Here is a 51,990-nt window from a genome sequence, read left to right on the forward strand (position 1 = left end):
GGAGGTGGATCTAAGCTTAGAAAAGACCCAGTAAGAAAGGCAAGTTGGTGATGGGTTTGACATGGGATAAAGGCCAGTCAGTCAACCATCAGTCAACAACCATTTTTAAAACCCTTAGCATGTGCCAAGAACTGGGCTAAGAGCTGGGGATAGGAAACAAAAGAAAAAGAGTCCCTGTCTTCAGGGAGCTCACATTCAGTGGGGCAGACTACATGCAAACAACTCTGCACCTTCCTGAGACAAACACAATAAACTGGGGTTAGTCTGAGGAGAAAGGCACTGCTGTGGCATTAAGGACTGAGAAAGGCTTCTTGGTAAAGGTGAAATTTTAGCTGCAACTTAAGGAAGCCAGGGATTCTAGAAGGAGGAGATGAGGAGGAAGGCATTCCAGGGAGGGGGGATAGCAATGAAAACAATGCCCAGTGAGAGCTGCTGAGTGGGGGGATGACGCGATGCCTCTGCCCTGGGGTCACAACAATGTGGTTTACCATGATGTAGGTTTGGGAGAAAACGGATGCTGCCTCCAAGTTACCTCCTGCTGGCTGTCTACAGCACTGGGGCTGCCTTTGTCCTGTCACTCCCAGTTTACTGCTGTCTTTGCTTCCTGCTTGGGTTTTTGATATCAGGAGGCACACTTGGCAGTGGGCCTCTAGATCAGACTTCTTTGTGAGGCTTCTTCAACATTTGCACATGTTCTTTGAGATCTCACCTGTATCCGTAATTTTTCCTGTGCTGGGGTTTCCTTTCAGTCATGGAATGGACCACTAGCCAGCACTGGCCCCTAGTAACAATCATATAATCTCTGTGTAAGTCTGGGGCATCAGTTTCTGGGTGTTCTGTCCTGTTGCATCCAGGAATGGCACAAACTGCAGCTGGTAGTGTCTGCTCCCTGCTTTGCCTTCTTACTGCCCTCTTGGTAAGTGCCTCCTAAAGCTTATGTTCCCTCTCTGCATGGGCTGCAGATGGAGAGCGAAGAATCCCAACCTTCTTTATATAAAAAGCAAATTTCAGGATGTTTCAAATCTCATAAGAGCATGGGAATGTTTCCTATCAGCGGCTTGGGTGTCAGTCAAGAGTAAAAACCCATGTGTGAATGGGATAGAGTTAAAGCCCGATATCTTCATCGAATTCTTGAGGTTAAAAGAAGTAAAGAAAATAACATGAAAGTTGTTAGTGGTGAACTGACTTTTCCCAAACTACCAAAAACAATATCCTAAGACACAAGGGTAAGTTAGAAATATCATTAAATTTTGAGGTAGAAGTCAAGAGTTCAAATCCTGTCTTTGCCTCTTCTTGAGTACCTGACCTTGGACATAACACACATCTACCCTGTATTCCAGTTGCTTCCTCTGAAAAATGAATGGGTTAGACTAAGTGACCTTTAGCATCCCTTCTGGCTCTAGGATCAGCTTGGTGGCACAGTGGATAGAGTACCTGACTTTCATGTTCATGAGTTCTAATCTGGCTTCAGTCACTTATTAGCTGTGTGACCTTGGGAAAGTCATTTGACTCTATTTGCCACAGTTTCCTCATCTGTAAAATTAGCTGAAGGAGGAAATGGCAAAGCACCTTTGCCAAGTAAACCTCAAATAGGGTCAGAAAGAGTCCAACACAACTGAACAACAATAATATCTTACTGAAGGAGAAAAAGGGATCTATAGTATAACAGAAGACTGTCAGATGTTTCTGATGGACAGACTAAAGCTGTGGAGAAGTGTACTTATATATAGGCATTTATGTAAATATATTTTTATCTTTATGTGTTTTCTCCCCATTAGAATGTGAGCTCCCTGATAGTGCCCACTGTTTTCATTTTTCCCCTGTATCACCACCATTAGCACAGGGCCTGGCACATATAAGCATATCACAAATATTTATTTATTGAAGATAAATATTTAGAGAATCACATCCAAAAAAGCCTCTCCACCATCTTTCTTTCTTCCTCAGCTTTGATAGAAAAACAGTCTCTTCAATTAATTTCAAACCGTCCCGCTTAATAATCTTCCTCTCATCTCACTCCTAATCCAATGACCTTTATAATGCTTCTTCCTAAAATAACAGTTGTTTCTCCTCATCTGATTTCTATCTTCTCCATAGTTTATTTCACAGATGCTCATAGGTCACAAATGAACTGATATATGCTCTCCCTGACTCCATAGGGAGAAATATCTCTTAAGATTACAATGCAGCTGTTACTCATTTCACCTTCTCTGCTGCTAAAGAGAGTTTGAGTTTCTACAGTCTGTGTAGGAGAGTCTTTTGAAGTGGCCTCCTATAAGGCTGCCTATAAATAGCACAGGAAGGCTTCCTCTCTGGCAACATCTTGGCATGATGTTGGCACCCGTGCATGATGCAGGCAGCCAACCAGTTATCCCTCACTTCCACTGCATAACTTTTCTAGTGGTACCTTTTGGATTAACCTTTCCATCTTTATCCACCCCCTCCCGAATTTCTCCATAGCCCTCTGGGGGACCCACAATTCAATTCTTAAGATATTGTGGCAGTCCATATTCTGTATCACATCATGTGAAAAATAGCAGATTTGGGGGCCTGGTTCAAGGAGGACTTGTATTTAGGCAGAGTTTTGAAAATCCATTCCATGTCTATTTTTGTGGCTAGTGGAAAATATATACATGGACAGAACACTGGCAGGAGGCAATGGTGAGGGGAGAGAAGATGTGGGCTTTTTAATGAATAGAGACAGTAACAAAAGGTAAAGTAGATTAGACAGAGTACCGGTGGGGAGGGGGTCTAGAAGGCTGAGATCGGCTGTCCCGGCAGGGACAGGCGGCGCTGATGGTGGTGGCCAGGTTTTGGGGAGCTGATGTCCACAATTTGAGGCCTCTCGCAACCATTGGACGGGCTGGGTGGGGGCAGAAACCACAGGTCAAGGCCTTGACCCCGCCTTTCTGGCCAGGGCCGAGCTGGGCCCTCCGCTTGTCCGTGGAGACCCTGGCTGGGCACAACAAGTAGTCCAAAGTCAGGCATGTTAAGAGCCTCAAGGACATGGCCTGGAACCAGGTTTTCACAAAGTTCTCAAGGCTCATCCATTTTGTTGTCAAAGAAGGAGGCTCCAACCCCAAATTAAACAGCAATCTGGCCAAACTCCTGAAATTGTGTTGAAGCAAGAACATGCCAAAGTCAACTATTGAGGCAGCACTGAAAAGTGAGAAGAACAAGGACATCTACCTTCTGTATGAAGGACAAGGCCCTGGTGGCTCTTCTCTACTCGTTGAGGTACCTCCTGACAGTGGTGCCAGGTGCCATGCAACCATCAAGCACATCCTGAACAAAAATGGGGGAGTGATGACTGATGGGGCCAGGAACTCCTTTGACAAAAAGGGAGTTGTCATGGTTGGCACAGAAGACAAAGAGAAGAGGACTGTGAACCAAGAGTGAGCCCTAGAGTTGGCATTTGAGGCTGGAGCTAAAGATGTACAGGAATCTGAGAATGATGATGAGAAAAATATGCTTAAATTTATATGTGATATCCCTTCACTGCATGAAGTGAGCACAAAACTGGACTCCTTGGGCTTGTGTTCTGTGTATCGTGTCCTAGAATTCATCCCTAACATGAAGGTGAAGCTGTCAGATGGGGACATGGAGGCAGACACCCATCTAATTGAAGCGCTTAATGGCTACAAGGATGTGATTCAAGTCTATGACAACATTGAGTAACAGGGTATGTCTGTAGAGAGACAACCCGGTGCCTCACTGTTCAGATAGCAATCCATATCAGTAGTATGAATTTCCATAATCTACCTTTGGGACCTGAGAGGAACAGGATGCCTTGACAGTAGGTCATCAGTGTATTACGGCAAGGTCAGTGACAGTGGAGATTCATACCACAGCCAACTTGCTGAGTAGTCATTGCCTGCCTCGGTGCTCCATGAGGAAAGAAGGCCCTTGGAATCTTCATATGAGTGGCATGCAGTGCCATATTGAGGAAAGCTGAGATGCTGTCTGATCCCTGTTGACTGACTGAACCTAGATGTCTAATTAAGCTGGTGCCTGCCTGAATCACTCTGAACGGCTGGAATAGAAGCTGCTTTTTGATTAGTAATAAAAATGGTTTATATTGGTAGGTAAAAGAAAAGTGATTAGACACTTCAGGGGATGAAGCAGGGTAAGGAGGGCTACAACTTTCAGGAGAACGTGGAATTCAGATCTTGTTTCCGTTTTCATTTTTCTTTTTCTTAAATAAGTCTGACTGATGCCTTTGTTTATTAAAATTATTTCCTCCTCCCTAAACCATAATTGTACCATCCCTTTTGAAAATCAGTCAATCAATCAATCAGCTTCCATTTTAGGTGCTAGGCACTCTGCTAGACTTGGAACACAAGTACAAAAATTAACACAACCTGCCGTCAAGCAGCTAACCCCATCAGAGGAGACACCATTTATACACACACACACAAACACACACACACACACACACACACAGAGATGTGTATATGTGTGTGTATTTATGTAAAATGTAATCCTGTTTCTGACCAAACGGTGGTCCTCCCTCTGACCAAACCTGTCTGTGTGATGCTGGCCAAGTGAAACAGTAAGGCCAGAAATACAACATCAACTATAATCTTGAATATGCCTATGTAGTTCTGTATCTCAAAGTACGAGAGATTCCCCATAAGGAAGGTTAAAGAAGTATGTAACATTTATTCAGATACCAGAAAATCATATCCCATAACCAAATGTTCAGCTCTCACAGCCAGTCAGCTCACTTTATCATAACAGCAAGGAACTTAAAACGCCATATCACAGCCTGGAAACCTCTCTGACCCCCTTGCAGGTGTCTTCCCTAAAACAACATCATGGTACAGCTAAGTCAGCCTGTTCAGCTCTAACTATAACAAGGGCAGCCATTAGCAGCCCCCAGCAGCCATAACATCATCCTTTGTTTCTCTCTCAGCATTGTCTGTGACGTAACTTTCTTTTCCTGTCAGGAAGCTCATCCCACCACATGTGTCTTAGTCTTCCTGTGACATAATTAGGTTACACGGCCTATTAACGGGTGGGAAAGATCTTCAAATCTAACTGTTCCTATTTGTACCCCAAGACCTTTCTTATTCATGGGCAATCAGAATTCTGGGATAACTGGTCTCAACATAACTTTAGACAACAATATAACAGGGATAACACAAAATAAGTACGTAAAAGGGTGTCATCATTCCCCCCTCTAATGAATGGGGCTCAGAATCTTGGGTTAATGGGCATAGGTCTCATCCTCCAAAGCTTCTTCGTGCTTAAACTGGATATAGAGCTGTCTCTCTCCGAAGAGATTAAGAGTCCTATTCCAGAGGTCAGTTCTTTAACAAGCTGGCATCTGGAACTCAGTTGATGCCAGGTCCAGGGATGACACATCACAGTCATGGACAGGTCCAGAGGTGACATCTGAACACATCAGAGGGTAACATCTGGCTTAGGCAATCAGACATCTGCAGGTGGATGGTACTAAGACTGCAGGAAACAAAGCTTACGAAAAAATTTAATTGACAAAAGCCAAAAAGAAACAAAGAGACTATCATAGCCTCCTTCACAAGAGAATACATGAGTCAAGGGTACAATGTCATAACTATTTTCTCCTGGGTAAACTATTTTTACAGTGTTGTCTTTACCATGTGCTATAATTTCTGCAGCCTTTGGAACCTTGTCCGGCTTCCATTTTACCCAGACTTTAGCTCCCAATTTCATTCTATCAGTAGAACCAAATCCCTCCTTTCCTCTGATAGTTATTCTGGAAGGAGGGTCAGTTTTCACAAGAGGTATTGTTTCACAAAGAATAATAATCAATTGAAATGTTCTATCATTTCTACACAACTGCCTAGGTTCTTCACCTAAATTCTGGAGTGTCACAGTAATTTCTCCTTGATAACTAGAATCTATCACTCCAGCCAACACATGTATTCCCTGAGCTGCTAATCCAGGTTTAGGTAATATCCACCCAAAATGATTCTTAGGGATTCTCAGACATATCCGAGTAGTGATTTTTCTTATCTCTTTTCTGTCCAACCAAAAGTTCTCTAAACAATATAAATCATATCCTGCTGAACGAGGTATTCCTGGATACTGTTGTGGGACATCTTCTCTCACAGTCCAATACTCAATATTTTGGATCTTTGCTGTTTTCTTATACGCAGATTCGGGATCATCATTCTGGCCAGAGGTGTACTTCCGCCTAATGGTTTATTATTCAAATTACGTAAAGCAGTGAACAAATTATCCTTCCAATGTTGATATGAATTATTAGAATTTAACTTTCTTAACTGTTCTTTCAACAATCTGTTCGTTCTTTCTGTCAATCCAGATGCTTGTGGATAATATGGAATATGATATATCCACACTATATTGTTCAATGCACAGTATCTCTTCGTCTCATTACCTTTGAAATGTGATGCATTGCTACTTTGAATCTGCATTGGGGTTCCATAATATAGACTTATAATATCTAGAGTTTTACAGGTGTTTTCCTGGGTTGCATTCTTATAAGAACAAGCCACTAGTACACTTGAATATGTGTCAACACAAGTACATATAAATGTGCCTCCTTTATCTTGGGGTAGTGGTCCAATATAATCTATCTGTCAAATCTGGGCTGGAGCTTTTCCCCTTGCTATTTCTCCAGTTACTACCCAAGGGAAAGTTCGTTCATTTTCCAATGGACATATATGACATTCATCTGTTACTTGTTTTAACAATGAATAAGAGATACTAATACTTCGATCTTGTGCCCACTGGTGTGTGGCCTGGACCCCTAAATGTCCAGTCATTTGCTGAACCCATTTTTCTAGCACTGGATCATCGGTTGGTGTCAGTGTAGGGACCATATGTTCATTAGCAATCTTTGCTAGTCGATCAGCATGTGCATTGTACTCACAGTCTGGCGTAGTGAGGGGCATGTGAGCATCTACATGAAAAACTGACAAATTAGTAACCAAAGACATATATCTTCCCATAGTTCTTTGCCTGAAACTTGTTTACCATGAATTTCCCAATTTTAATTTTTCCACGTTGGCATCCATATAGCTAACCCATTAGCTACTGCCCATGAATCAGTGAATATATGACACTGTCCTCCTTTCTCTGTTTTAATAGCTTTGTGTACTGGTATAAGTTCAGCATTTTGACTACTTCCACCTACCCCAGTGCTTTCCAAAGTTCTCGTAGTACATGGGTTATAGGCTACTGATTTCCAGTGTCTTCTGTGCCCCAAATATTTTGCTGTCCCATAAGTAAACTGTGCATGTTTCTTCTGTTCTTCAGTCAGTCCATCATATTTCTGTATCCTTCCTATTATGGCAACAGTATCTGGAACAGCAGCATACAAGGATGGAGTCACTTTATTCAGATGTCTATAGTCCACTGTCATTCTCCACTTTCCATCTGACTTTAATACTGGCCGTATAGGACTGTTCCACTGAGTGGTTGAAGGGACTAACACTCCTGGTTCAACATATTGCTTTATAGTATTGGCAATTTCATCTTGGCCACCTGGCACACAATACTGCATCAAAGTAATTACTTTAGAAGTTTCAGGTAAAGTGATTGGGTCCATCTTTACTTTTCCCAGTAAAACTGTATTCATTCCTATCTTCCTTATTGCAAATTGATATCTCCTCTCAGGAAAATTCAGAGATATTCCTTTCAACATATCTATTCCAATGATGTATTCAGGAATAGGTACAATAACCACAGTATATTCTTTATTAGCCAATTGTCCAGTTTTCATCATCAGTTTCACTTGTTTGGCTGATATTTCAGCCCCTTGTAGTCCTGTGATGGTAATTGGAGATTCATGCTTAAATTTGTCAGGGTTTCTATAAATCAAGCTGGCCTCTGCCCCAGTGTCTATCAATGCCCTAGTTACAGTATTTGATCCATTCTTCCAATATATAATCAGATTAATATAGGGTCTGTAATCATGTCTGTGTGTTTCTTTAATCTGAGCTGGGGCTCGGCCTATTCCCTAGTCTCCTTGAAGTAGTGACTCACTCGGATAGAAGAGTTCAAGATCTGTAGGATTTGTAGGGGCAGTTCTTACTTGTCTATTCCATTTCTATTAAGCCCCTTATCGCAGTAAATTTTGTATAACTCATTAGATGGAATACCATCTACTTTTCTAAAATCTACCCCTGCTTTCAACAGAGTATTAAACATCTCTTTCCTTGTCACTCTATTTGTTGGATATTGAATCTGTTGCCCATGTGTCCTTCTTTCCCGAGGAAATGTATCATCTTTTCCCCTGTCTCCTAAGTCACTTAACTGTGAAATCTTATCCAGCACCTCTGAAAGAGGGTTCCCTACTTCTGCAATTAGCAGAGTCAGAATGACATACTTGTAAGTGGTGGGGGGCAGGGGTTGGCATCTTAATGATCAAATTCGTATGAGATCCTCCCAAGGGAGTTTCACAATAAACTTTGGCATTCCCCAACAAAATAGCAATCTTCATCACCTCCGCCTTTAACTTTCTAGTATAGCCATTAATTCAATACCAGGGTCTATTTGGAGTCAGCCACATAGTATCAGCAGGATATTCCTCTTTATAGCCTGTCGCGGCCAAAGCCAACAAATTCGTTGCTTGATTAGTTCTTTGTGAAAGGTTATCCCTAAAAGCTTGCTGTACAAAAGAGTTCTGACTAATCCTTATGAATCACATACAATCCACAGAATCTACAGACACTCATACGGCCCCTTCATCATTGATTCTCACCATCTAAGATATTAACGATTCTCCCATTCTCTGGGTAAAACTACCCAAGACATCTGTGATTTCCTGCTGGATAAAATCCTCTAGCACCAGCCTAAAGTGAGTAGCATCACTTTCTATTTCCTGCTTCCTCTGCTCTATGGGGCACACTTTTCTTTGAGAAGGGTGGTATTGATAGTATCTTACTGTCTGTATGAGAAGTAGCTTGCAACAAAGTATATCTTCCTACCGGAGGTTTTGACATTGTATCCTTCTGTCTCGATTTTCTGCCCCTATTACCGTGGTAACCAGACGGCCTGCTAGGCTCGACCTCAGCTGAACTGAGGTGCACTCTTGAGCTCCTTGGGTCCCTCTGCCTTCCCGCTGAATGTATAACAAGGCTGTCAGCTTCCTACTGTTCTGCCCCTGATTTTCTCCATCTTGCTGTGGTATAGGCAGAGTATTTTCAGATGTTTCAGCAACTGTCTGAGCCTGAACTCTCTCTCCTAATAATCTGTTTCTGTGTTCACACACAATACAATAGATTGTGAATAAAATCCAGCCTCATCTAAAGATGGTTCTTAGGATCCCTGTTCCTGGCTGTACAGTAACTTCTCTGAGGCATCACTCCAGATCTTTGGGTCCTCCACTGTGTAGCTTCTGCTTCCAGTCCTCACAGAGACCAGCACCCTTAGACCATTCCTTTGCAAGGGAGAAATAATTTACATCCTCCCATCCTGGGACAACGATTTCTTCTTCTGAAGCCCTTCTACCTCTAAACAGAGATCTTATAACTTGTGATCCAATGCTCCTAGTTGACAAATGAAACTGTAAGGCAATAATAACAATACAGATGATAATTTTCTAAATACCTATGTAGTTCTGTATTGCAAAGTATATGAGACTCTACACATAGAAAGCAGAAGAAGGAAACCATTTATTCAGACACCAGAAAATCGTATCCCATAACCAAATGTTCAGCTCCCACAGCCAGTCAGCTCACTTTATCATAACAGCAAGCAACTTAAAACACCATATCACAGCCTGGAAACCTCTCTGACACCCTGCTGGCGTCTTCCCTAAAACCAAATCACAGTACAGCTAAGTCAGCCTGTTCAGCTCTAACAATAACGAGGGCAGCCACCAGCAGCCCCCAGAAGCCATAACATCTTTCTTTCTCTCTCTCAGCATTTTCTGTGATGTAACTTCCTTTTCCTGTCAGGAAGCTCCTCCCATCACATGTGTCTCAGGCTTCCTGTGATGTAATCAGGTCACATGGCCTATGAATGGGTGGGAGATGTCTTCAAATATAATTGCTATTACACCAAGTCACTATTAGGCAACCCACCAAGACACAATCGCAGTAGTAGAGGGTTTTTGTCACCTGGGAGTTCCGTCTCACAGTGAAATCCTAGGTCCAGTCCTGATCTCTAATTAATTACATAATTACATAAGAGGCTTAATTACATAAGAGGAGCATTTCTGGAGTTAGAAGATCTGCATTGGATTCTACCTCTGGGTCTCTAGAAGGCTGCCCACCTTCAAGCACCTCTACTTCACCTCCCCACTCTCTGTGTCAAGTGGGCTCCTGATTGTGCTGGACAGCGACTCCCATATTCGTGGGGAACAATACCTCAGCCAGCACTTCGAGTGTGATGAGACCAAGAGAAGTTATTGAAGAAATGCTTCACCTTGTATGTTGGGAACCTCTCTTTTATACGACTGAGGAACAGGTTTATGAACTCTTTGGCAAAAGTGGTGCCATAAAGGAAATCATCATGAATAAAGTGAAGGAAACAGCATGTCGATTATGGTTTATTGAATACTCTTGTAGAGCAAATTTCACAACTCCCGTGCAATACTTATTGGAGCTCACTGGGAGAATAGAATCATCTGCACAGACAGGGATTCAGGTTCCTAAGAGGCCAGACAGAACAGACAGGGAAGATCCAGGGTCACATACAAGATGAGGAATTGAAAAGATTATGATGCCAGAGAGGGGGCTATGGGGAAATGGGCAGTATTAATGATTGATGAAAACACATCATTTGAATAAGAAAGTTTTGGTTGGCTGAAAGAATCCTCAAAGAACATCACCGATGTCCTAAAAATAGTTTACTTATAACAGGCTCTCATTTATTTCTCTGCCTTATGGTTTGCAAAGCACTACATACATATTACTTCATTTGCTCCTCAGAACATCCCTTTGAGATAGATGATATATATTATCCTATTTAACAGAGGAGGAAACTGAGGCAGACTTCCCCAGGGTCACACAAGAAGTACTTGAGGCTGAATTTGAACTCCAGAATTCCTGGCTCCAGGTCTAGCAGTCTACCCACTGTGCCACTCAGTTGGCAATCTTCCTCTAGGTCTCTTCACCCTTCCTAAATATTGTGCAGCACTTGGGCAGCCCAGTTGTTTTTTCCTCACTCTCCCTACATGCAAGGTCCAAACATCATCATCCTGAATATACCTTTTATGCTACTTCACTAGTTTTTAAAATTTTACTTTTGGCACCGCTTTCCAAAAAGAATTTCTTTTACTTTCTTTATTATCCAGCTTCTCTTTCTGTTTACTCTAGACCCTCACTCTCTGCTTCATAACCCTCCTAATTATATGGTTTCTCTTTTTATCTGTATCCTTCTTGAAACTGAAGCCTCTAAAGGATCCATTCTTATGGCTCTTCACTCTAGGTGTTTTCTGCCTTGTAGGACTTACCCCATAGATTCCCTCTTTCCATTGTGCCTGCTTCCTAGAACAATGACAGTCATTGCAGGTGTCAGAGAGTACCTTGCCCCATGGTAGGGCTAATTCCCCACTACTGTTGGACATGCTTTTCCTTCATGTGGTCATGCTCTCCGAAGCCTCCAGCTTCCACTTGCCACCAGTAATTCTAACTCTGCCCCACTCCCATGTAGACTCTTCAAGCACCGTACCCCCAGGATTCATACAGTGTAAGATCCCCATTTCCCTTTCTGCCTATGTCTCTTCCCCCACATTAGCATTCAGGAGTGGAACCCTGCCAGCCTCCAAAGTAAAGCCTTCTTTTTGCCCTCCTTCCCACCTCAATCTTTCCCTCCAACTCTGCACCTATTTCCCTGTAGGCTCTCTTCTTCCTGAGACCAGAGAGGTCACCTTCTCATAACTAGCCCTTGATTAGATCCCAGTGCCTCTCACATTATTCTCTATTCCCCTGCTCCCCTCTCTCCCTGCTGTGTACCTTTAAAACATTATTTAAATGTTAGCTGCTATGATGGTGATGATGATCATGACTATTATTATTGTTTCCCTAATCAACTACTCTAGTGATCCTACCAAGAAGGTAAAGGAGTTTAGCTGGGCATGACTTATTCTTTTTAAAATGTCGTTTTAAAAATATTTTTATTATAAACTTGATTACCACCAACAAAAAATTTGAAGCAAGTATATGAAATGAGATCAAAATCTGAAATAGTGCTGTCAATATTTAACAAATTAGAACCCAGCAAATGAACAAAAATAACTGGGGAATATGTTTGCCCTGTGTCCCCGTCCAAGCCCAGATCAAGGTCTTCTCCCTTTGGCTTTGTTTGCCATTTCTATATGTAGTTGTGGTCAATGTAGTGACTCTTCTGATTCTGCTGATCTTGCTTTGCGTCCCTTCTTGTAAATCTTTCTAAGTTTCCTTGGATTCTTCATATTTACCCTTTTAATAGCATCATAATATTCTATTACATTAGTAGAATGGAATTTATTCTACCGTTGTCCAATTGATCATGCGAGGTTTTTCTCTACTTTTTTGTGATCGCTATTAAAGCAGCTGTGAGGATATTTCTGTAGATAGGTCTTCTTTTTCCATCTTATTACATTTTTCAAAATGTAGTCATAGGGCACAATCAATTTTGAGATTCATTTCTCTCCAAAAAACTTTCTAGAAGTCTACAATCCCACTAACAACTTTTTGGAATTTTCATTTACCCACACTCCTATAAACCTGGAACCATATTTTTCCTTACTTTTTTTTTACCATGCCAATGAGCATAAGTTGAAATCATGACTGTCTTGCTTGGCATTGTCAAATGAAACCATATGATCACTCTTTGTGATCACTGTTTCCCTTTCTAAGCATTTACAAACCTTCCTTTTAAAGATATTTTCTTGGATTTTACCAGGCATTGACATTACCCTCACCAGTTTATTGCTTGCAAATTTCTTTCTTTATCTTTTTTTGAAAACTGAAACATTATAGGTATTTTTTCAACTCTTGAAACACATTCTTCATGGCATTATAAAGTTTCCTGACAGCAGCTCAGCATTGACATATGGTGACATCTGCTTTTAGTATATTGCAGTGTGGTTCACCTGGGTCGGGTGTGTTGATGCAATTTGGAAAGTGAGGTGCTGGCTAGCCACGGCTTCATACATCTTCATTTTCTATCTCCTATTAATATGTTTAACTTCTTCCCAATCAAAGATTATCCTCATTAGAAGAAAAGACAGAAAGAAAATAGGTTGATGAGGCCAGCCTTCCTGCTGTTGACCTTTTTGGGGTCCTTAAAATTCATCCCCAGCATCAACTCACCCTGTGGATTAGCAGTCCAAGCACTATTCTTGTAGCTCTGTGTCCCTTTGTCTTCATCTTTTTTCCCAAGTTCATTTCCCTTGCTTTGTTTCTGGTCAATGAGTTTCCTGCACAGATTCAATGGACTCTAGGCAGCACACTACTTTTCTTTTTTATTGTCCCAATTTTGAGAGAGAGGGTTGGAGGAGGGAGAATAGAGTCTGCAAACTATAGGCCAGTGAAGTTGACTCCAATTCCTGCACTTGGGCACAAAGAAAGCAGCTTTACTGGTAGAAGATATAGCAGGCATGAATGGAGAGCAGTTGACTTGGACAAAGATCTGGGGGTTTTAGTGAACGAAAAGCCCTACATGAGTGAGGAGTGGGATGAGGAAGCCAAATAAGTGAATATAATTTTGGGCTACATGAGAGGTTTGTAGCTCCCATGAATAAAGAGGTGATAGTCCTGTCCTTGGCAGTAGCCAGAACCCATCTGGAGTCCTGTGTTTAGTACTGAGCATCTGGGTTCAAGAAAGGTAGCAATAAGTTAGAAAAGATTTAGAAGAGAGCATGCAGGACCTTCAAGGGCCTTCAGTCCACAACACATGACTATCAGTGGAAGCAACTGACCATGTTTACTCTGAAGAAGTGAAGATTCAGGGGAGAAGGGCTAGCTGGGTATAAACATCTGAAGCAGAAGCCTGTACAGAAAGAATTAGTCTTGATCTGCTTGGTTCAAAGGAGAGAACCAGAAAGAGTAGAAGCAATCAAGAGACAAATTTGGGCTCAATGTCAGGAAAAGCTTCCTCCAGATGGGAGCTGCCTCAGGGCTGGTGACTCCCCCTGCGGGGAAGTCTTCAGGCAGAGGTTCCATGATGACTTAGCTCTAAGGGGATTTCTTTCACAGACTGAGATTCTCTTACAGCTCTCACATTCAGGGATTCAGGGACATGAACATTTTATCATCACATCCACACCCAGAATGCTCTCCTTCCTTCTCTCTGCTTCCTGGGTTCCCAGCTTCCTTCAAGTCCCAGCTAAAATCTTTCATCATACCACATGTGTTCCTTACACACTATTATACTCCGAGGTTGTGTCCTATTCCCTCTGGTGCTGTGTGCAGCCATGGGAGAGTGTGTCCCAGCTTTATGGTTGGTGTGAGGAATAGTTCAGTCTGTGGAGCCCAGGATACACAATGCACAGGCTTTGGCTAGGTCTGCACTCATAGGGCATAAGGCTGGAATTGGACTAGACCTCATAGACTTTTTTATGAATGAGGAAACTTAGGGTAACCCCATAGTGGCTTGTCTAAGGCAACATACTGGAAGAGAAACCATGACTACATTCAGGTCCCTTTTTCCTTCTCCCCAAGGAATAGAGGCCCTAGGAAATGCTTTCTTCCTCTGTCCAGTGTTCTGAAGCCTTCTAAAGTGAGATTCTGGGCTCTGGAGAATAGCTCTTCAGGTGTCCCAAAGGTCCCAAAGACCTTTTCCCAAGTTGAAATCAGGGATGTGAGAGCAGAGAACACAAAACAGGTTTTTGAAGCATAGTCAGAGGATGACATTAACCAGGAGAATTGCCACTAGGTATTTGGACTAATAAATCTGCTTTAGGTGACTGGGAGTCACATATCAGGTTGCACTGGAAGAGAAGGAAAAAATACAATGGAGCATGATATTAAGAGGTGGGAATGGTTATAGGAAGGTGTATGGGTATGGCCTTGACTGAGAGAGATCAGGAACCATCCCAGCTCAATGTCTTGACCATCCCTTCTCCTCTCCAAACACCTGGAGCTGATGCTTGAACCTCTTAACTCAGTGACAATGACAGAAGTGAAGACACTTCGGTTATAAATCTAACAGTCAATACAGTCATTCATATCTCACCCACTGAAATTTAGCACTCAGCCATTTGGCTCTAAGGGCTCCCACTGTGGGTATGGAAACCCACTTGATTTTTCTGTTTCTTGGGTTGGAGAAGCTGAGGAGCATTCCAGGCTGAAGTTTCCTGGGCCCTAAAAGAAGACAGTGTCATTGTCAAGAATTTCCATCTCACTGCCTGGGAGCAGTGCAGTTTTCTAAGGGGTAGTTGCTAATGATCAACAGTCACAGTGAGCAGTTGACTTCTCCTTAGGTCACCAGCAAGACTAAAAAATCCTGCAAATGCCACAAGGTCAAGTGGTCTCAAGTGGAGACTCGGCAGAAGCCTTGGCAAAGATGGGATCTGCTTGAAACCTTACAAGATCCTGCTTGATTGGGAGAGCTCACTTAGGCTGTCTAAAAACCTGCTCAGTGAACTGATCTGAGCCCAGAGGCTTCCTGCCACATGCACCTGCTCTCCAGTTAATTAGAGGGCACTGGCTTTTGAGGTCTTAAGCCAACTCAAGGAAAGAAACGTTCTTGGACCCAAAGGCACACACCTTCCTGATTCTTCTGGGCTGACAACAAGATTCTGCTTGGTTTCCTCAGTTAAATATAATAAAGATTAAGAGATATGGTGCAGAGGTTAACACTGAACTTCGAATTAAAGAGGGTTAAAAGATGACTATTTCTAACGCAGGGGAATGTGTTTTGTAAAATATTGACTTTTGATGACTCAGCATCTGCTTCCATACTTGCACAGATTAGCTCAAGGTCTTTAGGGACAAGAGGGAGGAAAACTAAGGCTAGCCAGATACTCTAGAGCTGAGCCAAGCCCTGAGTTCAAATGTGACACTGTCTTTGCGAGTCACTGCACCACTGTCCGTCTGAAATGGTAACAATTTCACTCACCTGTGATGGAAGTACTACAGGTATCATTGTCCTTGTTTTGTTTTCCTTTCTGAGGGGGGAAGGCAGGGCAATTTGGGGTTAGGTGACCTGCCCAAGGTCACAGAGCTAGTAAGTGTGTCAAGTGTCTGAGGCTGGGTTTGAACTCAGGTCCTCCTGACTCCAGTGCTGGTGCTCTACCACTGCACCACCTAGCTGCCCCTATTGTCCCTGCTTACAGATGAAGAGACTGAGGCTCAGAGGGGTGAGGCGATAATGGCAATGGAGAAGACATTAATGTCTTCATGGAGCATGTGCCAAAATATAACAGAGAATTTCCCAGCATTCATCGAGACAAATGACCCTGATGCCCTTAAGGTGAAATCCATGGAGCCATGAATGGTGCCCAAGTAGGGGCCAAAAGTACCAAGGCTTGGAGGAGGAAAGGAAGAAGATAAACATACAGGCTTGGTCTCGTCATGAGTGCCCGCTGGAGAGGTAGTGCCTCTTGAAGGAATTCTGCAATGCACAGGGAGAGATCTTAGCCCAGGACCAAAGGTTCTCACTGAGTATGCAGGCATAAATCTGTAGCTCCCAAGTGCCCAGAGATGGATTTTTCCCATCAGGATTGAGCCAGAGGACACAATTAGCTCAAAGAAAAAATACTGACTTGAACAGCATATCTAGATTTAATGTAACATTTTCTCCCTCCTACACCCAATATAATCAGGGTACATCCTCTTGCAGTCATATGCACCACCCATGAACAAAAGAACAAGTACAGAGATCAGGCAAGAGGGACCCACAAGAGGGGCCACACCTGCCGGCAACTGACATCTCTGAAGCTGTGCCATCCCTGGATCCATTCTGAGATGTCTAGGAATTGTTCTCTCTGGGCAGCATGTGTCAGGGAGGGCTGTCACTCTGCTGGGCTCACTGGGCCTCCTCTCTGAAGACTCCATTGCTGTGCTTGCTGGGTGATGGTCTCTGTAGCCTCCAGCTTCTGTAGAGCGGAAATATTTGGCCAGAGCTTCACTAGAAAACTAAAGACCAATGTCCCTAATGAATATCATCCCAAAAATGTTAAATAAAATTGTAACAAGGAGAGCACAGCAATATATCACAAAGGTCATACACTACGACCAGGTGAGAGTCATACCAGGAATGCAGAGCTGGTTCTATATTAGGAAAAGTATCAGTGAAAATAACCACATCCACACCAAAATGAACCGAAATCATGGGATTATCTCAAGAGATGCAGAAAAAGCTTTCGACAAAATGCAATACCCATTGCAATTTTTTAAAAAGTGGTAGAAAAATAAGAATGAATGGAGCTTTCCTTAAATGTGTAGTACCCCTTATATGTCTATATCTCAAAGAGATCATAAAAATGGGAAAAGGACCTACATGTACAAAAATATTTATAGCAGCTCTTTTTGTGGGTGCAAAGAACTAGAAAGAGATGGGAAGTCCATCAACTGCTGAATAGCTGAACAAGTTGTGGTATAAGATTCTGATGGACTACTATGCATTATAAGAAATGACAAGCAAGAGGTTTTAAAAAAACAAACCTGGACTTACATGAACTGATGCTGACTGAAGTGAGCAGAACCAGGAGAACACTGAACACAGTAATAGCAATATTCTGTGATGCTTACCTGTTAACGACTCAGTTATTCTCAGCAATACAATGATCAAAGACTCGGGGCGAAAAATGCTATCCACCTCGAAAGAAAGAACTGTTGGAGTCTGGATGTATATTAAAGCATACTATTTTCCACTTGCTTTATGTTGTGTGTGTGGTTTTGTTTTTGTTTTCTGGTATGTGATTTCTTTAACAGCATGAGCATTATTTAAATATGTGTTCATGATTGCACAGATATTACCTAAATCAAAATGCTTGGTATTTGAGGGAAGGGGGAGATTAAAGAGGGAAGGAGAGAATTTGGAACTCAAATTAAAAGAAAGTTTAAAAATGTTACATGTAATTGGAAAAAAGACTATTCAAAACTGAAGTAAAATATGGGGATGAGAGATCCCTGACCACGGTGGAGGTAAAATCTCCCTTCATTCCATTGCTTTGTCTCTTTTAATTATTTTCTATTAATCCTACATGTAGCTTCTTTGTTCATACTTGTCTCATTATCATCTCTCTCATTAGATTGTGAGCTCTTTGAGGGCAGGGACTTTCTTTTGCCTTTTTTCTATCTTGAGTGCTTAGCACCATACTACGTATTTGAAAATGTTTATTGACTAACTGAAAATTAAGGAAGAATTATAAGAATACATTTTACAAGTCTATCGAAATAGTTTTAAATTAAAAAGAATGTGGAAGGAAGAAGTGGGCAAGGACCATAACCAAGTTGGACACCATAATAAATAGCTGAAGGTAAGAAGACTAGCAGGTGAGACCCTCATTAACTTCACAGCAGACAAAATGCAAGGAAGGAGCCAGTAGCAAAATCCATGGCTTCAAAGGTATATACAAAGTTTCTAAAGTTGAGAAGTGCAGGCCAGTTGGTCATTGAAACAAGAGGACCTAATGATGTCAAAGAAGCCAAGGAGGAGGCATTAAGCTAACTGTAGATTCGGGCACTCCTTTCAGAGGTGCAGCCAAGTTCATTGACTGAAGGAGAAGTCCCAGAGTCAGTGAGTTCAAGTGATCCCAGGCAGAAACCATTGACCCTAAGGGGATCTTGAAGGGGAAGACCCAGGCTGAGGGAAGTCCCAAGGAAAGGAGAGCTCTTTCCACAACTACCCCTCAAGATGCCTGTCTACCCACAGACACCATAATATGGCAGAAATCATAGAATATAGAAAACAGTTCAATTAAACTGACAAAATGATCAGGACTAATACCCTAAGCAACATTCTGACCCCAAAGTTCCCCTGCCCCCTATATCTCTATAGAAAGCATGGAATTGCAATCTAGTTGTCTGGGATCAAGGTTGGCCTTTGAATTTCCCCTGTGTTTGGGATCTCAGAGGTGAAACTCCAAACACAGCCTAGCCTGCCCAGCTTCATTCCCACCACATTGCTTCTCATTTTCCCTTGGAGCTGAACCCCCATGAATTAGCAAGTGCTTCCTGTGGCACAATCTTCCTGGCTCTCAAATGCCTCAGCCATGTCAAAGCTACCCACCTTCAATCTCAAGTTGATTTGTAACCAATGCATCTGTAAAATTATCTTTATCCTCCTTAACCAAGAAAACAGAAGCTGCTCTGTCTCTGATTTACAGTGGAAACACTTCTCTTTCCTGGAAGTATCTGGAGCCCTTTTTGTAGGTCTCTCTATCATTACCTTGGACTCCATGTGCAGTTTGGAGATCCTTTGGGCACAAGTGCCCCCCTAGAATGTGCATTTAAGCATGCAAGCTTGGTGCTGATGTATCCTTCCAGCTAGATAGTAAACTTAGTAAACTTTGTGCCAGTTTTTCTTCATGAATGGTCTGAAGGACTTTGGTATCCTCAATTGCACATAGATCTGAGAAAACCGCCTACCTACATTGCTCCATCAAAGTAAGGATGAAGCTTCTGGGGGAGGGTGCTCACTGTTCTAAAAAAATAAATCATGTGTTTTGTTGCAGTTGAATGACTGGTTTCTTCACTCAGTAGCTCTCAGAAGAAATTCTCTTCTTGGGGCCAGCATTCCAGTCCTGATGGCCTTTGAGGATCTCCTCTCTGAAATTGGAGATAAGAGAAGATTCCAGATCTTTAAGGTCGTTTCTTTGGCTATTCCTCAAATATTTATAGGTACCCATTTTCTGATAGAGAACTTCACTGCCTTTGTCCCTGAGCATCGGTGCTGGGTTCAGTTGCTTGACAATACTTCAGCTTCTCTCAATATCAGTGGGAACCTTAATTTTAGTTCCCTTCTAAAGCTTTCCATCCCCATGGATTCTAATGGGAAACTAGAGAGGTGTCGCCGATTCTTCTGGCCACAGGGGCAGCCTTTGGGTCCAAATGTCATAGGACAAAACCTTAGCCAGCTGGAGATTGAGCCATGTGTGGATGGCTGGGTTTATGACCAAAGCATCTTCACTTCTTCCATTGTGACTGAGGTAAGAGGTTCTTTCTGCTACCCATTTCCAATCCCAGGAAGATTTAATTCTCCTTTTGAAAAGGTACCACTGATTTGGAACTTGTTTGCTTTGGTGAAAGGCAGAATTAGATTTCTCTCCTCTGCCAGTCCACAGCTCCCATTGTGGTAAAAAAATCAGTGAAAGACCTATTGATTAGGACCTGCTGTGAAATACAAATCAACAATGCAGAGAGTGTTATTCTGCCGATTTTCTTTATTCTAAAGTACAGCCAGAATCAGTCAGGATAACATAAGATTTAGCAGCTTCTACATTGAAGGATCATAGGGAATGGAATATGATATTCTGGAGGGCAAAGAGACAGGAATGCAACCAAGAGTCACCCATCCAGCAAAACTGAGCATAATCTTTCTGGTTGAAAAATGGATATTTAATGAAATAGAGGATTTTCAAGCATTCTTAATTAAAACACCATGGCTTAATAGAAAACCTTACTTTCAAATAGAAGACTCAAAAGAAGCATGGAAAGGTAAACAGAAAAGGGACATCATGAGGCTCAATCAGGGGAAGATGGGAAGATGATATTTATAACTCATAAGAACTTTCTCATTGTTAGGGCAGTTAGAAGGAGTGCATATATAGACAGAGGGCACAGGTGTGAGTTGAGTGTGATGGGCTGATGTATAAATAAATAAAATTAAGGGGTGAGAAAGGAGAATGCACTGGGACAAAGGGAAAGGGAAAGATAGAATGGGGTAACCTATCTCACATAAAAGAGGCAAGAAAGAACTTTTACAGTGGAGGGGAAGAAGGAGGTGGAAAAGAACCTTTGCACCTTACGCAATTGGCTCAAAGAAGGAATAACACCACTCTGGCATAAGGAAATTAGCTTACCCTATGGGAAAGTAGGAGGGAATGTGATGAAAGAAAGGGGATGGGACTGACAAAAGGGAGTCCATATTGAAGTAGGCAATACTCAGAGGTACATTTTGTTGGCTAAATGCTGATTCATTAACTTGGGGTTTACTGGCTAGATTTCTTTCTCAAAGACCAAGCCTTAAACCCAATTCACTCTGAAGCTCATAGATTGGACAACAATAGGTCCCTGCCCTCCTAGCACAGAGTGAATGCAAATAGTAAATGGTAACTGTTTCCCTTTTAGCTAGCGACCCTGAGCATCTTTCCCTCTCAGTTCGATTTTTTTTTTGATTAAAGGGGCCATCCCTTGACTCACTTCTTAAAGAGGCCTAATCAGTGAATGGGCATTACCTCACTCAGAGTGAAAACCTGGAAAGGCCTGAGCCCCAAAGAGTCAGGGTCTCCCCTTAGATCCTGGGCCATCTGCAGTCGTCCTGATGAATATCGGACCACTGGACCCAAATGGCTCTGGAGGAGAAAGTGAGGCTGGTGACCTTGCACAGCCTTCTGTCACTAAAATCCAAGTCAACTGCAAGTTATGTCATCATTCTCTGACGTCATGGTACAAATACAATCAGATGTAAGACACTTTTGAAGAGGGATGGGATGAAAGCAATCGAATAAGCAGAAGGTGAATAGGAGAGGGGGAAATACAGCTAGCAAACATAACTGTGAAAAAAATATTGAAGCAAGTTTCTCTGATAAAGGCCTCCTTTCTCAAATATATAGAGAAGTGAGTCAAATTTAGAAAAATAAGAGACATCCCCAAATTGATAAAGATGTGAACAGTCTGTTTTCAGGTGAAGTAATAAAAGTTATGTATAGTAATATGAAAAAAATGCTCTAAATCCCTATTGATGAAAGACGTACAAATTAAAACAATTCTGTGGTACCACCTCACACTTATTAGATTGGCTAATATGACAGAAAAAGAAAATGACAAATGTTGGAAGGGATGTGGAAAAATGGAGACACTACTGATGGAGTTGCGAACTAATTCAAACATTAAGAAGCACAATTTGCATCTATGCCAAAGGTCTAGAAGACTATGCCTACTCTTTGATGAAGCAATACCACTGCTACTTCTGTAGTACAAAAGGATAAAAAATGAAGGAAAAGTCCCGAGATGCACAAAAATATTTATAGCAGCCCCTTTCTGGTGGCAAAGAATTGGAAATTGAAGGGATATAAATAAAGAACATTTTTTGAAATTTAAAGCACAGGCTCATTCGAATGGGCAAAAAAATCTGAGAGCCCCAGAGTTTGGGCAATCTTAGATGGAATATGAAATATGTTACCTTATGGGCACGATGGAATTTTATGGAAAGCAGGAGGGGTGGTTCAGGGTGTACACATTACAAGGGGAAAGATAAGGATGTCTCCCATGACCTATAACATTACGTTGTGGTGGGAGCCTTGGCAAGTTTCCTCTGTGAGGCTTCTTCAACATTTGCACATGTTATTTGAGATCTCACGTGGGTCTGAAATTAATCCTTTGCTGGGCTTTCCTTTCAGTTATAGATGCATCAGGAAGGTCAGGGTCAAAGCGAGTTTGAAATTGATGTCCCAAGCATGACTGTATGATGTATGATGTATAATTGGATGATTGCATGATGGAGACAGTGGCCTCTTCCTATCATAGTGGGGCAAGAAGCCTGAGCCAGAGTCTCTTTCCCATCATAGTCTTTCTCTTACCACATTGGCAGCAAGAGTCCTGAGGCCAAATTCTCTTGCCTCACTTTAAGATCTGATTTTCTCATCTTCTCTTTCAGTGGGACCTGGTGTGTGATTCCTGGAAACTGAAGTCCTTCTCTCAATCAATATTCCTTGCTGGGATTCTGGTGGGATATCTCCTATTGGGCTATGTGTCAGACAGGTCAGTTTCACCTGGACACAGATGTTTCTGAAACCCAGGGAGCTGAGGGCCATGGAGCTAAAAGTTAGAAGATGAAATTAAAGATCCTTTAGTCCAACCCAGTCATTTCAAAAAGGAGGAAGGCAAGGCAAAGGGAAGTAGAGAGACTTTCCTAAGGTCATGTGCCAAGAGCCAAAGCAGAATGTGAACATTTTTTAAACACTTAGCAGTGCCAGGAACTGCACTAAGAGCTGGGGATAGGGAACAAAACAAAAAGGGTTCCTGCCTTCAGGGAGCTCACATTCAGTGGGGGAGTCAACATGCAAGCAACTCTGCACATTCATGGGAAAAACACAATAAACTTCCTCTCAGGACGCAGGCTCTGCCCTGGCATTAAGGACTGAGGAAGGCTTCTCGCTAAGGTGAAATTTTTGCTGAAAATTAAGGAAGCCAGAGAGGGTAGAAGGAGGAGATGAGAGGGAAGGCATTCCAGGGAGGGGGGACAGCAATGAAAACAGTGCCTAGTGAGAGCTGCTGGGTGGGGGGATGACATTATGCCTCTGCCCTGGGGTCACACCCATGTGGTTTCCCATGATGTAGGTTTGGGAGAAAACGGATGCTGCCTCCAGCTTACCTCATGGTGGCTGTCTTCAGCACTGGTGCTGGTTTTGCCCCGACATTCCCAGTTTACTGTTGTCTTCGCTTCCTGCTTGGGTTTTCAATATCAGGAATCTTCATTTTCGGTTTTACCCTTGGTACGTCTTCTCTGTGGGGCTTCTTCAACATTTGTACATGTTCTTTGAGATCTCACCTGTGTCTGAAATTAATCCTGTGCTGGGGATTGCTTTCAGTTATGGAATGGACCACCAGCAAGCACCGGCCCCCGGTAACAGTCATGTCAACTCTGTCCATCAGTCTGGGGCATCAGTTTCTTGGGATTCTGTCCTATGGCATCCAGGAATGGCGCAAACTCCAGCTGGTAGTGTCTGCTCCCTCCTTTGCCTTCTTCCTGACCTCTTGGTAAGTACCCTCGGGTTTCTTTTTGTCTCTCTGAGAAGCTGCAAATAGAGGGTGAAGAATCCAAAGCTTCTTTATATTGAAAGCTCATTTCAGGATGTTTCAAATATTGTAAGAGAATAGGAATGTTTCCCATCAGGGCCTTGGGTGCCAGTCAGGAGTTAAAACCCATGCTTGGATGAGAGAGACCTGAATCTAGATATCTTCATCAAATTATCTCAAGGTTATAAGAAGTAAAGAAAATAAAATGTAAGTTATTAGTGATGACAACACTTTCCCCAAGGTACCATGAACAGTATCCCAAGACACAGGAGGTGAGATAGAAAAATCCTTAAATTTCAAATCAGAAGTCATATCTTCAAATCCCGACTTTGTCTCTTATTAGATGAGTACCCATGGACAAATCACTTACCCTCCCCATACTGCAGTTTTTTCCTCTGTGAAATGAATGGGTCAGATTACGTGACCTTTAGGGTGCCTTCTAGTTCAGACTGGGGGTGGGGAGGATGAGGCCTAGCTGGTACAGTGGATACAGTACAAACTTGGAGTCAGGAAGACTCTTCTTCATGAGTTCAAGTTTGACCTCAGACACTTGTTAGCTGTGTTACCCTGGGCAAGTCACATAACACTCTTTGCTTCAGTTCTTCATCTGTAAAAATGAGCTGAAGGAGAAAATGGCAAACTGCTCCAGTGTTTTTGCCAAGAAAATTCCAAATGACATCATGAAGAGTTGGAAATTACTGAAATGACTGAACAACAAACATACCCTACTGGAGGAAAAAAATTAATTTAGAATAGAATAGAAAATTCTCAAGGATTTCTGATGAAACTACTAAAGCTGAGTAGAAATATATTTATATTTATATATTGACAATTATGTAAATATATTCTTATCTTTATGTGTTGATTCCCCATTAGAATGGGAGCTCCTTGAGGGTGCACAGTGTTTTTGCTTTTTCCCTGTATCAACACCTTTAGCACAGGGCCTGGCACATAGTAACTATATTACAAATACTTAGTGATTTATTAAAGATAAAGGTTTAAGGAATTACACCCCAAAAAGCCTCTCCACCATCTTTCTCTCTTCTTCAGCTTTAATGGAAAAACAGTCTCTTCAATTGCTCTCAAACCCTCCCACTCAATAGTCTTTCTGTAGATTCACTCCCCATCCAATTACCTCTACAATGATGCTTTATAAAGTAATATTTGAACCAGGTTCAACAACAAAGTAGTTTCTCCTCATCTGATTTCTGTCTTCTCCATAGTTTATTTCACAGATGCTCATAGATCAAAACTGAACTCACATATGATCTCCCAGACTCCATAGGGAGAAACATCTCCTAGGATGACAATTGCCCCTGTTACTACATATTACATTCTCTGCAGCTAAAGAGAGTTTCAGTTTCTACAGTCTATGTAGGAGATGCTTTTGAAATGGCCTCCCATGAATCCTATAAACAGCTCAGGAGGACTTCCTCTCTGGCGACAACTTGGCGTGATGTTGGTTCCCATGCATGATGCAGGCATCCGACAGGTTATCCCTCACTTATGCTACATAACTTTTCTCGTGATACTTTTTGGACCAACTCTTCAGTCTGGGCCCACCATCAATTTCTCTATAGCTTTCTGAGGGACTCACAACTTTGATTCTTAAAATGTTATGCCAGTCCATACTCTGTATAACACCATGTGCAGAATAACAATATTTAATTTGTTAGGTCTTGGATTCAAAGAGTGTGTTTACGCAGACTTTTGAAAATCAATTCCACTCTACTCTGGAAACTATTGAGAAACACATATTCATGGGGCCAACAATGGTGGCAGGAAGCAGAATTCTGGCTTTTAATGTATGGAGACAGGAACAAAGGGTAAGGTAGATCAAACACGTGAGGGGATGAAGGAGTGTGAGGAGAGCTAGGACTCTCAGGGGAATGTGCAATAAAGATCTTGTCCCCACTTTTTAAAAATAAGTTTGATTAACGCATTTTCTTTTTAATATCATTAATCACTTCCTCCTTTCCAACCCAGAATTGGACCATCCCTTGTAAAAAAACAATCCAATCAAAAATTTCTATTCTTTTCACATTAAACTGCTTTAATGGTCTCAAAATTCTGCATCACATTTTTGGTTTTTTCCATTTAAAAATTACTGATTTTAAAAACTAATAACTCAAACCACCATGACATTAATTGTCCACAAAAATATTCCTTTCCTCCTGAAGCTCTTACATTACCCTGCAATCATTAGCCAGCCTTTTACTATTAAACCAAAATTTCCATTTGAGACAAACAGTTCTGAGTCCCTTCTTCACCACTGATCAAGACTAGGGCGGGAGGTGTTGTACAGAATATCCCTTTAGCCTTCTGGAAAGGTTTTGTGAACTTGCCAGCTCTGACAGCCTCTTTGTCAACTGCCTTGATCACACCAACTGCAACAGTCTGCCTCATATCAGGAACAGCAAAATGACCCAGAGGAGGATAATCAGAGAAGCTCTCTGGGCTTGCCTGGACCAATGTCACTGGATTTCAAGGCCATCTTCCAGCTTCTTACCAGAAGGGCCATGAATCAATGTGAGCAGTGTGACAATCAAGAACGGGTGCATGTGGTTCAGGATAATGACCTGTGCAGTGAATCGAGCCATTTCCATAAGTGGGTCATTCTCACTATTACCAGCCACATTACCATGGCAGACATCATGGACAGACACATTGTTGACATAGAAACCAACATTATCCCCAAGCAGAGCCTCATTTAAACTTTATGGTGCATTCCAACAGCCTTTACTTCAGTTGTAGTATCAGCTGGGACAAACGATGTTTTAGAACAGCAATGTCCACTCAGCCAACAGGTACAGCACCAATACCACCAATTTTGTAGACATCTTGGAGGGGTAGCCCCCAGGGCTGGTCAGTTGGCCAAGTTGGTGACAGGAGGCAAACCAAAGCTTCAAGCAGTAGAGTTCCATTAGCCTTGCCATCCTTACAAGTGACTTTCCGTCCATTGAACCAAGGCAGATTAGAGCTTTGCTACAGCATGTTGTCACCACTTCAACCTGAAATGGGTACAAAGTCTACTGTGTCAGGGTTATGGACAATTTTCTTAATGTAAGTACTGATTTCCTTGACAATTTCCTCATATATCTTCCAGTTGTAGGGGGGCTTGGACAGAATCCATTTTGTTGACACCAACCATCAGGTGTTTCACACCAGTGTGTAGGCCAGAAGGCATGCTAAAGAGTCTGTCCATTCTTTGAGATACCAGCTTCAAATTCACCAACACCAGCATCAACAACCAGGAAAGCAGAGTCAGCCTGAGATGTGCCTGCACTCATGTTCTTGATAAAGTCTCTGTGTCCTGGAGCATCAGCAATGGTCCCATAGTACTTACTGGTCTCAGATTTCCACAGAGAAATATCAATAATGATACCATGGTCATGGTCAGCCCTCAGCTCATCTAAAAGCCAGGCATGTTTGAAGGAGCCCTTTCCCATCTCAGCAGGCTCCTTCTCACACTTCTCAATGGTTCTCTTATCAATTTTAGTAAATTTGTAGATGAGGTAGCCAGTAGTGTTGGACTTTCCAGAGTCTATGTGTCCAATGATGACAATGTTAATGTGAGTCTTTTCCTTGACCATTTCTGTGGGGGTTTAGTGATGGTTATTACATTACCTGTTTTCTGGTGGCAAACCCATTCTGAAAAAAGCCATGAGGTTCTATTTTAGGTGCTAGTAACTCTAGTAGGCTGAAAATACCAATGCAAAACTAACAGGCCCTGCACTCAAGGAGCCAAAACTATCAGGAAATAAAAGGTACATAAATAAATATACATAAAGTACATATGAAAGGTGATCCTGTCTTTAATCAAAAAGGGCCCTCTCTCTAATAAGACTTGTCAGTGTGACCAATGCACTAGACAACCCACCATGACAAAATTGCAATGGTAAAGAGATTTTCACTTCCTGATATCATAGATTGAGTACTTATCTCTATCTTTCACAGACATAATTACAGAAAAGAGGCATTTTTGGAGTCAGAAGTTTTGAGTTAGTACCTTAACTGTGTGCCCATATAAGGCCACCCACCTCCAGGTACCCTGGCTTCTCTTGCCCACTGTCATGGCCAAGTGGGCTCCTGAGTGTGCTGGACAGTGACTCCTACATGCAGCTAGGCCAATGCCTCATCCAACATTTCTGAGTAATGAGATCAAGAGAAGTTATTGAAGAAATGGTGCACCTTGTATGTTGGGACCATCTCCTTTCACACAACTGAGGAAAAGATTTATGAATTCTTTGGCAAGAGTGGTGACAGAAAGGAACTCATCATGAGAGTGAAGAGAGCATGTGGATACTGGTTTGTTGACTTCTACTGCAGAGCAGTAGTCAAACATTCCTTGAAATACTTTAGTGGAACTTACCGGGAGAATGGAATCATCTGCACAGATGGGGATACAGATTCCAAAGGGGGCAGACAGGACAGATAGGGAAGATCCAGGGCCAGGGCCAAGAAGAGGATCAGAAAACTATGATGCCAGGAGAGGAGGCTATGGGGAAATGGGTGGAATCAATGAGTAATGAAAAGCCATCATTTAAACAAGAAAACTTGGGCTGGTTGACAGATCCTGCAAAGAGCAGCCCTGAAGTTCTAAACACAATTTACTTTTAATGAGCTCTTCTATATTTCTCTGCCTCTGTAAAAGAATCAAGCCTGAAACTTTGACTTGGTTTTCCACTCTGAAAATCATTCAATGTCAGGCCTAAGGCAGTGACTTTGGTCCTAGTGTTGGAGCTTTTAGATCTTGTCTCCTTGTCAGGAGGACTTCCTGTCACATGAAGAACAGTTAATAATGAAGCAGACCTGTTCATAGGTATTAATGCAATAAAACACAGCTATTCTTGCAGCAAGATTGGGAAAGTCTTATTGTATGATTGTGTTATTGTTTATAACTTCACAAATTGGGGTGAGCATTTAAAAACCATCCTAATGAAATTTGTATGAAATTAATTTTTCTAGGATCAATAATCTACAAATTTGAATCCTTTTGTTTCTAAGTGTTTTTACTCTATCTCATCTCCAAGGAGACTTCTAACTCACCAGGATATAAAAGTTTCTTAAAGAATTCTTAAAATGGTTCTGCCTCAGCACTAATGATCTCATGATTCAAAGGAGAGTCCTTTACTTTGATGCTCTTGATGGATGGCCTAGAATGAAATTTGTATTTACAATGTAAAGGGGGATTATTAACCACTTCCTTAATCTTTCTAATAAAGACCATGGAGATGAAATGTTAAATTTAGGAGGTATTTGTTTTAACCTTGAAATTGTGACAAAGTGATGTGAGACTTGCCATCCTTATTTATTTTTTTTCTTTTAGTAGAGTAATAAGAGAATGGAGAGGGTTTAGGAGAAAGCCTGAAAATCAAGGGAACAAAACACTTGTAATAGAAAAGGTGAGAGATAGCTTCACTTAGAATTGATGGAAATACCTGACTCCCTCCGGCAGTGATTCAGGACATCCCCAAATGACATATTTCCCCTATGTGCTTTTGCATGGCTGATAAAAGAATGGAATTCTTGCTGAATTATGCCCATAGGACAGAGGAGGAGATTTTCTCCCACTTACATCTTCAAGGAATGAAAGGGTGATTGAAATGCTGTCTATTCTGTTGACAATTTTAGAAGTTTTACCAGGTAGGTCCATTTGATCATCTATTGGGATGGCATAATTGAGCCAAAATCAAAAACCTGTCCTAATTTAAAGTAAAAAATCAAGAAAGGTTCTAGATGATCAGTAACTCTGACCGTCCTGTCATAGGTGTGTGCCATAACTGGGGATGAAAGCTTTTACATGTGAACTTTCTTTTGCAGGTGAAAGAATGTAAAGTAATTAGTTGTAGAATTTTTAAAAAGAACCCTGCTGTACTATATGCAAGAAGTGTGCTTTTGATGGAGAATTAACTATATGTGTCCTGTACTACTTAATTAGGTGGTTGCCCGAGTCTGCTAGATGGCTGATTGTCCACAACAAATATGATGATGCCTTAAAGGCGCTGAGGAAAGTTGCAAAAATCAATGGAGTAAAGGATGATTTCCTGACTGTAGAGGTGAGAGGGGAAGCAGGAGTCAGGGCTGGGTGTGGGGAATAGGGGCCTTTCAAATGAAGCCCAGTAGCCAGTGGCCTACCAGAGGAAAGTCCCATCTCTGATGATGCTCCTCCAAGTCTCAGAGGACAAGGATAAGGGACTGGGGAGGACACTTTAATCCACACTAGACAAATACAATGATTGGTGATAAAGGGTCACTTGAGAATAAAGTAAACTTGATTCTTTGAATACATCAAATTTGGGGGCTTCCTAGTTGTGTGCGAGTGAGAAACTAGAGTTGGGGAAATGGTACCTGAAATATGGGAAGGTGTGAGGATCCCCTGGGGGAGGAGACAGGAAGGGGGCAGTCTCTCTCCTTCCCCCTGGTTTAAGAGGGTCCCTGCAGCCTTCTGCCCTTCCACCCTCCTGTCTTCAACACCCTTCTCCAAATTCCTTCTTGTCTGCTCTTTCTGCTTTTTTCCTCCTCATGTCCATCTTTCTTCAGTGGATTACCCCTTGCCCTGCATCCCAGAAGGAGGCAATGTAAGATGGCTGATGAGAGACACATAAATGAATATTAAATGAGATTTTATTTCTAAAGCACTTAGCACAGGGCTTGCCACATAGTCACTTCTTAAAAATTGCTCATTCCCTGCCTCCCTCTGGCCCCAGAGAAGCCTTGACTGTGACTGAGGCTCCCAAGGATCACCTGCTCCCAAAGGGAAAATTTAGAAAAAGAGTCTTAATGAAATTTGTTTTAAATGAGTTTAGTGATTTGTGCTCTAGTAAACTGCAGAAGCACAAGGTAGGCCCAGAAGCCAGCCCCTGAAGGCAATGTGGATAGAACACAGAACTATTCAGTCCACAGAAATGAATTTGAATCCTTCCTCAGCCACATCCTGGCTAGGTCATCATGGGCAAGACCCTTCATTCCTCAGGCCTCAGTTTCTTCATCTATATGGAGCTCCTAGAGGAATTTCCCTAACTCATACGTGGGGTACAAAATAGGACCACCTCTGGTTCCTACGTTTTGAATTTCTATGGGACTAAATTCAAACAGCAGCTGAAAGAAAAATGCCATCTGTCCAAGCTAAAGCCTCAGCCTTCTGTCCTGCTGCAAGGAGGAGGGGAAAGTACTATAGAAGCATGGTGTTTTCTTTGTGGAGCTACATCCTCTCAAAATCACAGCTCATGAGCCCCCAGTAGTACAGGTACCTTTATTGTTCAGCCAATGAGCACAAACGAAGCAAAGGCATTTAATGGAACAGCATAATAAGGAAGTATCAGTATGTTCCCCACAAACCTGGCAAACACCTTTAACAACTGTATTATACAGTGTCCATATTTAGAGAGGAAATGTGTAGGGAACGTGAAGTCATACAATAATAAATCCCTATGTAAGGGTCTCTAAAGGCCACCTAGTCCGGCCCTTCATTTTACAGACGAGGAAGCTTAGCTCCAGAGGGGTTTTAAGTGAACCACAAGTTCATGCTGGTATTAACAGAGGGATCTGAACCCAGGTGTTCTGACTCCAGAGTCAGCATTCTCTCTGCTCTACTGCTCATGCATGGAGACAAACAGAAAGACGGAATGTGTGTGATCAGGACATATTCGGGGACCAAACAATCATGGAGCTGAAGCTGGAAGGGACCACAGAGACTTTCTATTTCAATGTCTACATTTTACAAATGAGAAAATTCAGGCCCAGGGAGAATAAGGGACTTGCTTAAGCTTTACCAGGAGTATCGATGGCAAGATTTGAACCCAGGGTTTTGGACTCCAAAGCCAGTGCTAAAGCTAATTTTTCCCCTCTGTTGATTGTTAGATTATATGATGCATATATGTTAGAGTTTAGTAAGTTCTGAAAAACATTTAGCCATCTCATTCAGAGAGTACCTCTGGTATATTTTCATTAAAGTTTTCTCAAAATGCAGTGATGTTCCACAGAGTTCCATGTTTACTTTTAAGCTGAATGTAATTAGTCCCATGGAGGAGCACCCTCGGTGGAGTTATGGGGCCAACATGAATGCCCATAATGCTGTAGTGACAGACATGGGCACTATCTGTTATCTCTGCTGATCTTGCCTGATCTGAGGTTTCTCAAAGTTAATCTTCTGGTGCTATGGTCACAGGCATGGCTCCACCGGGCATGATGTTATACAGCTTGTCCCTGGGGTAAGGAAAAGCTTAGCAAGGCTTTGGGATCATAGCTAATTAGCTCTCATTTAGTCCCAGTACCTGCCTAAAATATCTTACCAACCCAATCCTTCCTACTCCTTCCTTTTGTTCTTCCATACACTATCCTCCAGATTGACTGTATCCTTGGTTCTTCTTCCTAAAGGCTTTGAGATCCACCATGGAGAGGGAGCTGGCTGCAACACAGACCCATTATACCATATTGAATTTAGTCCGCTTTCCGATCCTGCGTACAAGAGTCCTCTGTATGTCCTTTGCAGGGTAGGTTCCCTATAATGCATAAGGAATATTAAAGCTTACAATCCACCCAAAAGAATCTCTCAAACACACACAATAAGTAGCAGGTAGAAGCAGACAGACTGAGCAACCTTCTATCAATGATTCACAGAAATGTAGAATTGTATAGCTAGGTGGCACAGTGGATAGAGTGCCAGTCCTTGGAGCAGAAAGATTCATCTTGCTGAGTTCAAACCTGGCCTTACACACTTACTAACTGTGTGACCCTGAGCAAGTCACTTAACCATGTTTACCTCGTTTTTCTCATCTGTAAAATGAGGTAGGAAAGGAAATGGCAAAGCACTCCAGTATCTCCACTAAGAAAACCCCCATGGAATCTGGAAGAGTCAGTCATGACTGAAATGACTCAACAATAAAGCACTGGGAAACCTTCAGAGGCCATCTAATTCTACTTGAATTTAAGAAATTTACTCACCAGTATTCCTCACCTTAGCCCCACTAACACTTACCCAGCCTCTGCCTAAAAACTATTATGAGGTTGTTCTTCACATAGAACCGACCTCTCTGTGTCTTCTACCTTGCCTCCTTTTTCTGCCTCTGAGGCCATGCGGAGAAAATGCTTGGCCTCTTCCTCATGTCAGCCCTGTAGGTCTTTGAAAGCAGGGTTCATGTCCCCATCCCGAAGTCTTCTCCAAATGAATCATCCCTAGCTTCTTCAAGGGATCTTCATGTGCCAGGAGCATAATGTCGTTCCCCATCCCATCTCCGCTCCTTTGGGCACTCATCTGAGTCACATCACAGAGAAGAAAACCCAGGCCAAGAACAGCCCCCAGAACTTTCTTAAGTGATATTTGAGATCCATCTCAAGGAATCCTCCTGTTACCACTATGCCTCTGGGAATTCAAGATGTCAGGGATATGCGTTCTCCCTGCACTGATGGATGTTGAACTCCATTGTCACCTTCTTTCTCATTTTCTGTATTTTTTGTTCCTTGAATGGTCTATCCAATGAAGTAGAGTGATAAAAGTGATGATGGTAGCTACCAGTTATATGGTGTCTTAAGGTTTGCAAGGCACCTGACAAATACTTTCACATTTGCTCCTCATAGCAAACCTTTGAGATGGGTGCAATTATTATACCATTTTACAGAGGAGCAAACTGAGGCAGACTGAGGATAACTGACTTGCCCAGAGTCACACAACTAGTAAGTATTTGATGGTCAAATTGAACTCAGGGCTTCCTGACTCCAGGTGTGGCACTCTACCCACTCTGCCACCCAGGTGTCAGTCTTCCTCTATGTCTCTTCACATTTCCGAAGTATCAGTGCACCCCTTGTACTGTTTATCCCTTACTCTTCCCCCATGCCAGGTGAAACCCTGCATCATCCTGAAGATGCAATTCATGCCACCTAAAAAACAAAACTCAGGTTTATCCTGTAGAGCTTGTCCTATGTGAAAAAGTTGGAAAATATGTAAATATGTTGGAAAATATCTTTAATCTCTTCAACCTACAAAAATCTCTCCCTTGTTCTCCATGGGCCATGGGCTTCCCCCTCCCCAACCCCATGCTGTTATTTTTCACATTTGAGTGTTTCCTTTTGGTGAAGCTTTTTGACTCTTTTCCGAGTGTGATCTAATCCATTAAAAGAGACAGTGAACGTGACTGATTTGTTGAACCAAGAAACCAATAGGAGGTAGTACATAAACTGGGTTGTCTTCAAAAGATTGCAAAGCTCCTATAGTGACTATAAGCATCTTCCCAAAACAGACACCCTTCTTTCTCATGCTGATATACTACCAGCATTGTGTATGGCAGTGAGATGTGGAACAACAGTCTTCCAAGAACTGTCAATGAATATCACCAGTAGATCATGGGAAGGCACATGGTGGGTGTGAATGAGTTGCACAATAAAGCCAAGGAGAAACCATGAAAAACAGGAGTAAAGGATGTCATTAGGGGATTTCAGAGAGGAAAATAATGTGGAACGGAAATTTGTTTAGGGCAAGGGGGGTGGCCTTCTGTGGCAAAGTGATGGGAGGGCCTAGACAAGAGTCCCCCAGAATGGGAAGGCATGGCTGGGTGGAAATCTGTATCAATGCACAATTAGATAAATGATAGCATCTTCAACTGGCAAGACAAACACATCTGAATGCCAACAGTTTTATAGAGTATCTTTTGTGGAGATAGCAAATTTCACATAAATTGTACCTAAGACATTAAAATCCAAAGGCTCGATGTGCAAACAACATACTTGGGTGAAATGACCTTATATAAAACTTCATCAGAAAAGATGAGGAAGATGAATAGTATAATGTCCTCTCCTTTATCATGTTGGGCAAGAAGAGACGTGAAAAAGAATGAAAAACCCAATAGGGACAGAAAGTTATGAGCCTCACTGGATTCCTAACTTGTTGACTATGTGAAAGTATTAGAAGGTGGTTACTTGGCAGAAAAGAGAATTTCTCTGAACCCAAAGGAGGTGCTAAACAGTGGTTTGGCAACTTTTTAAAAATCACAAACCTTGGTCTTGATGATGAATAGAAGCTGGTTCAGTAAAAGAAGAGGGTATTTTCCCTCTAAGTAGTGGGCAGTGGGTAGAGGACTGGCTTTAGACTATGGCATAGCTCTCCCAGATCTGAGGTACATCCTGTAACTCTGGGCAATTGCTTTAAACTTGTCAAGGCTCCAGATAAATCTCACAGATTCTCACAGAGAATGTAATGATTTGCATTGCATGTTTGTTTCTTTACCCACTAACTTGATTCATCAATGAAATTGCAGATCCTGAAAAAAAAAACCCTGCATTTTTTCTGAAGACATCAGTAGTGGTTGCACAGGTCACCTTAAGTACTGCTCTATGCCTCTTCTTCCTCTATCCCTCTTAAAATAGTAGATTAAGTAGATGGCTGAGTTCCAGAATCATGCAGTCTCAATGTCAAAAGGGACTTCCCAGGTCACTTGGTCCACGTATATCAAAACAAGTATCCTATTTGTTTCCAATTTATCTATTTTACTCTTCCTTATTTTGTGCTTATTTTGGGTTCCTTTATTGATTTTCTACTTTTCTAAAATGCATGTTCAGTTTGTTGATCCTTTTTCTTTCTATTTTGTTAATAAAAGTAACTGATTTTCCCTTTGATGACTGCTTTAGCTACATCTTGGAAATTTTGGTATATTAGCTCATCATTATCATTTTATTTTACAGAGATATTAATTATTAATAAATATGTGATTATATTATTTTTAGTAAACAATAGTTATGTGATTATTAATTGTTTCTACGATTAGTCCTTTTGACTCATTTAAGATTTCATTGTCAAGTTTCCATTTAGGTCTGTATCCTTTGTTTATGGTTCCTGAATCAATCCTTATTTTTATTGCATTATAGTCTGTATAGGATGTATTAACTATTTCTTCTTGTTTACATTTGTTTGCAATATCTCTATGACCACTTACTACATGGTCAACTCTTTTAAAGTTCCATGTAGTACAGAGAAATATTCTTTTCCTTTTCTCTTGTTTAGAAGATGTCATGTCTTTTAAATTTAGTTGCTCCAAAAACTTGTTGAGTTCAATATAGTTCTCCTTTTTTAAGACTTATCCAAAACTGAGAGCATTATATTAAAGTCTCCTGTCACTATTATGTTACTGTCTATGTCTTCTTAAATCTCAAATACTTACTTCATGAATTTGGAAGCTAAGGCATTTGTTATCAGTTTATTACTGATATTTTTATCTCTGGTTCCTTTCAGCATATTTTCCGTGTTGATCCTTTTATAATTTTTGAATCTTCTTGCTTTGTCTGATAGAATAATGGTAATTTCTCCTTTTTGTATTCACTCGATTGCTAGTAAATTTTTCCATCCCCTCAGTTTTAATTTCTGTATATCTTGGGGGATTTTTGTGTGTTTCTTGCAAGCAACAAATTTAAGACTTTTTTTATCATCTAATCTGTCATTCTTCATTTTACTGGATTGCTCAATCTATTCACATTTATAGTCAGGAGTTAGCTTTATATTTTCCTCTGTCTCTAAAATTGGGAATATTTTTCAAGTTAAGATTCCCCACCTCAGCTATAAGCACAATATTATGTTTCTTCAGTTACTTTCCTTTGGTCTTTAGTTAAGGTGTCCCTGTTTTCACTGGCTCTCTTCCCATTTGTTACCATTTTCCTGTCAGAGTTTTCTTTATTAGTTCTTTTTTCTCTCTTTTATCTCATTTTGTATTTCTCCCTCCTAGTTTTGTCCTCTTGGTCTAATAGATTTCCCCTTCCTCTCCTCCTGTTCAGGTTGTTCTTTTCATTACTTTTAAAAATTTCATTTTGCAACCTTTTCCAAAAAGAATTTCTTTTATTCTGTTTATTTTCCATCTTCTCTTTCTTTTTACTCTAGGCTCTCATTCTCTTATTCATAACCCCTCAAATAATACAGTGTCTCTCTTTTGTCCGTCCTCATCTTGCAATTGAAGCTTCTAAAGAATCCATCCTAATGGCTCTTGACTCTAGGTGTTTTCCACCACTGCCTTGTAGGACTTACCCCATAGATTCCCTCTTTCCATTGTGCCTCCCTCCCAGAACAATGCCAATTGTTGTAGGTGTCAGGGAGTACCCCAGTGGTAGGAGTGGTCCCCCACTACTGGTCTATACCCTCTCTTCTTGACATTTTTTTTCTACATTTACCTGGAATTTTCTTCCCCGTATTTATGCTCTCCTATGCCTCCAGGTGTCAGAGGACCCCCAGGGTTCCAATTCTACCCCCCTCCCAGATGTGTAGCCTTTTCAAGTACCAAACCCTCAGACTTCATCCATTATAAGGTCCTCATCTCCCTATCCAACTATCTCCGCATCCTCATAATAGCATTCATGAAAAGAACCTCCTCTCACCTCTAAAGCAAGACCTCCTTTCTTCCCTCCTTCCCATTTCAGTCTTTTCCTCCTACACCTCACCTACTCCACTGTTGGCTCTTTTCTTTCAGAGACCAGAGAGGTCACATCTCCTTATAGTTAATTCTGGCTTAAAACCTGATGCCTCATACACTCCTCTCTATCCACCTGATCTCCTCTCTCCCTTCTAGGTACCCTTAAAGCTCTATATAAATCTTAGCTATGATGATGATTTGCAGAAGATATGATGGTATACTTCGAAAATCTTACAGAATCAACTAAACAGACAGTCAAAATAACGAACACCTTTAGCAAAGTTTCTGGATATAATATAAACCCACATAAATCATCTGCACTTCTGTATATTACCAACAAAGTTCAACAGCAAGAGACAGAAAGGGATATCCCATTTAAAATAACTCGAGACAATATAAAATACTTTTGAGACTACCTTCCAGGACAAATCCAAGGGCTACATGAACCCAATTACCAAAAACTTCTCACACAAATAAAGTCAGATCTAAACAATGGGAAAAATATTAATTATTCATGGTTAGACCAAGCCAATATAATGAAAACAACCATTTTACCCAACTTACTTAATCAGTGCCTTACCAATGAAATGACCAAAAACATATTTTATAGGGTTAGAAAAAATAATGCCAAAATTCATCTGGAAAAATAAAAGATCAAGATTATCAAGGGAGTTAATGAAGAAATATAAAGGAAGGTGGCCTGGGCTAAGCAGACCTCAAACTGGATTTTAGAGTGGTAATTATCAAAACGATCTGGTGCCGACTAAGAAATACAGCGGTCGATCAGTAGAACAAATAAGATACCAATACATTATAGGAAATGACCAAAGTAGTTTAGAGTTTGACAAACACGAAGGTCAAAGCTTCTGAAACAAAAACTCATTATTTGACAAAAACTGTTGAGAAAACTGAAAAACAGTATTGCAGAAATTAAGCATAGACCAAAATCTCACATTGTATACCAAGACAAGTTCAAAATGGGTACATGATTTACACACAAACTGTGATTCCTTAAGCTACTTACTTGAGCATGGAATAGTTTTCCTCTCAGATATATGGAAAAAAGAAGAACTTAGGACTAAACAAGATATAGAGTGCATCACAAAATGTACAATGGACAATTTTGAATACATAAAATTGAAAAGGTTTTGCACAAACAAAATCAGTGTAACCAAAATTAGAAGGAAAGCAGAAAAGTGGGATGAGGGGATTTGCAGCAATTATCTCTGATAAAGCTGTCATTCCTCAAGGATATAGAGAATTGAGTCAAATTTCTAATACCAGTCATTCCCCAGTTGATAAATAGTCAAAGAATATGACTAGGAAGTTTTGAGACAAAGAAAGCAAAGCTACCTAGAGTCATATGAAAAATTGCTATAAATCACTATTGATTAGAGAAATAGAAATTAAAACAACACCAAGGCACCAACTCAGAGACATCAGATTGGCTAGTGAGATGTAAAAGGAAAATGATAAATTTTGGAGAGGATATTGGAAAAGTGGGATACTAATACATGGTTGGTGGAATTTTGAACTGATCCAACTATTCTGGAGAGCAATTTGGAATTAGGCCCAAAGGGCTATAAAAGTGTGCATACCCCTTGATCCAGCAATACTACTACTAGATCTGTATTCCAAAAAGATTAAAAGGGGGGAAAGGTCTCTTTGTAAGAAATATTTATAGCAGCTCTTTTTTTATGGTGGGTAAGAATGGGAGACTGTGGAGATTCCCATCAATTGCAGAATGACTCAAAAAGTTGTGGTACATGATTGTGGTGAATATTACTGTGGTATAAGAAATGATGAGGAGGATGCTTTCAAACAATCTGGAAAAAACTTAATTGAAATGATACAAAGTGAAGTGAACAGAATTAGGAGAACATCGTAGACAATAAGAGCAATACTGTATGATGAAGAACTGGTCCAAGACAATCCCCAAGACCTCATGATGAAAAATGCTGTATGCCTCCAGAGAAAGAATTGATGGAGACTGAATGCAGATAAGATACATTATCTTCCTTCCTTCCTTCCTTCCTTCCTTCCTTCCTTCCTTCCTTCCTTCCTTCCTTCCTTCCTTCTTTCCTTCCTTCTTTCCTTCCTTCCTTTTCTCTCTCTCTCTTTCTTTCTTTCTTTCTTTCTTTCTTTCTTTCTTTCTTTCTTTCTTTCTTTCCTTCTTTTGTTTCTTATCTTCAACAAAATGATCATGGACATTTTTACGTAATTGCACATGTATAAACTTTATCAGGTTGCTTACCATCTCAGCAAGAGGGAGGAAATGTAGGGAGGGATAGAATTTGGAACTCAAAATTTAAAAAAATCCAATTAATTTTAAAAATTGTTTTTCAATGTAATTGGGAAAGAATGAAATATCATCAAAGAAAAAAATCACAGCCGTTCACACTCTCTGTGTTATAACCCAAATGACTTTCTTGATGTTTCCTGAACTAGGAAGTCTATCGCCCAATCTCTGTCTTTGTATGTGAGGTTCTTCATGCCTAGAACACACCTCTTCTTCACCTTTGCCTTCTGGTATCCTTGGTTGCACTCAAGGCTCAGCCTCAGGCACAAGCTCCTATTGAAGCCTTTCCTGGTTGCCCCACTTAGTGATCCTCTTGCCCTCCTGGATTTATCTGGCATTAGCTTAATGATATTCATGGAGCATCACCACTCCCAGCAGAATATGAACTCCTTGAGGAATTTGTGTCTTTGAGGGGTATGTACAGACCCTAGCACCCAACAGGTGTTTATTCATTGAACTGAAGTGCATTTAATGGTGAGCTCTGGGATCCAAGTGTAATGGATTCTCTCTGCTTTCCCCACTCTCTGCTGCAGTTTCACAGTAGGGATGCTTTTTTATGGGCTCTCTCTGGATCTTCAGAACTTGGGGAGCAATATTCAAATGCTCCAGGTTCTTTTGGGAGTTTCTGCCTTCCTAAGCAGGGTTGGAGCCTTGTTTCTCATGAACCGCCTTGGCCGTCGAACAATAGCAGTGGCCTGCCTCCTTCTTGCTGGACTGTTCATACTTCCCAGTGCATTTCTGCCTCAAGGTAAGAGAGTGGGATTTGAGGAAAGGGGGGAAGGGGGAGTAGGAGTAGCATAGGATCAGAGGCAGCCAGGTGGCCTGATAGAGACTGGTTGTGGAGTCAGAATGACTTGAGTTCAAATCCAGACTCAGATACTTCCCAGCTAGGTGACCCTGGGCAAGTCACTTAACCTCTTCCTGCTGCCATTTCCTCATCTGTAAAATGGGGGTAGTAATAGCATCTACCTCAAGGGGTTTTGTCAGATAATATTTTTAATATGCTTAGCCCAGTAGTTAGAACAGGGTAGGATTTGTATCAGGAACATCTGTGGTATTGTTCTGAATTGTCATTTTTGAAGAGAAGTTCCTTTCCCATCTTTTATTTATTTATTTTTTATTTAAAATATTTAGTTTTCAGCGTTGATTTTCACAAGAGTTTGAATTACAAATTTTCTCCCCATTTCTACCCTCTCCCCACTCCAAGATGGTGTATATTCTGGTTGCCCTGTTCCCCAGTCATCCCTCCCTTCTGTCACCCCACTCCCCTCCCATCCCCTTTTCCCTTCCTTTCTTGTATGGCAAGATAAATTGCTATGCCCCATTGCCTGTGTATCTTATTTTCTAGATGCATGCAAACCTTTTTTGTTTTTCTTTTTGAACATCTGTTTTTAAAACTTTGAGTTCCAAATTCTCTCCCCTCTTCCCTTCCCACCCGCCTCCCTAAGAAGGCAAGCAATTTAACATGGGCCACATGCGTATCATTATGTATAACCCTTCCACAATACTCATGTTGTGAAAGACTAACTATATTTTGCTTCTTCCCAACCCATCCCCCTTTATTGAATTTTCTCCCTTAACCCTGTCTGTTTTTCGAAAGTGTTTGTTTTTGATTACCTGCACCCCCATCTGCCCTCCCTTCTATCATCCCCACTTTTTATCTTCTTCCTCCTTCTTTCCTGTGGGGTAAGATACCCGATTGAGTAGGTATGGTATTCCCTCTTCAGGCCAAATCTGATGAGAGCAAGATTCAGTCATTCCCACTCACCTGCCTTCTCTTCTCTTCCTACAGAATTGCTTTTTCTTGCCCCTTTTATGTGTGATAATCCACCCCATTCTATCTCTCCCTATCTCCCTCTCTCAATATATTCCTCTCTCATCCCTTATTCATCTTCAACTCACCCTGTGCCTGCTCTCTCTCTCTCTCTCTCTCTCTCTCTCTCTCTCTCTCTCTCACTCTCTCACTCTCCCTCTCTCTGTGTCTCTACATATATATATATGTATATATATACACAGGTACACATATACATACATATATACTCACATATACATATATATACATATATATGTGTGTATATATATATATATATACACACATAAACATATACATGCATATTCCCTTCAGCTACCCTAATACTGAGGTCACATGAATCATACATGTCATCTTTCCCTGTAGGAATGTAAACAAAACAGTTCAACTTTAGTGAGTCCCTTGCAATTTCTTTTTCTTGTTCTTTTTCTTGATTATCTTTTCATGCTTGTCTTGATTTTTGTGTTTGAAAGTCAAATTTTCTATTCATCTCCAGTCTTTTCACTGAGAAAGCTTGAAAGTCCTCTATTTTATTGAAAATCCATATTTTGCCTTGGAGCATGATACTCAGTTTTGCTGGGTAGGTGATTCTATGTTTTAATCCTAGCTCCATTGACCTCCGGAACATCGTATTCCAAGCCCTTCAATCTCTTAATGTAGAAGGTGTGAAATCTTGGATTTTTCTGATTGTGTTTCTGCAATACTCAAATTGTTTCTTTCTGGCTGCTTGCAGTATTTTCTTCTTGACCTGGAAACTCTGGAATTTGGCAACGATATTCCTAGGAGATTTCTTTTTGGGATCTATTTGAAGAGGCGATCTATGGATTCTTTCAATTTCTATTTTGCCATGTGGCTCTAGAATATCAGGGCAGTTCTCCTTGATAATTTATTGAAAGATGATATATAGGTTCTTTTTTTGACTATGGCTTTCAGGTAGTCCAATAATTTTAAAATTATCCCTCCAGGATCTATTTTCCAGGTCAGTAGTTTTTCCAATGAGATATTTCACATTGTCTTCCATTTTTTCATTCCTTTGGTTCTGTTTTATAATATCTTGATTTCTCATCAAGTCACTAGCTTCCACTTGCTCCATTCTAATTTTTATGGTAGTATTTTCTTCAGTGGTCTTTTGGACTTCCTTTTCCATTTGGCTAATTCTGCCTTTCAAGGCATTCTTCTCCTCCTTGGCTTTTTGGAGCTCTTTTGCCATTTCAGTTAGTCTATTTTTTAAGGTGATGTTTTCTTCAGTATATTTTTCAGTATTTTTTTTGTTTCTCCTTTAGCAAGTCATTGACTTGTTTTTCATGGTTTTCTCGCATCCTTCTCATTTCTCTTCCCAATTTTTCCTCTACTTCTCTAACTTGCTTTTCCAAATCCTTTTTGAGTTCTTCCATGGCCTGAGACCAGTTGATGTTTTTCTTGGAGGCTTTTGTTGTAGGCTCTATGACTTTGTTGACTTCTTCTGGCTGTATGTTTTGGTCTTCCTTGTCACCAAAGAAAGATTCCAAAGTCTGAGACTGCATCTGGGTGCATTTTCGCTGCCTGGCCATGTTCCCAGCCAACTTACTTGACCCTTGAGTTTTTCAGCAGGGTATGACTGCTTGTAGAGTTAATAGAACTATGTTTCAAGCTTGGGGGGATGCACCAGCTCTGCCACACCAGCACTCCTCCTTCCCCAAGAACCCCCAACCCAGGCTGGACTTAGATCTTCAGCAGGCTCTTCACTCCTGCTCTGATCTGCCACTTAATTCCTCCCACCAGGTGGGCCTGGGGCTGGAAGCAACTGCAGCTGTAGTTGTGTAGCTGCCCCACGTCTGCTGCCCCTGGGGCGGTGGCTGAACCACAAACTCTATCCCGGTCCCTAGCAGCTTTTCCCACTAACCTACTCTGTTGTCTTAGGTGTTTGTGGGTTGAGAATTCTGGTAACTGCTGCAGCTCATTGATTCAGGGTGCTAGGGCATGCTCCACCTGACTCCTGGTCTGATTGGTCCAAGCTGCCCATGCTGGGCTCTGCTCTGCTCAACTCTGCTCCCCTCCGCTCTGAGCTCCGTGAGGGATAGACCTTACACAGAGATTATTCAGGCTGTCCTGGGCTCGAGCCTTGCTTCCCTCCATCACTTTGTGGTTTCTGCAGTTCTAGAATTGGTTCAGAGCCATTTTTTATAGGTTTTTGGAGGGACTTGGTGGGGAGCTCACGCTACTCCCTGCTTTCCAGCCGCCATCTTGGCTCCGCCCGCCTCTTCAGCACCCTTGTGATGTCTGTTTCTCAATTCTGCTTCTCATCAGTTCTATTCCTCTTCAGTTCCATCCTTTCTCATCTTTAAGGCTGAGTTGGATGCTTCCCTCCCGGGCCGGTCAGACCTCCCCCTTTACCTCTCACTTTGGGGCAAAGGGACACTAAAATGAATCTGGGACTTGGGCTTTGGATTATGCCAAGGGACAAAAGAGGGAAAGGCTGTACTTCTGGTTGTGTTCATTAAACCCTCAAATTTAGAGCACAAAGATCTTAGAGCATGGATGAATGGTCATTATGGATTTCTTGAGTGTTAGGATCCTAGAGGCAAAGTAGATGGAGATCTGCTCTCAAAACCCGGAAGTGTCTCCCATTTACACTGTATACCTCTTACATGCCTGGTTGTCTGCATGTTGCCTCCCTCATTAGAATGTGAGCTCCTTATGGGCAAGGACCTTGTTTTTGCCCTTCTGTGTATCCCCAGAATTTAGCTCAGTGCCTGACATGTACTAAGTGCTTAATGAATACTCATTGACTGCCTGAGTTCGTCTTATCTCATGCCTATGGTTTGTGCGACCCTGGGCAAGTCACTTAACTCCTCAGTATGGTAGGCAACTCATAGACTATAGATTGCAGAGAAAAGACCAATCTGAGTTGGTAGAGTGAATTTCTTTACCTGGGTTTTCCCTATACGTCTGTATAAGAATGAAATGATAGGTCTGGTCCCTATCCTCAGTGACAATGAAGACTAAATGTGTGAGACTCATAGATCTAGAGCGGAAGGAACCTCAGAAATCCCATTCTTTACAGATGAGGAAAGTGAGGCCCAGGGAACTGAAGCAACTTCCTCAAGGTCACACAAGTAGTGTACCTCAGAGGTGGAATTTGAACTCAGGTACTCTGGTACCAATGGCATTCAATGTCATGGTGACTTCCCAACTTTCTTATTTTAAAGAAGAGGAAATAAGTTCAGAAAGGAGAACCAACTTGCCTAGAGCTACACAGTTAATAAACGGCAGAACCAGGACTCAAACCCAGGCCAGGCCAGATGAGCAGGAAAATGGGAATGATAGATAGATAGACAGACAGACAAACAGACAGATAGATATATATAGAATCAAAGGATGAGTTGATAGCTAGATTAATGAATGGAGAGAGAGAGAGAGATGAATGTTAAAGAGGGGAATGATAGAGAGATATATTGATTGATTTATAGGTAGATAGATAGATCAATAGATGGATGAGTGGATAGCTACATGGATGGATAGCTAGAGAGATAGGTAGATAGACAGATGAATGGCTCCATGCATAAAAAGTAGAGACATAAAATGATTTATGGATAGGATGAACAAGTGAATTGAATAAATGATGAATAAATGGCTGCCATATATTTTGAATTCAGCTTTACAGACTTCATTAAAGGAAGGGATTACTGAATTCTTCTTTACCTTACACCCTTTGCACTTAGTATTTATCTATGCTAGATGAAACAAACAAATAACAATTCCCATTTGGAGAGCTCTTTAAGGTTTGCGAATTACATTTCTCATGTCATTTGTTCCTCACAACCACCCAGGTAGGCAGATGCCAAGATCCCCATTGTACAGATGAGGAAACTAGGTTGGGCAAGGTTAAATGACTTGCCCAGAGTCACCCAGCTAGTAAGTGTTAAGGCAGGATTTGAACTCAGATCTTCTTGAGTCTAAGCCTAGCACTTTATCCTTACCCCTCTTAACTGCCTCTAATAAGAAATACTATTAGGATAAAAGGGTGGATGGGTATGTAGATCAAGGGAATGATTAGAGGAATAAATTGAGAGATAATTACATGGATGAATATTTGAATTGATATGGTGAATATATGAATGAATAGCTCCAAGATGTGTTCAACTTTGATTTAATGAGGTTTTTTGTTCTTCTGCTTTACAGGAATTTTGCGTGTGGTTTTGGCAATACTAGGGATCAATTGTATTATGATCTGTACTTCCTCTCACAGTGTCTATTTTAATGAGCTCCTACCCACAGAAGTCAGATAAGATGGAGAATCTGGGGATAAAGGAACAGCTGTTACCATGTCTGGGGAAAGGAAGGATGAGGAGAGACCCAATAGTGTATACCCCCAGGAGACATGCCAGGGACATTGCCTGTACCTGGGGCTCTCTCTGACAATACCAGGCTCTCACCTTCAAAGTACAGAGATCCTGACACTGCCCCACACACCTAATATCAGCTCCTCTCAAACACAGATCATTCTCTCATATCTTCCTTTGACTCTGGACAAAAGTTTTCATCTCCCTTTGAATAACTTGGGGACTGGTGACCTCAAATCATCTAAAATGATTCTTAGACAAAAAAGGCAGAGGTCACCCCTGGACCCTCACAGGAATTCTTTCTAGCTCAGCAGGGGCCGCCATGGCTTCTGTCTCCTGTGGCCTTTGATGAACCAGAATCTCCTCCATGTCACAGGGAGGTCTCAGAGGAGGACTTGGAGTGAAGCACACGGAGCTGTTTCTCTAGAAGTAGGATTTTAGCCAACCTTAAGAATTAGCCAAACTAAAATAACAGCAGCTTCGGTTATACAAAGTTAATTAGCAGGATGGATGGGCAATGCCATCAAGCCTGTGGGCATCAGGAAGTACTGTCTGTCTCTTAACTACACCCTGGTTGGAACATGGACCTGAAATATGTGTGTGAAGACAAGCCAGAATCCTGGGATAATGGTAGCTAGCATTCATTCAGCACCTTTACCATTTCACAAAGGTTTAGTCATGTCATTCCAGTACCATGGTAGTGCAACAAAAAAAGTGCTGGACCTAGGGTCTGGAAAATATGAGGTCAAATCTAGCCTCAGATGCTGACCAGCTGTGTGACCGTGGGTAAATCACTTAACCCGTCTTTCCCTCAGGCTCGTCATCTGTAAAATGGGAATAATAAGAGCATGTACCACCCAGAGTTCTTAGGAACATCCAATGAGATAACATATGCAAAGGATCATGGGAACCTTAAAGCCTGGTCATTATTGTCATCATGGTGTGAAAGAAGAGATAATAAACAGGGAATGGCCAATAAGAAACCTGCCCTTACGCGCATGCACAGTACCCTCAGCCTGATGCACCCCACACATGTGAGTGTTGGAGTTACTCTGTGACTGCATCCAGATGGCTCACCATGGTTGCCTTCGAATTGTCATTGATCCAGTGGTCAGCGTGTAGGCCAAAGACTCCCCAAAGGGAATGCTTCTTTTCTGGAGAGCTTTTTCTAAATACTTGTGAACATGCCACTGGCTGTCCCCAAGAAAAGTAAGGGACATCATGAGCACACCTTGGATGCCCTTGATGAATCCAAGTGACCTCGACAAGATGACCTGCATCCTGGGGTCCTGAAAGAACCAGTCAAGATAGTGATGGCCAAGCTTAATCAGCGATTATTGAGGATCACAGATAACAGGAAAGGTGCCATGAGAGTAGAGGACAAATGTTTGAGTTTTGAGAATGAGAAGGGAACAGAGCCTACAAACACTAGGTCAATAAACTTAACTTGAATTCCAGGAAAATCTTCGAATGAACAATTAGAAACATGGTTTGTGGATATCTGGAAAGTGTAGCATTTATTATGAAGAGGCAGACTCTGCTAAGAGAGCGGAAGGGGATAATTAATAGGTGTTGAGTCTAGGACCTGTATAGAACCACAGAATCTGAGAGTGAGCTAGAACCTCAAAGGCCATCTAATCCAACTCATGAACGAAGGAAATGTCCCTACAGTGCCCTCCAAAAATGGCTGTCCAGCATGTTTGAAGACCCCCAAAGGGGAGAAACCTCTTGAAATGTTGAGTCTAGGACAATGAGATTTCCTTTGCCCTGACAGGAACACAGCCAATGGATTCATTTTAACAGTAGATCGGATCGGGGCAGTGCTGGCCCCACTAGTGAATACACTCAGACAAAACATTCCAGCCCTGCCTCAGATCATCTTTGCCATCACAGCAATCACTGCCAGCCTTGTGGTCTTCTTCTTCGTCCCTGAAACCCAGAACCAGCCAATGCCTGACACCATCCAAGAAATACAATATGGGTGAGTACTGTGAGGAATCTTTTTTTCTTTTTGCAGGGGGGAAGGCAGTGTAATTGAGGTTAAGTGACTTGCCCAAGGTCACACAGCTAGTAAGTGTGTCACGTGTCTGAGGCTAGATTTGAACTCAGGTCCTGCAGACTCCAGGGCCGGTGCTCTACTCACTGGACCACCTAACTGCCCTTACTGTGTGGAATCTTGGCAATGTCTCTTAACATGTCTCAGTTCCATTTGCCTCATCTGAGAAAAGAGGAAACTGGACTAGATGAATGAATGTATGCAAGCATGGATTTATTATGCACCTAATGTTGCTTAGTAAAGCTTTATGCAAAGCACTTTGGAAACAAATATATGAACAAACAGTCCTTCCTCCAGGGGAGCTTACATTTTACTGGGAGAAGAAAATATGACCGGATTATTGGCCCGGAAGAATGCTTTGGTCCAGAGAGTCACAGGGAGAGCAAATGGAACCACAGGCGAGTCTATTGACAAGGTCTTTCCAGAAACAATGGCAATACTGTTTTCAGTACCTTTCCAGAGCTAGACAGGGATTGAAGGGTGGGGGGAAGTGGGATTGCCACCAGGTGGCGCCTAAAGACGTGGAGTATTTGTACAAAAAGACGTTGATAGCCATCAAATAGCCAAAGAGATTCTCCTTTCCTCCTTCCAACTCAAATAAGTTTCCTCTCTTTCAATCAAATGAGGTAATATTTGTAAAAAACACTTAGCACAGTGCCTGACACACAGTGGGTGCTTCATCAATGCTTATCCCCTTTCCTTCCTTCCACTGTATGCACTCAAATTTGTTTCTTTTGTTTCCATTCATTCATGCGAAGACATTCAAGAGAAGAAGCAAGACGAAGAGAGGAGAGTGACCCTGCAGTGAAAATAAGCCAGTTTTAAGATTGCTCCAGGAATACTTTACATAGACCTGTGCACATTTACTTGAAGCTGCCCTGATTCCAAAGCTTAATTCTCATGATTCCCTTCATCACATCTCTGTTCCAGCCAACCTTGTCTTCCAGCCTCCTAATTATGTGCCTTTGTACAGGCTGTTCCCCCATGCCTTGGTTCTTTTACCAACTTGCCTTTCCCTCTGACAATCCTTAGGTACCAGCTCCACTGGAAAAAGTTTTTCATTCTCCTGGTTATTAGGGATCTTTTCTTCTTCAAATTGTCTGTTTTATTCATTCCTTTACATGTACACTGTCTGCTATTTGGCCTATAGAATGCAAACTCTTGGAAGGCAGGGCCTGTTTTTGTTTGTTTTCTCTCTGTGTTCTCAGCACTCAGAATGGTGCCCTGTATTCTTGGTCTTTAATAAATCTTTATTGAATAAAACTGCTCAAATTGAATTATTAAAAAGCAATATGAAGAGAAGTCAACAAAATCTGGCAGTTGGCATGAAACCAGGTGGAATTCACAATGTAAAACCTCAGGGTTTTGTTTGTTAATGTACAGAGCAATGAGACTTGCCTATAGCAGATTAACCTGGTAATAAAAGGAGAAAGCCACATTGCTTCCTCCAATTGATAAATCTAATTAATAAATTCATACAGAAGAATGTGAATATGCAGTTTTCTTTTTTGAATAATTTATTTTTCAATTTACATGTAAAGACAATTTTTTTACATACAATAAAAATTTTTAGTTCTCGATTCTCTCCTCTTTCTCCCTCCTACCCGAGGGAGTAAGGACTTTGATATCAGTTATGCAAGTGTGATCATGCAAAACACATTTCCATAATAGCAATGATGTGAAAGAAGACAGAGACCAAAGAAGAAAATAACAGAATCAAGTAAAGAAAGTGGAAAACAGCATGCTGTGATCTGCATGGAGATTCCCTCAGTTCTTTCTCTGGAGGTGGATAGCATTTTTCATTATAAGTCCTTTGGAATTGGCTTGGATGATTGTACAGCTGAGAATATACCTAAGTCATTCACAGTTGATCATGTACCAGATTGCTATTACTTTGTACAATGTTCTCCTGTTTCTTCTCACTTCACTTTGCATCGCTTTATATGTGTCTTCCAAGATTTTTTTCTGAAGCCACCCCTCTGGTCGTTTCTTATAGCATGACAGTTTTCCATCATAATCATATATCCCAACTTGCTCCGTAATTCTCCAATTGATGGACATCCCCTCAGTTTCCAATTCTTGGCCACCATAAAAAGCTACTGTAAATGTTTTTTTTTTGTACAAATAGGTCTTTCCCCCTTTTAATATCTTTGAGAGACACACTTAGTAGTGCTATTACTGGACCAAAGAATATGTATGTTTTTATAGTCTTTTGGGCATAGCTCCAGATAGCTCTCCAGAATGGTTGGATCAGTTCATAACTCCACTAATCACGTGCAATAGCATCCCAAATTTTCCATATGTTCACCATTTGTCGTTGTCCTTTTCTGTCACATTAGCCAATCTGATGTGTTAGGTGGTACCTCACAGTTGCTTTAATTTGAATTTCTCTAATCCAATAGTGATTTAGAGTATTTTTTCATATGACCAAAGCTTTGATTTCTTCATCTGGAAACTTCTTGTTCATGTCCTTAGACCACTTATCAGTTGGAGAATGATTTGTCTTCTTATAAATTTATTCAGTTCTCTATATATTTGAGAAATTAATCCTCTATCAGAGACATTTGCTATGAAAATTTCCCCAAATTTTCTGCTTTCCTTCTGATCGATGTTGCATTGGTTTTGTTTGTGTAAATCTATTTAAATTTCATATAATTAAAATCCATTTAACATCTTGCAATGCTATCGCTACTTTGGTCATAAATTATTTCTTTATCCATAGATCTGTTAGGTAACTTATTTCATGTTCTCTTAATTTGCTGATGGTTCCACCCTTTATGTCTAAATCATATACACAATTTGACCTTAGCTTGGTATAGGGTGTGAGATGCTGGTCTATACGTAGTTTCTGCAAAACTGCTTTCCAGCTTTCCCAGTTTTTGTCAAATAGTGAGTTCTTATCCCAAAAGGTAGGATCTTTGGGTTTATCAAACATTAGATTACTATGGCTATTACCTATTGTTTATTTTGTACCTAATCCTTAATTAGCTGTTTTCAAAGGGAAAAAATTTTAGCTATCAGAAACCTATTAACAGTGATGATGACAAAGATAACACCAATAATAAAAGCTAGGATTTCCATAAAACTTTAAGGTTCACAAAGTGCTGCTTTACAAATACTATTCCATTTATTCTTTTTTTTGAAGGGTCAATCAACGAAGCAGCAAACATTTATTAAGTACCTACTGTATGCTAGGCACGGTGCTAGGCTCTAGGGATACAGACATAAAGAGTAAAACAATCCCTATCACAATCTTGGAGACCATGTAACCAACCTGCTTCTAAACAGGAAACCTCTCCACCCTATGCTCGACAAGTAGCAATAATTGCAATGAGCAGGAGGCCTCTATCATGTAGGTAGCCCATTTCATTTTTGTATATATCTAATTAGTAAATCATTTCCCCCTTTCTGTCAAGCTTAAATTTACTTTCTGCAGCTTTTACCAATTGGTCTTTGTTCTTTTTTTTAAAGTCTGAAAAGCTCCATTTTTAATACAGAAGACCAAATCCTCCTAGGGAAATTGTAGTTCAGAAATGAGAATCACAATTTTTAGGTCCACAGCTTTGAGCAAGTTAATATCTTCCCATCATTATCATCATCATCACCAAGCATTTATTAACTACTTTCTATGTTCCAGGCATTGTTCTAAGCTCTGAAGATACAAAGAAAGGCCAAAGTACCACCCCTGCTCTTAAGGTGCTCACATTCTAAGGGGAGAGACAACATGCAAACAACTCTATGTCTGTATGTGTGTGTCTCTGTGTGTGTGTGTGTGTGTGTGTGTGTGTGTGTGTGTGCGCGCCCTTGACCCAATATTTATGAAATAGTAGGAATATAAATACAATTATATAGTATATAGTATATCAATTTTGCCCATCCATTACATATTCAATTTCTTCTGGACCAGTTTCCAAATAGCTTTTGTTATAGCCATAGAGTCATAGACCTAGAGCCATGGAAGGGACTTTAGGGTCCATAGGCTCTAACCTCCTCATTTTTTTTATTTAATATATTTAGTTTTCAGCGTTGATTTTCACAAGAGTTTGAATTACAAATTTTCTCCCCATTTCTATCCTCCCCCCCACTCCAAGATGGCGTATATTCTGGTTGCCCTGTTCCTCAGTCAGCCCTCTCTTCTGTCACCCCACTCCCATCCCATCCCCTTTTCCCTTCCTTTCTTGTAGGGCAAGATAAATTTTTATGCCCCATTGCCTGTGTATCTTATTTTCTATTTGCATGCAAAAACTTTTTTTTGTTGTTTTTGAA

General features: G+C 41.2%; 1 protein-coding gene and 2 pseudogenes across 1 annotated transcript; 2 read left to right on the forward strand and 1 right to left on the reverse strand.

Annotated features, from left to right (window-relative positions):
• Positions 1 to 3,678, forward strand: part of LOC118855206 — a 6,750-nt pseudogene extending 3,072 nt beyond the window's left edge.
• A 15,958-nt stretch (positions 3,679 to 19,636) lies between these two features.
• LOC118853348 (solute carrier family 22 member 10-like) lies at positions 19,637 to 48,549 on the forward strand. Its single transcript, XM_036763367.1, has 11 exons — positions 19,637 to 20,038; positions 22,708 to 22,811; positions 23,391 to 23,545; positions 23,642 to 23,810; positions 29,791 to 29,908; positions 32,229 to 32,344; positions 40,070 to 40,284; positions 45,508 to 45,605; positions 46,147 to 46,151; positions 47,443 to 47,649; positions 48,483 to 48,549. The coding sequence occupies exons 1-11, from the start codon at positions 19,637 to 19,639 to the stop codon at positions 48,547 to 48,549; spliced, it is 1,656 nt and encodes a 551-aa protein (XP_036619262.1).
• LOC118853249 lies at positions 26,070 to 27,442 on the reverse strand (annotated as a pseudogene).
• Positions 48,550 to 51,990: the final 3,441 nt, after the last annotated feature.

The sequence above is a fragment of the Trichosurus vulpecula genome, chromosome 6 (assembly GCF_011100635.1).
Source record: "Trichosurus vulpecula isolate mTriVul1 chromosome 6, mTriVul1.pri, whole genome shotgun sequence".
Classification (NCBI taxonomy): domain Eukaryota; kingdom Metazoa; phylum Chordata; class Mammalia; order Diprotodontia; family Phalangeridae; genus Trichosurus; species Trichosurus vulpecula.

What these genes read in the sequence shown, in the direction of transcription:
- LOC118853348 (XM_036763367.1), top strand. Translation starts at nt 19,637, where the DNA reads ATGGCCTTTGAGGATCTCCTCTCTGAAATTGGAGATAAGAGAAGATTC. An exon ending in CTTCTTCCATTGTGACTGAG is followed by an intron (nt 20,039 to 22,707) that starts GTAAGAGGTTCT and finishes CTTCTCTTTCAG; the next exon opens with TGGGACCTGGTGTGTGATTC. An exon ending in CTCTGTATGTCCTTTGCAGG is followed by an intron (nt 32,345 to 40,069) that starts GTAGGTTCCCTA and finishes TCTCTGCTGCAG; the next exon opens with TTTCACAGTAGGGATGCTTT.